Genomic DNA, 60,948 nt, shown 5'->3' with positions numbered 1-60,948 from the left:
CATCCCAGGACCCCGGGATCAAGAACTGAGCTGAAAGCAGACACTTAACTGACTGAGCCACCCAGGCGTCCCTCAGACAATTTATCTTTTAAGACCTTAACCAATCATCACATCTCCTCCAAAGCCTCCTCTAACTTCCTGTTTTAGTCATTCAAATATCATTTATTAATTTACTTACCTACAAGTACTTATTAAATCTCTATGTATTGGAACATTAGAGCATTATGTATTACGTATTGCTAGGCATTGTGGGATAATCTAATCAGATATTTACCATTGCCCATTAAAAATCCTTCAGTGGTTCCCTATAAAATTAAAATGCTTAGCATGGATAACAGCATCCTCAATTTCCTGGCCCCTGCCAAGTTTATAAGGCTTACTTCCCAGCACCTGTCTTTACACTTTATCTGTACCCAAGGACTTAAGAGTTCAGTGAATATGGCTCTCTCAACTCTCTGTTCCTTTGTCTGTGCAATATTCTCTTTTGGTCTACTTGGCGAATTCCCATCATCCTGGCAGCATTCTGTGTGAAGTCTTTCCTAAAGGATTCTCCTGTGCTCATTCAAATCCAATAGCATCAGGTACTTCCTCTTTTGTGGTCCCACAGTATTCCATATTTAATTTATTCATACATTATACGGCAAATTTTTTGTTTGCATATTTATCTTTATGGCCACTTTATAGCAGAGACCTTATCCTATCTGTCCCCAATCACCAACAGGAAGCCTGGCACAAAACTGTTTTTAGTAAATGTTAACTAAATGAGCAAATGGATAATAATGAACGTTTATTCAGTTGAACAAGTTGAATGTCTTAATAAGGATATTAAATGACAGAAGAGGGAAACTCAATGGATAATCTCTGTACTCCGTAAATTTTAGCTGGTGACTGGTGTAATTGTTAATTATGGGTGATAAAGCTCTAACTCAAGGTAGAAAAAGAAAGGGCCAAGAAGAAGCTCTTCTAAGCCTCTACCCAAATTCCCCTTACTTGTTTCTTCAGTTGTGTCCCTTTTCTTGTCCCGAAAGGAGTTTTGATATCCCAATAGATATAGGTTGAAGAAGGCCATCTCAGGTCCTCCCTGTCGTCCTCTGGAATGTTCAGGCTGGAGCACTGGAGTCTGTTTGGTAACCATGGCAATGCCCTATGAATTACTATGACTAACACTCCCTTTACCTAAGGAGACACAGGATTTATGGGTTCACAGTAGAGCTGGAGTGGGACTGGGCTAAGTAACTTCAGAACAATGAAGGAATCAAGAGTCAGTTACCCTTTTTTTCTTGCACCAGTCTTTTTTATACTGTAAGTTTCAGAAGGCAGTGAATAGAAAGAGCACTGACTTGGGCTCACATATTACTTTTGCCATACTCTCAGTATCTGAGTTTGAATAGGTTAAGCCTCTGTTTATTTTAGAAAATGGCAATGGTATCTATCTCAGAGTTATGAGAATTAAATGATAATGTATGCAAATTTCCTTAGCATAGTGTTCAGCATATAACGGAAACAAACAGTATTTAAATGTGAATATGGTACTTCTGATCAGTCTTTACATTATTTCAAGCAGTGGTGTGCTGAACCAGTTCATACTGATTTTTGAGCTGCCTCTTAAATTTTCGGGAGTTTTACAAGATGGTTGTTTAAAACTTACAATTAAATAAATTGTATGAAAAGTAAAGATAGTAAATACTAAAAACTCATCTCTTCCTAATTATTTTACTATTATTTATGCTCATGAAATTTTATCTATTGTATGTGTACATTCTGTTATTTTTATTCTTTTTTCTGTTTGCTTTTCAGTTTGGGAAGTTTCTGTTGACATATCTTCAAACTGACTGTTTCTTTCCTTGGTTGTGTCCAGTGTATTGATAAGCCCATCAAAGGCATTCATTTCCATTTTTTTTAAAGTAAGCTCTAGGCCCAACATGGGGCTTGAACTCATGAGATCAAGATCAAGAGTCACACATTCTAGTGACTGAGCCAGCCAGGCACCCCTGTTACAGGTGTTTTTTTTTTTTATTCCCAACATTTCCTTTTGACTCTTAGTTTTCATTTCCATGCTTCATTACTCACCTGTTCTTTTTTTTTTTTTAAAAGGATTTTATTTACTTATTTGACAGAGAGAGATCACAAGTAGGCAGAGAGGCAGGCAGAGAGAGAGAGGAGGAAGCAGGCTCCCTGCTGAGCAGAGAGCCCGATGTGGGGCTCGATCCCAGGACCCTGAGATCATGACCCGAGCCGAAGGCAGCGGCTTAACCCACTGAGCCACCCAGGCGCCCACTCACCTGTTCTTGCATGTTGTCCACTTTTTCCATTAGCGTCCTTAGCATATTAATCAGTTAAATTCCCATTTTGACAATTCAAAAATTTCTGCCATATATGACTCTGGTTCTGATACTTGCTTTGTTTTGAGACTGCATTTTTTGCCTTTTAGCATTCCAGAAATGGTAAATGCTGCAAACAAAAGCTTGATTTATTTTGACTGGACTTAAGTGATAGTATGTAAATAATGTAGATTAAGTTTAAAAATACATCATGTCTATGCCCATTACATCGTCAAGAGCACAAAGAATTGAAAGGTTCTACCAGTTTCAAAAACGATTATCCAATTCAGCAAAGATGTTGCTCAAGTCACTGACAAATAAGTGAAGTTCCAACATAAGTCTCATTGTCTCATTTTTTGGGGGGGAGAAGAGGGAGAGGGAGAGAGAATCTTGAGCAGGTTCCATGCTTGGCCCCTTATTTCACTTTTATCTTACTGATTAATGCAAATTAAAATGTCAACAAACAGTGAAAACTATTCTCATTTGCTGGGGTGCCTGGGTAGCTCAGTCAGTTAGGCATCCGACTCTTAATTTTGGCCCAGGTCATGGCATCATCTCAGGGTCTTGAGATTGAGCTCTGCATGGGGCTGTATGCTCAGTAGGGAATCTGCTTGGGATTCTCTCCCTCTCTCTCTCTCCCTCTTCTCCTCCCTCATTTGTATGTGTGCTTGCTCTCCCTCTCTCAAATAAATAAATAAACCTTTGGGGAAAAAAACCCTATTCTCATTTGTCCAATGTAATCACAGGTTGGTTCTTGAATCAAGAAGTTGGCAAAATTGAGTGAAAGCATTCTGTGAGAATCAACTGGCTATAGGAAATTTATAATAAAGATCATATATTGTATTTTTTATAAATGTGTGCTACACATTCATATTCATGTTTGAACTTACGTATGTATACATACACATACGATTATTTTCTGGATAGCTGGTTGTTCATAATTTACCTGTATACCCATACCATGGTCGATTTCAAGCTATCATAGGACACCAACTGAATGTGGATTTGGGAATTGTTACAAATGGCAAACCATCTTCTCATGTTTTAATCTGGAGACTATATAAATGTTGGAAAGAAATTATTTTGACAATAAACATGTACTGAACACCTGTTGTGCCTGATGGTGTCCCATCAAGATCCAGAGATGACATTTAAGATCACACAGCTAAGGGACCCTGGGTGGCTCAGTCAGTTAAGTGTCTGCCTTCAGCTTGGGCTGAGATCTTGGGGTCCTAAAATCAAGACCCATGTCTGGTTTCCTGCTCAGTGGAGAAAGTGTCTCTGCCACTCCACTCCCCCCTCCCTCTCTCATAATTAAATAAAATCTATTAAAAAAATCACAAGGTATAAGAATACCTGGGAATTTTAAAGATATTATATTAAGTGAAATAAGCCAGTCACAGAGACAAACACTATATGATTCTACTTATGTAAGAGATCTAAAGCAGTCAAACTCACAGAAACACAAAGGTTGTCAGGGCTGGGAGGAGGGGGAAATGAAGCATAGAGAAATAAAGTTTCAGGGCGCCTGGGTGGCTCAGTGGGTTAAGCCACTGCCTTCGGCTCAGGTCATGATCTCAGAGTCCTGGGATCAAGTCCCGCATCGGGCTCTCTGCTCAGCAGGGAGTCTGCTTCCCTCTCTCTCTTTCTGCCTGCCTCTCTGTCTACTTGTAATCTCTGTCAAATAAACAAATAAAATCTTAAAAAAAAAAAGAAATAAGGGACGCCTGGGTGGCTCAGTTGGTTGGACGACTGCCTTCTGCTCAGGTCATGATCCTGGAGTCCCGGGATCGAGTCCCACAACAGGCTCCCAGCTCCATGGGGAGTCTGCTTCGCTCTCTGACTTTCTCCTCGCTCATGCTCTATCTCAAATAAATAAATAAAATCTTAAAAAAAAAAAAGAAATAAAATTTCAGGTTTGCAAAATGAAAAAGTTGTGGAGATCTGTTACATAACGATTTGAATATGGCTGATACTATGAAACTGTACACATAGAAATAGTCAAGGGTTAAAAAAAAAATAGCTGGGATTTGAATTCAGGCCTGATTCAAAACTCTTGTTTAGCAATTGTTATACTGCCTCCTACTTTCAAATATTTATCCTCTCAAACAATATTTCCTTTCTCTGAGTACATAGGTCCTGGTCTTCTGTATGGCAGGATAGCCACTGATTACCACCCACATTGCCTAGAGTTTAACAGATACCAGAATTTGTTCTTGGAAAATTGGTATACTCATCCAGGGCAGCAAATTCAAAATGGAGCCATCAATCCAAGAGTTTAAATGAAGGGCCGGGGGCACCTGGGTGGCTCAGATGGTTAGGTGTCTGTCTTTGGCTCAGGTCATGAGCTCAGGTCATGACGCCAGGTTCCTAGGATTGAGCCCCTGGGTCAGGCTCTCCGCTCAGCAGGGAGTCTGCTTCTCCCTCTCCCAGAATGCTCACATGCTCTCTCCCAGAAAAATAAAATGTTTAAAATAAAAATGGAGAACCAAACAAAGGTCAGAGAAATAGGCAAGAGGGTTCTGGGAGAAATAATTTTGGTTGTTTTAAAAGACAATATAATTGGGACTTGGGTAGCTCAGTTAGATGTCTGCCTTTGGCTCAGGTCATCATCCCCGAGTCCCTGGTTTGAGCCTGCATCTGGCTCCCTGCTCTGCAGGGAGTCTGCTTCTCCCTCTCCCTCTGCCCCTCCCCCCAGCTCATTTTTTCTCTCAAATAAGTAAATCAATCTTTAAGAGACTATAATGACTACATAATTTTAAAAAATGCTTATTCTACTGAAAGGAACACACCTGTGACATTAGTGAGATGTTTGAAATCATTATTTTTTAACATGTTATAACCTGAAATAAGTCACTTAAATCTTCCTGAACCTGAATTTTTCTGGAGTAAAATGTAGCTAATGCTAATTATAGGTAGTATAGGGCAAAGGAGGGCCTGAAATGGAAGGAAATATGTCTGAGAATGAATCAGAATCAAACTGAGCGGAAGCAGCCACGTCTAAAATGGAAAAAACTCAAAATATTATTAAAGACAAAGGATTCTAATACTATCCCAATTTAATCAAGGTAATTGTTTCAGAAAAGCAAGAATACAGTTTGCTAGAATGGCAAGAACAATGGAATTAGACCTGATTTAAAAATCAACACTTACAAGCAGTGCAGCATAGGGCTAACTACTTAATTTCCCCAAGCCCTGGTTTCTTCCTTGTAGGGTGCTGTAACCATTTATTTGACAAATATTTATTGACTACTAGGGCCAGGACTGTATTAGGTAGGTGCCATGGATACGTCTCCATTTTAATATAATTAAGACTCTGATAATATTTACTGAATGTTTTCGATGTTCCTAGATGCCAGGTACTATTACAAAGGATTTTAATTAATTATTGCTTCATTTAGTCCTTCCCACAACCTAAAACGTAGGTACTATTGATATCATTTACAGTTATATATAAAAGGCACAAAGAAGTTAGGTATCTCGCTCAGGATCAAACAGGCATCAGGCGTTCCGCTGGGAAATTTCTTGAGGGATGACAGGAAATTTTAAGTTCTTAGGTGTGCAAGGTGGAGGTAGAAGCTTTCCACAAAGGAGCAGCTTTAGTTCGCGCTCTACAGAACGGGGGTTGAAACGTTACTACCTCTTGGGGTTGTGTCTTTTAAATGAAATAGTTTATCAATAGTGTGCCTGGAACATGGTAATCACTAAACATTGTGAATTAAATTCCATTTCCTCACGTTGAATCACTGTGGCGAAGCACAGGAATTTTTTCACGGCTTTAAGCAAACGTTGTAAAAAGCTTTGCAAATGGGCAGTTTACACTGCTACCAACAACGTTAAGAGCTTTCTACCTGCTTTATGTTACGATATACGATAGGGCCACTCTCTGATCACTTTTTTCTGTTTTTGACAGTTTCACCTGTTCTCTGTCAAGTTCGCTATCTCCCCCATTTTCTACCGTCACCTCCGCTACAAACGAAGTTCTCCGAGAAACCGCCGAGGGGCGCGTGGGCGGGCGCTTTATCCCGCCACAACTGTTGACTCGCCACTTCGTCCACCACGCGAAAGCCAAACCCAGGTCTCGCGGGAGGAAACGCGGTTTCGAACGAGAACTTCTACCCCCACCCAGCCCCCCAAGGGTCACATGACTGGCGCCTGCGTCCTAGACTCAAGGTCTTTCCTGGTCACCTACTGGCTGTTAACTCGGCTACCGGTCGTCGCAAGGTCCATTCCGGATACAAACTCTTTAACTAGCCCTCCTTTGCGGAAGCCTGTCACAACCTAGCCGTCCACATTTTAGCGGAAGTTCGTCACGTCGCGGTTGCCCCCGCACAGCGGATGTGTGTCGCCGCTTAGGTGACGCTGGGAAGTGCTTGCAGCCTCCGTCGCTGCGTTCTGGTTGAAGCACTATGGAGGGAGAGCGGAAGAACAACAACAAACGGTGGTATTTTACTCGAGAACAACTGGAAAATAGCCCATCCCGTCGTTTTGGCCTGGACCCAGATAAAGAACTTTCTAATCGCCAGCAGGCGGCCAATCTGCTCCAGGACATGGGACAACGTCTTAACGTGTATCCTTGCGGCCTAGGCCTCCGGCCTTGGAGTCAGACCCGCCTTGCTAGGGCTTCAAGGCCTCAGGCTTTGTCAGGGACGGAAGAGAGAGGAGGTGGGCAGGGGCTGAATGTCTAGGTGGGAGAGCCTCCGATGGGGCGGGCTGAAGTTCAGTGTTGCGCCAGGGAAGCGAGGCGGAGTTAATTTCCCGCTCGCTTGCCAGTGCCACCAGCGTTGCTGGGAATTCGTATCCTTCGCAGCTTTGTGTTTTAACCAGCCGTTCCTGGTCCCCTTTCGTTGTGTTCTGGTCTCCTGGTCTGGTGACTTAGAGATTGTACATTTCTGCTATTCCCCAGGGGTTTGGTGGAGGTTTCACCGTTGGTGGCTGCCTTTTGAACTTAGTGTGTAAAGACAGTTTTGAGAAATTCAGGACCTGTAGGTCTTAAGAAGAGAGAGTGGCCTAGAATTAATGCACCAGCTATGGTTCAAAATCCGTTCCTTCCACTTAATAGCTGTTTAAGAAACCTGTCAAATTCTTGGTTTTCTTGTCTGTAAAATGGAGTGATAACTCTTGCATATAAATTTCTGTACCTAAGAAAATGCCTGGCACTCATGTTCAGATGGTAGCTACTGTAAAACTTACAGAATGTCAGAGGAAGGAAGGATGTCAGTTTCTGTTTGTAAGGATATAGACCCAGGGATCTAATGTTTTAAAAAACCGTTTACAGAATGTTGAGTTTTTAACTTACTCAGAGTTCTGATGTGTACTTGTTTTCTTTATATTTCAAAGATCAGATAATTTAGTGATCCCCCCCCTCAAGTATTTTTGTCAGAAAATATGCTCACTTTGTAGCAGAGAAAGCTTATATAGTTATAAAGTTCTTTCCACCCTGGAAATGAAAAATTATTTTTGGGTGAAGCTCCTATTATAGTGTGTGGCTGGCTGTAATGTTGTACCTTAAAGTTGTGCTCACCTCAAAAGAGGTGTCCTATTTATTGAGGATATTTGATTTGTTTCCCAAGCATTCGGTCAGTACTAAGTTAAATTTCCTGTTTGAAATTCTGTTTTAGTGCATCTAGCCCTTTTTAATGTGTGTGTTGTTATTAAGGTTGTTGACATCTTGGGACCACAACCTCTTCACTGAATAACCCACATTGTCTCTGAGGGCTTTAGAAGTAAGACATTTAAAATTTGTCAGTGAATGAGTATCAAATCATTCCACAGTGTTTCTTCTCCCAGGGATCGCCATATGAGAAGGCTTAGTTGTCACACACAAGGGGGACTGAAAAGTTAATTTTTGGAGCTTAGAAGGTGAGTAGATAGTGGAGACATACCTAGGGGCCAGATCAGGGAGGGTGTTACAAGTCACGTGAAGAGATATCCTGAGCTAATGGATCATCACAGCAGGATTTTCAGGAGGCAAGTGACAGGTTTAGGTCTACATAAATTTTTTATATTCCTTGATCCACACATGCTAAGAAGCTTGGTTGTTATCAGTTCAGCAGATTTTACATACTGAATACCGGTTGTGGGTAAGGCATTATGTTAAGCGTCAGTTGGTGGTTAATAATTTGGTGAAAGGAAACAGATTTGCTCTTTAATTTGAAAAATTAAGTATGATTTTCATTTAGAACCGTGTACTATGCTTAACTGCATGGTCCTTTTGGGAGGATATATAGGTTGTATTTTTGGGAGTTGTTCTGCCTGCCTGTTTTGGGGCCTTAACTTTAACATTTTAGCTCACAATTGACTATCAACACTGCTATAGTATACATGCATCGATTCTACATGATTCAGTCCTTTACACAGTTCCATCGAAATGTAAGTATTATTACTATTATTACTATTCTGTATAGCGTAATCATTTTGTGATCCATTTCATGTGTGGTGGGGGTGAGGAGGTTGATCTATGTTGCTGAACTGGGATTTGAAATTTAGAAAATAGGATTGATCACTTTCATTGTGTGTCACACTGAATCCAGTCTTCCAGTTTTTCAGTAAACTGTCTGGTTAGTTATCTGGTAGGTTTAGTGCATCCTTAGGATAGATGAATTCTCTAATAAAGAAATAGATTATTGAACACTACCATTTTTGGGTTGGGAGAGGAGCATTAAAGGGGAGATGATGCTTAATTTAAGTGTAACTTTTGAAGTGGTAAATAGTAATGTTGCCACAGGAAAACAAGTGAATGTAAGTGATTTAGATTTTCTAAAAATCTTTGATAGAATTGCAGTCAGTGACTGGTTGGAGAGGGAAAATACATTATGTGATGATGGGGGGCAACTTTTAAGACAGGAAGAAGAAAATAATAGTAATAAAGGGATTTTTTTTTTTCTGGACAGAATTGTAAATAGTGCTATTTTTAGTTTTGATACCTGAAATGGTCCTATTTAATATTATTATAAATGACTTTGAAGTGAGTACACTATATATAATATGTATCCTGGTTGCAGGTAATGTTTAACTAAATCTCAAGGTAATAGGACTAAACTTGATGAATACTTCAGATGGGTTTGTGAGTCAAATATTTCTTCCCCCCCCTTTTTTTTTTAAAAGAAAGGTTGTGTTTTGAAGAAAAGTGTTTAAGACTTACCCTTAGGACAATAGGCTTTGAGCTATTTATTTATTTATTTATTAGACAGAGAAAGATCACAAGTAGGCAGAGAGGCAGGCAGAGAGAGGGGGGAAGCAGGCTCCCTGTTGAGCAGAGTCCGATGTGGGGCTTGATCCCAGGACCCTGAGATCATGACCTAAGCTGAAGGCAGCGGCTTAACTCACTGAGCCACCCAGGTGCCCCTGAGCTCTTTTTTTTTTTAAATGCCATGGAAAGAGAATCTGTGAAGTTAGATAGTGCTCTTGTAATATAAGTTGGCATACTCAATATTGGGAGTAACTGTACCGGAAACCCTTTGGATCTGTGGATTAAGTATTCCCAATTTTTATCCAGTCATCTTGGCTTTCTCCTACCAGTAGACCTCTCACCTCCAGCCATGCCCTACCTCTGATTGCAAGAAGCAAGTTTATTAAGATAGGGAAAAGCAGTTAATGAGGATATCTGTCTGATAGCTCTGTAAGAGAAGGTAGTGGATAAAAAATGAAAATTGAGGAGGAAGTCCATAGCTGTCTTGCCAATTCTGAATGTTCTTCATGTCTTCCTTTTTATAATGGTAAAGATTTGAAATCTAGGATGAAATACATCTCAAATCAGTTTGTCCACTTTGTGCACATGTATATTATATACTTCTCCTGCATATATCTTTTAAGTTACATTTTTCCTTCTTTCCTGTGTATTAAGCTTAGCAAGGACAGAGACTCACTTTTCTGTGTATCCTCCAAAGCACCTTCAGTAAACTTGAATGAATGAATGAACTGGTATTTATCCAATAAATATAGAGAGATTCCAGTGGATGACATGACCTTTTCCAAGATACAGTGACTTTTAAAATTTGGGATTGTTGATCCTCTTTAGAGAATTGATTTTAGGCACATTCTGGAATTAACAGATCAAAAATACCACCCTTTAATATCTTAGGTTTAAGACGTCATAAATCCAAGTTCAAATTTGAGAGGACTTAATACATTGTTGTAGCATTGATATTTGTCCTATCAAGCTCCTGTGCATTTTTCATGTTATTTTTTTCTCATTATAAAGGCAATAAATGCTTACCGTAAAAATTAATATGGAAATGTATAATAGAAAGTGAAAGATCCTCTGTAATCCCACCCTCCAGGGTTAACCATTGATAAATGTTTTGTCATATAGTGTCTTGGGCATTTTTGTGTGTAAATACCTAGTATTTATGTATTTCTATTAAAAAATAATTTCTGATAATACTACTATTATGTGAATTGCCTTTATTAGTTAACAGTATATATCGGATATCTTTTCATAGTGGTTTTTCATTACAGATGACCTTGGAATGAGGTAGGGGTTGGGGTACCTATCTCTACACAGTTGAAAATCCACATGTAATTCTTGACTCCACAGAAAGTTAACTAGCAGAAGCTTTACCAATAACATAGTTAACATGTATTTGTATGTTATATGTATCATATACCGTATCCTTACAAAAAAATAGGCTGGAGAAAAGAAAATATTAAGAAAATCATGAGGAAGACAAAATAAAATTATAGTACTGTATTGTATTTATAGAGAAAAAATTTGCATATAAGTGGACCGACACAGTTCAAACCAGTGTTGTTCAAGTATTAGCTGTATTTTATTTTATTTCTTTATGTGTGTTAGCTGTATTTTAAATGGCCACATAGTATTTCTTTGTATTGTTACCATATATTTCATCTCCATACTGGCAGATACTTGGGTTGTTTGTAGTTTAGTAATTATAGATAATGTTATATAACATTGGTACATATATTATGTGACTTACATGATTGTTTTAATATAAATTCCTATAGGTAAAATTACTGCGTCTATAGGGCTGCATTTAAAAAATTTTTGTCCTCTCAATTTGCCTTACTGAAAGATTGTATCTGTATACATTGTTTTGTTTTGTCAGTTTGCACTACTGAAAGATTTTATCAGTATATATTGTTTTGTTGTGTCAGTTTGCCTTATTGAAAGATTATATCAGTATATATTGTTCCCAGCGGTGTGAGAGAGGGTCCTTGTCTCTGCATCCTTACAAATAACGTATTTATTACATCAGGAAATAGTAAGTTTTAACGACTTGTTGTGTGCTAGGGATGCAGCGGTAAACAAGATAGAGGGCATCCTAAATTATTTTCTTAATTTACATTTTTTTCAGTTAGTGAAGTCAAGCTTCTTAAACCTATTTAGGTCATTGTTCTTATGAAATTGAAAAATCAACTTAAAAATTGACTTGGTTCTCTTTGCTCCTCTTTTATTCTGATTTTCTTATTATACAAGCTCCCATATGTTAGAGCTGTATGTCACGTGTTGTGAATACTTTCCTCATTTTGTTCTATTTCTTTGTTCATAGAGTTTTGAGGCCTAGAACTCTTGCCTTTAAAAACTTCTTAAAATTTTTTTGTTGAAGTATAACGGTAAAGCACAAAAATCTGAAATGTGCAGCTTGATTACTTTTTGTCTTATTATTATTATTACTGTATGTATATGTAGCCACCACTCAGATGAAGATAAAGTATATTTCCAGTACCCTGGAGGATAGAGAACTTGTCTTTCAGTGGAAATACATTTTATTTCTTTAGTGGACATGATTAAATGATTAATTTTCATTTAATTTGTGGCATTGTATTACTTTTTATGAGAAGAAATTTAACCTCATGAATTGAATTTCTAAATGTACTGTCTTAAATGTTTTCAAATGAGGGAGTATAAAATTAATGGTGAGCAACTTGGTGTGTTTATGTAATATTTCATATATTATGAAATTGGGTGCTGTATTTTAATACCTAACAGATTTAACTGGGTGTATTTTATTCTGGTTAGCTTATTCTTAAGGGGTCAAGCTTAGTGGTTAAGAGAATGGGCTCTGGAGTCAGACATGTCTGTCTAGGTTTGGATTTTGTGAACTGCTTATATGGCTTTGGGTAAGTTTTCTCATCTCTTTGGAGTCAGTAATAGCGCCTGTCTCCTAGAGTACTTAATAAGATTTATTTGTTTATTAGAGAGAGTGCTAGTGGGGGAGGGGCAGAAGGAGAGGGAGAGAGAATCTCAAGTAGACTCTTCATTGAGTGCAAAGCTTGGAGTCCCAACTTGGGGCTTGATCCCATGATCCTGAGATCATGACCTGAGCTGAAATCAACAGTTGGACACTTAACCAACAGAGCCACCCAGACACCCCCATGGTTCTTATATATATACACGTGTGTGTGTGTGTTGTGTGTGTATAAGATTTTATTTATTTACTTGACAGAGATTACAAGTAGGCATAGAGACAGGCAGAGAAAGAGAGGGGGAAGCAAGCTCCCTGCTAAGCAGGGAGCCCGATGTGGGGCTCGATCCCAGGACCCCGGGACCATGACCTGAGCTGAAGGCAGAGGCTTTAACCCACTGAGCCACTTAGGTGCCTCAATATTTAAATGAATTAATTTACAAAGTGCCTGTACATAATGAATAAATACTAGGTGGCATTTTTATTCTTTTAAAATGGAGAAAATCTTAGATTTTAACCTGGTATAAGAATTCCTCTTAGAAATTGCCTTTGATAGGAACATGCTTTAGTAAACTGGATTGGTAAGTGATTCCATGAGGAACAATGAGTATTTACATGGTTGTGCAAAAATTAGACTGAAATTTACCTCTTGCAGTCTTCCACTTAATGAGTTGTTACCTTGCCTTGGTAGCCATTGTTTGTACACCATATTTTAGTTTGTGCCTTTTGAATGTATTGTTAGTTCCTTGAAGACCAAGTTGTAGGCTAAAAATCTTAGTGTTGTCTTTAAGTATTTCTTTTCCTTTCTGCTTTTTCCTATCAGTTAAAAAGTCCTGTTAATTTTTAGAATGTTAGCTGTTTTTTCTGTCTATAGTCATCATAAAATTGAAAGAAGAGAGAGAGGGGCACTTGGGTGGCCTCAGGTGGTGAAGTGTGTGCCTTCCGCTCAGCTCATGATCCCAGGGTCCTGGGACAGAACTCTGAGTTAGGCTCCCTGCTAGTGGATGCCTGCTTCTCACTCTCCCTCTTCCTGCTGCTCCCCCTGCTTGTGCTCTCTCTCTCTCTGGCAAATAAATAAATAAAATCTTTTTTTTTTTTTTTTAAACAGAGAATAAAAGAGGAAATGATGATATTCCTGTAGCTAGCTGCTCAGAGAGAATCCTGTTGACATTTTAGAATTTTTTTTCTTGGCACACAAATACATACACAAAGATTTAGTGAAGCCCTGTTAATTTTCTAAAATCATACCTGCGGTTCCCCCCGTTTTTCTACTGCTAATGCCTACTCTAAACTTCATTTCTTAATGCCTGGATTACTAATTTTTTTTTCTTTTTTAAAATTAATTTTTAATGAGTTTTATTCTTTCCTCCTTTTAGTCCTCCCTAGGACTGGATATGTCTGTCTGTCTGACCTTCCTTCCTTTATTAAATATTTTATTTGAGAGTGTGTGTTTTTTAAGATTTTATTTATTTATTTAACAGAGAGAGACACAACGAGAGAGGGAACACAGGCAGGGGGAGTGGGAGAGGGAGAAGCAGGCTCCCTGCTGAGCAGGGAGCCCGATGTGGGGCTCGATCCCAGGACTCTGGGATCATGATCTGAGTCGAAAACAGATGACTGAGCTGCCCAGGCGCCCCTCAATTTATTATGCTCTGATTACTCACATCTTGTTTGTGCCTATCTTCCTCTGGTTCTGCTTTGTTTATCCTGAGGTCTAGCAGTATATATGGAGTTTGCCGCTTAAAACTGCAACAAACATGAAGGAAGAGAATTATTGCTGTGAATTGGATTTGTGGGTAAAAATCTCTTACAGCGAAATAGCAGATGGCAGCAAGGATATAAAGAAGTATTAGAATGCCTATCAGTTCTACTCCATAAAGTGAAATAGATATTTAAATTGTATAAAATTATTTATCATGTTTCTTTGACTCCTGGTTCTTGCCATTGCCATCTTTGATTCATTGAAATATTCTTAAGATTCAGTAGAATTTCTGAGATTTCTCAGATCCCTACCAGGCTACATTTATGTCATATTGCTCTAATCTGTTAACATTGTTTTGTGACGAATTTGTTGTTTACTTGTGTATTGGCTTGAGATTTTTTTTTCCCTGTGTGCCTTTGTATAACATCTTGAATATAACACTATTTTAAAATTCTCTTTTATAAGATTTGTGCTCCCTCCATATATAAGTATACTCTAGATAATTCACATACAATAAAATATATCCTTTTAAAGTCTGCAGTATGCTGAGTTTTTGTTGTTGTTTTAAAAGATTTTGTTTCTTTTAGAAAGACTGCACATGAACAGGGGGAGAGGCAGAGGGGGAGGGAGAGGCGGGGGGAAAGAAAATCAAGTCAACTCCTTGCTGAGAATGGAGGTGGACATAGGGCTCAATCCCATGACCCTGAGATCATGACCTGAGCCAAAACCAAGAGTTGGACACTTAACCAACTGAGCCATCCAGGTATCCCAAGTCACTTGTTGTTAATATATTCACCAAGTTATGCAGCCATCACCATGGTCTAATTCCACAAAATTTACATTGCCCCAGAAAGAAACTTTTTATGCATTCGTGGTCACTCCCATTTTCCTATTCTAGCCCCTGGCAATCACTAATCTACTTTCAATTTGCCCCTAGAAAAAAAAGTATATAGAGGGTTATGATATAAACTTAAAGAACTTCATTTTAAATAGAAAACCAACTATTTATATCTAGTCGTTTCTCACATAGATTGCTTTCAACGAGAGTTTGTTATAAGAAGGGTTGATTTTTGGGAGTGGATGGATATAGATGAACAGATAACGAGAGGGAATGGCATTTTAAGGAGAAAAGGCATTACTGAGAAGTGATGAAGTTGGGGCAAGCAGGGAATTTGGTTTGAGACTTAGGTCTTTTTTAGATCTACCTTGATCTAGGAATAAATAATGAATGTAATTTATTTTCTTTCCATCCAGTCTGTGGCTCCAGCGGCCTTATTTCTAGCAGCTAAAGTAGAGGAGCAACCAAAAAAATTGGAACACGTCATCAAGGTAGCACATGCTTGTCTCCATCCGCAGGAATCACTTCCTGATACTAGGAGTGAGGTAGGGGATTCATTACACATACCTGTTTTTTTTTTTTTAATTTATTTTGATAGTAGCTTAGTTTTGTAACTTTGGTTTACTTAAGTCTGAGTAAGAGTAAATTCAAGGGCTCTTGAATTTTTAGTTTTTATTTTTCCTTTACAAAAAACATCAGAAACTATGGCAAAAGTTAGTTGTATTCGTATAGTAAAATTGGGAAATGCAGAAAAACAAAGAAGAAAATGTATCACCTAGGTATAATTTGGACCATGGATATGTAAGTGATTATTATTTCTCAGTTCTTTTCTGTGAATAGCTACACACATATGTATTTTTATGTCTTTTCCACTTACTATAATGTAAATATTTTCCCATTTTAGTCTCCCTTTTCTGCCTCTCTCTCTCTTTTTTCTTTTTTTTTAAAGATTTTTAACCTTTGACAGAGGTCACAAGTAGGCAGAGAGGCAGGCAGAGAGAGAGAAGAGGAAGCAGGCTCCCCGCTGAGCAGAGAGCCCGATGTGGGGCTTGAGTCCAGGACCCTGGGATCATGACCTGAGTGGAAGGCAGAGGCTTTAACCCACTGAGCCACCCAGGCACCCCTCTTTTTTTTTTTTTTAAAGATTTTAATTATTTGAAAGAGCCCATGAGCTGGGTGGGGCAGAGGGACAAGCAGACCCCCTACTCAATGGGAAGCCAGATGTGGGGGCTCTATCCCAGGATCCTGAGATCATGACATGAGCCAAAGTCAGATCCTTAACCGACTGAGCCACCCAAGCGTCCCATGAATAATATTCTTACCAATAAATTTTTGTTATGGACTCTTCAGAAAAATGAGTCCTGTCTTTTTACTTTTAAAGAAATTACAGAAGTTACATATGCTTGTTAAAGACAACCCAAATATTCAAGAATCATTTGTAGTGAAAGTTAAAGCTCTTCTCCCCTCCTCCTGGCAGGATACTGCTGATTATAATTTCAGTATATGTTCTGTTAACCTCTATCCTGTGCATGTACACATAGCTTTTTTTCCTTCCATCCTTCCTTGACTTAAAGAAGGGAAACTGTCCTGGCTTTTAAGTCTGTTGTTGGGGAGTGATGAGTAGTGAGAAATTTTGAGGTCTGACATGTGTGTTTAAACTGTGGATTTCTGTTACTAGATTCTTTACGTCTCTTACAATGGATGCATGAGTCATCTTTTATCAAATAGTTAAATTTACATGTTCTCATTATATTGGAGAAAGTGGTTCTTTGGGGGGGTTATTTGGTTGCTTGTTTTTTATAGATTTATTTATTTGAGAAAAGAGTGCAGGGAGGGGCAGGAGAGAATCTCAAGCAGACTTTGTGCTGAGGTGGATTCCCACAACCCTGAGATCATAAACTGACCTGAAATCACAAGTCAGATACTTAACCAGCTGAGCCACCCGGTTGCCCCTTTATTTTGATAATAGCCCCTAATTATGTGAATTGTTTCCCATAGCAGGGTTTTGATTGCCCTTCGTTTTCTCTTGGGTACAGCAGTAGCTCTTGTTGAGAGTTACTGCCCTGGATTTTTATTTTGGTTTTAGACTAGTAAATGCCCTTTGTCCATAGGACTGACCAAATGAAACAAAATTTTGTTTTAACAGAGTAAAACAAAAAATAATGTACTTTTTTTCCTCTAAGGTATATTTATGTAATTTCTCACCTGAGTTTCTATTCCTTGTGAGATGGGGTATCTTAGAGGAGGATATTTTCTTCACTATATGGAAAGCAGTACTAGCATAATTTAAGTACTTATTGGACTTGATTCAAGATCATAAAGCTAGGTGGAAAGTTCACTACACTATAGATCTAACTCCTGCCCCAAGTCTCATTCTCTGACCTAGAGTTCTAGACCATTGCTGTCCAATAGAAATACAGAGGGAGTCATGTAGTCATGTATAATTAAAGATTTTTAACTTTTCATTGAACTTCATTTAAAATCTTCATTAGAAATAAAATCTTCATATAAAAGAAGGTGAAATTGGAGCACCTGGGTGGCTTAGTCCGTTAAGTGTCTGCCTTCAGCTCAGGTCGTGATTCCAGAGTCTTGGGATCAAGCTCCGCATCAGACTCCCTACTCAGTGGGGAGCCTGCTTCTCCCTCTCTCTTTGCCGCTCCATCCCTGTTCATGCTCACTCTCTCATGCTCTCTGTCTTTCTCAAATAAATAAAATCTTTAAAAAAACAAAAAAATGAAAGGTGAAATTAATTATGGTATTTTATATTAATATATTTTATTTAATCCCATTTCAGCATAAAATCAGTATTAAAACATTAATGAGGTCATTTATAATATTATTTAACTAAGTCTTCAAAACTTGGTGTGTGTGTGTGTATATATATATATATATATATATATATATTTTTTTTTTTTTTTTAACTTTACTTATTGGAGAGCTCATGAGTGGAGGAGGGACAGAGGGAGAGGAAGAAGCAGACCTCACGCTGAGTGGGGAGTCACATGTGGGGCTTGATCCCAGGATTCTGGAATCACGACCTGAGCCAAAGGCAGACGCTTAACTGACTGAACCACAAAGGCACCCCAGTTTGGCATATATTCTATTGGATATCTCAGTTTAGACTAGGTACATTTAGGTGCTCAGTAGCCATATGTTGACAATGGCTGCAGTATTGACTGGTACAAATATGAGAGAAGTTTTTTTTTTGTTGTTTATTCCCTTTTCCTTTGAACTCTTCTGATTCTTAAAAATCTAGCATTAGCTGGGAGGTTTTGTTAGGAGTCAGATGTTTGAAATTGCCTGCAGTACCTTAGGAAGGGTCTACAGTGTATTTTGATGATGTTGAAAAAAGATGTATGTATCTTTAATTATCTTGTGTCTGCATCATATGACTTTAAAACCTAAAATGTTAGTCTTGAAATGAACCAACTCTCTGGTGCCTTTTCTGTAGCTAATTATGAATGAAGTGTTATTTCTCAGTATACCTCTTTTTTTCCTTCTTCAAAGAGGAAAAGTTGTGCTAAATATAGAGATAAGTATTGTATTTCAGTTCCTAGGCTACCTCCTCACTTCATGCCTGCCTTTTGTTGCTTTGGTTTTCCTGGAAGAAGTTGTTAGAATTGTTTACACTTTATATATTGTGCCTTTTTGGGAAATAATTTATTTATCTTCTCACCTACAGGCTTACCTGCAACAAGTTCAAGATCTGGTGATACTAGAAAGCATAATTCTGCAGACTTTAGGTAAATTTATTTTTCTTTAAAATAGTAAATATAAGGGACACCTGGGTGGCTCAGTGGGTTAAAGCCTCTGCCTTCGGCTCAGGTCATGATCCCAGGGTCCTGGGATTGAGCCCTCCATCGGGCTCTCTGCTCTGCAGGGAGCCTGCTTCCTCCTCTCTCTCCGCCTGCCTCTCTGCCTACTTGTGATCTCTGTCTGTCAAATAAATAAATAAAATATTTAATAAAATAAAATAAAATAGTAAATATAGGGGCGCCTGGGTGGCTCAGTGGTTAAAGCCTCTGCCTTCGGCTCAGGTCATGATCCCAGGGTCCTGGGATTGAGCCTCACTTCGGGCTCTCTGCTCAGCAGGGAGCCTGCCTCCTCCTCCTCTCTCTCTCTGCCTTTCTCTCTGCCTACTTGTGATCTGTCTGTCAAATAAATTAAAAAAAAATAGTAAATATAAGTAATGTAAAATTTTAAAATTTGCAGAATAGGAAATAGGAAGAAAATCTCTACTGAAGGTTTTTGCAAATTATAGAGGTTGTGGAATGTGGTTTAACCCTGACCTATACCAAAGACAGAAGTCAGGCATAGCCGTACTTTGGAATAGCAGTTAGTAGAGTTTTTTAAAATTCTGTGTTCATAATTTGCTTTGGAAGGTTTGTCAGTTTTTAACTTTATGATAAATAATGGCAAAAACTAATGAACTTTTTTCCTTTTATGGATTTTTATGATCTGTTTGCCATTATATTTAAAGGACAGTGTTTATTTTAAAAATTGAGAAAAGTTTATTTTTTTTAAAGAGGTCATGTAGATAATTTTTTTTTTTTTTAAGATTTATTTTTTTATTTATTTAAAAGATTTTATTTGAGGAAGAGAGAGAGAGGGATAGCGTGACCGGGGTGAGAAGCAGAAGGAAAAGCAGACTCCCTGCTGAGCAGGGAGCTTGATGTGGGACTCCAAGATCCATGACCTGAGCTGAAGGCAGATGGATACCTAACCAATTGAGCCACCCAGGTGCCCCTAGATTTATTTATCTGAGAGAGAGAGAACAGTCATGCATGTGTGTGCAGCTGCATGGAGGGAGGGGCAGAGGGAGAGAATCTTCAAACATTCTCCCTACCTTGGGGCTCCATGTGGGGTAATATAGGGCTCGATCTCACAACCCATGAGGTCATGACCTAAGCTGAAACCAAGAGCTGGATGCTCAGTGGACTGAGCACCTAGGCACACCTCTAATCAGTGTTTAGAACAGCAGAGTAGGGGTGGAGGAATTGCAGCTCTGGTGGTTGATGGGCAGCCTTGATGATTATCTGTTACTGTTTTTATCAGAGATACTACCTTTAAAGGTTTTTAGCAAATTCGGAAAATAAGGATTTTTTTTCAAGGTTTTTTTTTTTGCGGGGGTGCTATTTTTCTCTTCTCTGGGTAAGGGAGGAGTTCATGAGTTGTGTTGAAAAGTTACTGGTACACCTGTATGTTATTGCATGTTTACACACAATTCTTTAAGGCTTCTCTCTCTCTCTCTTTTTTTTAAAGCATATGTGCTGCCAAAGTGAGCACTCAAAGCTTATCTCTGAAGTTAATTTCTACTAACTCACTTTTTACTTTAAATTATCTTCAAAGTAACTGTTTTAGGAGACAGTGATCTTCTGGTGGGGTAAATTTTTATTAATATTTTAATGTGGAAGCTAGTAGGAACTAATTTGCATGAATCATTTGTCCATTGAGAATAAATTTCTGTTTAGAGATTATTGGTTCCTCAGGGGTCTTGAGACTGTGTTAGCTTTATTATTTAGTTCAAAATTTGGTTGTCTTTGAAGATAATGTGTCTTAGAAAAGAGTGTGCTATATGTGTTGTGTGACCCTCTTAGACTCTGAACAGTAATTCTGGGAGAGGAAAATGAAGGAGGCTTTTAATGATGACTCAGATAAAAGAAGTATAAAATGTCTCCAGTATCTTTAGCTTTTTAACCAAAGTACTTTTTTTTTAGGCTTTGAACTAACAATTGATCACCCACATACACATGTGGTAAAGTGCACTCAGCTCGTTCGAGGTAAGGAATCCCAGCTTGAAATGGCTGTCTTAAATTGTTTTACCATTTAATGGCTATGATTTATTTATGGTGGACAAATATATAACTCAGCTGCTTTGGCCAGAAGTTAAATTGAAAGGGTTACCTGGCTTAAATCAAAATGAGTGTTTCTAATTTGGGGTTTTTCTCCTGGGTTCTTAGTTAAAGAGAATTAGCCTCTTGAGGGTGTTTGTCAGAACCTGAAACAGATTTCATCAAGTCAAATGACAAGTATCTAATAGCAGTTTAAGGATACGTTGGGAGTGGTGATCTTAATGTGATTCTAGGATTGATGGCCCTAGACAGACAGCCTTTTACAAGCCACCCAGAGGATCTAGAATTTATTTGACTTATTTCAATGATTGACAAAGCCTTGGAAAGACTTTTTTATTCTGATTTAAACCTTAGTAGTTGTAATTGCATGAAACCTTGTTCCTCTTAGTTTGAATAGTATTATCAACATGTAGACACTTCTGCATTGAAATGCCTTCTACTTTTGTAGATGAAACTGATAATTGGCCTTATTTTATATTTTGCTAATATGTGCTTCATCTGTAAGTTTCCAGTTTTCCTAAGTTCTTTATATTTAGAAAACATTAGAGGGTTTACATTAAGCAAGGATAAACAAAGATAGATAGATGCTGATATTGAAAAAACTAAGTTTTAAGGAAAATTAAAATTTACTTTATTACCCAGAGCAGTTTTTTGGGGAAGGGGGCATGTGTCCCCCCCCCTTTATTATGGTATATCAAGTAATTTCTGTTATTTGATGATTTGGGGTCTGAATCACAGGCTACTCAATTAAAAAAATTTTTTTTGAGCACAGATCACTTTTCCCAAATATACAGAGGTCTTCTGGATTCTGATCTGGCCTCCAAATTAGTTCATCTTCTAGTTCAGTAAACTCTTGCATCAGAATTTCTAGGTTACCTGTTAAAAATGCATGTTTTCTTCTCTAAACATACTGAGTCACACTCTAGGAAGGATGTCCAGGAATTGGAGTTGAAACAAGTACTCCAGATACTTGGTGTGCAGTGTAAAGCTTGAGTTTCTAGGTCTGGAAACAGTATAGTTATTATAATTAAAAGTTGCTGATTTGACGTTTTTTGTAGAATGTTAAACATCAGGTGGTCAGGGACCATGTCTGCCTTATTCGTTATTATGTTCTCTACTTGGAAATATTAAATGCTCACTAAATAATTGAGACTGAATGGAACTAATAACTTTTTCCCTGTCCCCCCCCCCCTTTTTTTTTTTTTAGCAAGCAAGGACTTAGCACAGACTTCTTACTTCATGGCAACCAACAGGTTTATATTTTAATATTTTCCCCTTCTATTTTTGGGATAGGGCTTGTCACTTTTTGAGGAATATATGGAAAGATATCAGGTCTAGCACTTAGTAAACTAGAACCCAAAGATCCAGGATAGATCTTTCCTACAGTGTATTACAGAAAATTCTCTGGTAAATATTTATTTTCCTGTACAGTTTCCATATTTTACTTTAAATTTCCATGGTGCTTTTTAATTTGCTAAGGTGATGCAGTTATGTAGTACTTACTATTTGAAATCCTACTTGATTCTGCATGTCTTCCTTTACTTTAAAATATCCAAGAGCAGGGGCCTGGCTGCTCAGTTGGGAGAGCATGTGACTCTTGATCTCAGGGTCTTGAGTTTGAGCCTCACGTTGGGTGTGGAGAGTACTTAAAAATAAAATCTAAAACAAAAAAAATAAAAAAATCCAAGAGCATAGTCCTTGTCAGTTAGTTCTTGTTAGTTAGTCAGTGTTGTTAGTCTTGTTAGTTCTCGTTAGGTAAACTTGGGGTTGATCGTGACTGAGAATCTAATTTGGAGGATTCTGCAATACTTACAGTATTTATTTATTTATTTTGAAGATTTTAATTATAGAGAATGTGCACGTGTGTTTGACTGAGCGCGCACAAGCAGGGGGAGGTGTGGAGGGTGAGGGAGGGAGACAGAAAATCTCCCTGCTGGGTGGGGAGCCGGACACCTGGTTCTATCCTAGGACTCTTAAGATCATGACCTGAGCCAAAGTCAGATGCTTAACCAACTGAGCCACCCAGGTTTCCCAATAATTATGGTGTTTATAAAACTTCCTTTTTCTTCCCCATTGCCAGATAAATGTGCATGAATATGTGTAAAGAGCTTTTTCTTTTTTTTTTAGGTTTTTTCTTTATTCTTTCCTTTTTAAGACAAAAATTAATATGTAAATTGTATTACCAAATTACTTGATAAGTCTCGTCTCCAATTGATCGTGGAAATCAAAGATATTTCTGTTGACTGTCATTATTTTTTATAGCCTGATAGGAGAAATTTTTGAAGTAAATCATCAGTTAAGCATATTCACAGTTGAGAGAGTGAGTCTATTCATTATTTTAGTTTATTATGTTTTTATTTTTTAATTTAGTTAACATATGCTATAATATTAATTTCAGCAGTAGAATTTAGTGCTTCATCAGTTGCATATAACACCCAGTGGTCATCATATCATGTGCCCTCTTAAATGTCCATCTCTAATTACTCCTCTATTATTTTCAATTGACCAGATCTGTGGTTGGCAAGAGATGAGATAATTTTAAGGGGGTTTTAAGTATTTGATTTAGGGATTAGACATAACTAAAAATCTTAAAGTTTTCCTTAAGTTCTAAGTTTCTTCTCAGGATAATAGATCCTTATTTTTAAAAAACTGAGTACCCTGTCTCTTTGGTTTTGGTCCTGGTCTTTTGTCAGGATGTGGGATTGATGATGTATAGCCAAAAAATTCAGAAATGTTACCTGAGCAGGTGGGTTAATGAAAAATCATGTTGGGTGCTGGATCAGAGCACTGGATATTTCTTACCCTTCTTACTCTCCAGTGTTTTTTAATTTTTTTTTTTTTTTCTTTTTAAATAATGGAGAGTTTTAACTTTGGGTTCAAAATTGAGAGCTCATAAAAAAAAAATTGAGAGCTCATGACACTCTCTTGTTTCCTTCCCTCTGATGTCAGCCTGCATTTGACCACATTTAGCCTGCAGTACACACCTCCTGTGGTGGCCTGTGTCTGCATTCATCTGGCTTGCAAGTGGTCCAACTGGGAGATCCCAGTCTCAACTGATGGGAAGCACTGGTGGGAGTATGTTGACGGCACTGTGACCTTGGAACTTTTAGATGGTAAGTTTTAGAGTAAGGGACCTTGGAAAGCACTTGCTCTTGATCTGTCACATATCTGGCCCAAAGTGACTTCATTCAGATGAAAATAGTTAGTTGAGGTTATTCTTGTTTTTTTACTTCTGCTTGTCTGAGTTTTTCTTAAATGTTCTATTTCATTTGTAGAACTGACACATGAATTTCTACAGATTCTGGAGAAAACCCCTAACAGGCTCAAACGAATTCGGAATTGGAGGGTAAGAATTATTTCTGTCAGCTTGTAGTACAAAATTAGTTTTTTTTCTTTTGACTGCACAGTGAATATACCAGAATTGGATATGTACTCCAGGTTTGGAATTTCCTTTCTCTTAGTTACATAATAATCATGACTTCAGGGGCACCTGGGTGGCTCAGTGGATTTAAGCTTCTGCCTTCGGCTCAGGTCATGATCCCAGGGTCCTGGGATCGAGCCCTACATCGGGCTCTATGCTCTGCAGGGAGCCTGCTTCCTCCTCTCTCTCTGCCTGCCTCTCTGCCTACTTGTGATCTCTGTCTGTCAAATAAATAAATAAAATCTTTAAAAAAAAAAATAATCATGACTTCAACTTCATAGCTTAGATACTGCTCAGAAGTCAGTGGTGGTGATAGGTGATAGCAGGATTTGTTTTGTGTTGTGCAACTATTGTGATATAGTCAGTTGGCAACATTGTTGAGTATTTTCTGTGTGGAGACTTAGGGAAAAAATGTGGCTTCTCTGAGTCATAAAGTGGTGGGTTCTGGTAGAGGAAAGATAGAGTTACAAGGTTAGAGCTGGTATCATTGTACTTTGACATTATTTGCTTTTTAAATGGATTTTAGAATTTTATTTTTATATCGATTGTAGGGTAAAGTTGTATTTCAAATATTTTTCAAAGTCTTATAAAATGGAATCATTCTTTTTTCCCTTGGCATTAGGTAGAATGTTCATTTAAAAATGTTTCCTGCAGGGGCACCTGGGTGGCTTAGTTGGTTAAGCTTCTGTCTTTGGCTGAGGTCATGATCCCAGGGTCCTGGGATCGAGCCCTGCATTGGGCTCCCTGCTCTGTGGGGAGCCTGCTTCTCTTTCTCCCTCTGCCTGCAGCTCCCCCTGCTTGTGTACTCCCCGCCCCCTGTCAAATAAATAAATAAAAATCTTAAAAAAATTTTTTTTTATTAAAAAAAAATGTTCCCAGGGTGCCTGGGTAGCTCAGTGGGTTAAAGCCTTTGCCTTTGGCTCAGGTCATGATCTCTTGGGGTCCTGGGATCAAGCCCCGCATTGCGTTCTCTGCTCAGCAGGGAGCCTGCTTCCTCCCTCTCTCTCTGCCTGCCTCTCTGCCTTCTTGTGATCTCCCTCTCTCTCTCTGTCAAATAAATTAAAAAAAAAAAAAAAAAAAAGTTCCCTGCAGGGGAGCCTGGGTGGCTCAATTAAGTGTCTGCCTTTGGCTTTAGGTCATGATTCTGTGGTCCTGGGATCAGGCTTCTTGTTCAGCAGGGAGCTTGCTTCTTCCTCTTCCTTATGCTCTCTCTTGCTCACTCTCTCTTTCTCCCAAATAAGTAAATAAAATCTTAAAAAAAAAATATTCCCTACATTCTCAGAAATCCAGATTGATAAACTTAATTTCATTCTCCTGAGTTTAGAGAATTGTAGAAAATGAGTTAGTCTACAATTCAAAGGAGGCTTGAGAGCACATAGTTCATCACTGTGATCATAGGACACCTCACCAAAATTTCCGGAATTTGTTTTTGGACCAACTGCTGTCATAAGCCGTCATAAGGCATAGATGTTCATGAATTAATTTTAGATATGCACAAATTAATTTTTTAAGTGGCTTGTAGTATTGGTATAGATTGCTGTAACTTTTGGGGGGTATGGTAGAAAACGTAAGATTGCCCTTTTAGCAAATTTTTGAGTATACAGTTAATATGTTATGCAGTAGGTTTCTAGGACTTACCTTGTATAACTGAGTTTGTACCATTTGACTACAAGGTTCTTATTTTCCCTCTCCCCCCAGGCTACTATTTTACTCTCTCTGTATGAGTTTAAATCTTAGATTGCTCACTTAAGTGAGATCATATTTTGTCTTTCTGTGTCTGGCTTATTTCACAGCAAAAGACCTTCCAGGTTCATTCATGTTGTGACAAATGATAGGATTTCCATCTTTTCTTTTTTTTTTTTTAAGATTTTATTTATTTATTTGACAGATAGAGAGATCACAAGCAGGCAGAGAGGCAGGCAGAGGGAGGGGGGAGCAGGCTCCCCGCTGAGCAGAGAGCCCGATGTGGGGCTCGATCCCAGAACCCTGGAATCATGGCCCGAGCTGAAGGCAGAGGCTTTAACCCACTGAGACATCCAGGCGCCCTTTTCTTTTTTTTTTTTTAATTGTGGTAAAATACATATAGCATGAAAGTTACCATCTTAACCATTTTTAAATGTACAGTTCAGTGGTGTTAAGTATATTCGTATTGTTGTGCAACCATCATTACCATTCATCTCCTTAATTCATTTCATTTTATAAAACTGAAACTTTACACCCATTAAATAACTCTGCATTCCCCCTCCCCACCCAGCCCCTGGCAACCACAATTACACTTTCTGTCTATGTGATTTGGCTTCTCTTAAATACTTGATACAAGTGGAATAATACAGTATATGTCTTTCTGTGGTTTATTTTACTTAGCATAATGTTCTCAGGGTTCATCCATGTTGTGGCATATTGTAGAATTTTGAGTCCTTTAAAGGCTTAGTAATATTCCATTGTATGTGTCCACCATATTTTGGTTATCCATTCATCTGTCGATGGACACTTGGGTTGCTTCCATATTTTAGCCACTGTGAATAACGCTGCTGTGAACATGGGTGTATAAGTATGTCTTCAAGACCTTGCTTTTATTCCTTTGCCTATATACCCAGAATTGGAATTGCTGGATTATATGGTAGTTACGTAGTTTTTGGTTTTTGGTTTTTTTTTTTTTTTTTTTGGTAGTTCTGTTTTTGATTTTAATTTTTTTTGAAGTTGTTTTTAAATTTTTTTAGAAAAGATTTCATTTATTTAACAGAGAGATCACAAGTAGGCGGGGTGGGGGGGGGAGTAGACTCCCTGCTGAGCAGAGAGCCCAGTGTGGGGCTTGATCCCAGGACCCTGAGATCATGACCTGAGCTGAAGGAAGAGGCTTAATGTTCCACTGAGCCACCCAGCTGCCCTTTAAATTTTTTAACTTGAAAAATTAAAAATATTTGAAGTCCAGATTGTTCCTTTTTTTTTTTAAAGTTACCTGTGCCATTGATGTCCTATCCAGGAAATTGCCAGATCCACTGTTGTGAAGCTTCTGTCCTGTTTTCTTCCAAGAGTTTTATTGCTTTAAGTCCCTTATTCAGTTTTGAGCTAATTTTGTATATGGTGTTAGGTAAGGGCCCAACTTCATTCTTTTTGTATGTGGATATCCAGTTTTCCCAGCACCATTTATTAAAAAAGACTATCCTTTCCTCGTTGAATGGTCTTAGCCTTGTGGCACAAATCATTTGACCATTTATGTAAGGGTTTATTTCTGTGCTTTCTCTTCTGTTTCATTCATCTCTACGTCTTTTTATGCCAGTATTACTGTATTATTGTATACTGTATTACTGTATGGTGCTTACTGTAGCTTTGTAGTTAGTTTTGAAATCAGGAAGTGTGAATTCTCCAGTTTTGTTCTTCATTTTCAGATTGTTTTAGCTATTTGGGGTCCCTTGAGATCCATAGGAGTTTTAGGGTGGCCTTTTCTCTTTCTGCAAAAAACATTGGGATTTTGATAGGGATTGCATTGAATTTGTAGGTTGCTTTGGGAAATAATGTTCACATTTTAACAACATGAAGTCTTTGAATCCAGAACATGGAATGAGTTTTCCATTTAGGTCTTAATTTCTTTTAGCAATGTTTTCCAGTTTTAATTGTAGAAGTTTTTCATCTCCCCGGTAAGTTAATTCGTAAGGATTTCTTTGATACTGTTATAAATAGGATTGTTTTCATAATTTTCTTTACAGATTGTTCATGTACAGAAATGCAACTGAAATTTGTGTGTTGACTTTGTATCCTGCTACTTTGTTGAATTCATTAATTCTGACTTTTTATGTGTGTGGAGTTTTCTATATAAGATTATATCATCTGCAGGGGCACCTGGGTGGCTTAATCAGTTAAGCGTCTGCCTTCTGCTCAGGTCATCATCCCAGGGTCCTGAGATCAAGTCCTGCATCAGTCTCCCCGCTCAAGGGGGAGTCTGCTTCTCCCTCTTTCTCTTCCCCTGCTCCTCTCCCTGCTTGTGTGCTCTCTCTCTGTCAAATCAATGAAGTCTTTTTTTTTTTTTAAGATTTTATTTACTTATTTGACACAGAGCGAGAGAGAGATCACAAGTAGGTAGAGGCAGGCAGAGAGAGAGGGGGAAGCAGCCTCCCCAATGAGCAGAGAGCCTGATGAGGGGCTCGATCCCAGGACTCTGAGCTTATGACCTGAGCCAAAGGCAGAGGCCCAACCCACTGAGCCACCCAGGTGCCCCTCATGAAGTCTTTAAAAAAAAAAAAATTATATCCTCTGCAAACAGATAATTTTACTTCTTTGCCAGTTTGAATGCTCTTTTTTTCTTTCTTTTTTTTTTTTCTGGAGAGAGAGAATGTGAGTGGGGAGGGGTAGAGGGAGAGAGAGAATCTTAAGCAGACTCCGTGCTCAGCATTGACATGGGGCTCTATCTCACAACCCTGAGATCATGACCTGAGCCAAAATCAAGAGTCAGATGCTTAACTGACTAAGCCACCCGGATGCCCCTGAGTGCTTTCTTTTGCCTACTTTTTCTGATGAGAACTTCTAGTACTTTGTTGAATAGAAGTGAAAAGGACATCCTTGCCTTGTTCTAGATCTTAGCAGAAGAGCTTTCAGTTTTTCCATTGTTGAATGTGATGTTTGCTTTGAGTGTTTCATATATGACTTATATTATATTGCGGTAATTTCTTTCTATTCCTAGTTTGTGGGGTGTTTTTATTATGAAAGTTTGTTGAATTTTATGAAATGTTTTTTCTGTATCTGGAAGATCATATGTTTTTTTTTTCCCTTTATTGTATTTATGTGGCATATTACATGGATGATTTTTGTTTGTTGAACCATCCCTGCATTCTAGGAATAAGTCCTACTTGGTCATAGTGTATAATCTTTTGGTATGCTGCTAAATTCAGTTTGTTAGTATTTCTTTTTTAGATTTTGTTTATTTGTCAGAAAGAGAGAGAGAGCACAAGCAGGGGGTGAGGCAGGCAGAGGGAGAAACAGAGTCCCTGCAGAGCAGGGAGCCTAATGTGGAACTCTATCCCAGGACCCTGGGATTATGACCTGAGCCTAGGGCAGACAGGTTCTTAACTGACTGAGCCACCCAGGCGTCCCAGTTTGTTAGTATTTTTTACATCAGTGGTCATTAGGGATATTGGTCTGTAGTTCCTTGTAGTGTCTTTGTTTGGCTTTGATATCAGGGTAATGATAGCCTCATAGAATGAATTGAGAGTTGTTGCTGCCTCTTCATATTTTTGGGAAAGAGGCTGTTCTTTCTTTCTTTCTTTCTTTTTTTTTTTTTTTAAGATTTTATTTATTTATTTGACAGGCAGAGAGAGAGGAGGAAGCAGGCTCCCCACTGAGCAAAGAGCCCGATGTGGGGCTCGATCCCAGCACCCTGGGATCATGACCCGAGCCGAAGGCAGAGGCTTTAACCCACTGAGAAGAGGCTGTTCTTTCTTGGGAAATTATTTTATTATTGATTTAGTCTCCTTACTAGTTACAGTTGTGTTCAGATTTTCTATTTCTTTATGGTTTATTCTTGTTAGGTTTGTGTTTCTAGGAATTAGTCCATTTCATCTAGATTATCTAATTTATTGGCATACAGTTGTTCAGAGTAGTCTGTTTTTTAAATTCTTTTTAAGTCAGGTTAATTGGGGTACAATTTACATAGAGTAAAATTCACTCTTTTCCCCCCTCCTTACTCCATCACCCAGTTCTCCCATGCCTCCAATCCTCTCCCCTCCAGCAACCCTGAGTTTATTTCCTATGATTAAGAGTCTGTTACTGCTTGTCTCCTTCTCTGATTTTGTCTTGTTTTTTTTCCCTCTTCCCCATGATTCTCCGTTTTATTTCTTAAATTCTGCATATGAGTGAGATCATATGATAGTTAATTGTCTAATTGACTTACTTCACTTAGCATAATACCCTCTAGTTCTTTCCATGTCATTGCAAATGGCAAGATTTCGGGATTTTTGGTGGCTGAGCAGTATTCCATTGTGCCTGTGTGTGTATATATGTATGTATATATATCACATATTCTTTATCCATTTATCTGTCAGTGGACATCCTGGGCTCTTTCCATAATAGGGCTACTGTGGTCATTGCTGCTATAAACATGAGCCCCTTCGGATCACTACATTTGTATCTTTGGGGTAAACACCAAGTAGTGTAATTGCTGGGTCATAGAGTAGCTCTATTTTCAACTTCTTGAGGAACCTCCAGCTCTTTCCAGAGGGTTCCCCTTTCTCCACATCCTCACCAACATCTGCTGTTTCCTGACTCATTGATTTTAGCCATTCTGACTGGTGTGAGATGGTATCTCATTGTGGTTTTGATTTGTAGTTCCCTGATGCTGAGTGATGTGGAGGTTTTTTTCATGTGTCTGTTGGCCATTTGCATGTCTTTGGAGAAGTGTCTGTTCATGTCTTCTGCCCATTACTTGATTGGATTATTTGTTCTTTGGGTGTTGAGTTTGGTAAGTTCTTTATAGATTTTGGATACTAGCCCTTTATATGATATGTCATCTGCGAATAACTTTTCCCATTCTGTTTGTTGTCTTTTGGTTTTGTCTACTATTTCCTTTGCTGTGCAAAAGCTTTTTATCTTGTTGAAGCCCCAGTAGTTAATTTCTTCCTTTGTTTCCTTTGCCCTTGAAGGCATGACTTGCTGTGGCTGAGGTGATGCAGGTTGCAGCGTATGTTCTCTAGGATTCTGATGGATTCCTGTCTCACATTTAGGTCTTTCATCTATTTTAAGTCCATGTTTGACTGTGGTGTAAGGAAATGGTCCATTTTCATTCTGCATGTGGCTGTTCAATTTTCCCAACACCACTGTTGAAGAGACTGTCTTTTCCATTAGATATTCTTCCCTGCTTTGTTGAAAAGTAGTTGACCATACAGTTGAGGGTCTATTTCTGGGTTCTCTAATCTGCTGTGTGTCTTTTTTTTTGCCAGTACTATACTATCTTGATGATTAGAGCTTTGTAATGCTTGAAGTCCGGTGATAGTACCGGCTTTTTGGTTTTCTTTCCTTTTTTTTTTTTTAAGATTTTATTTATTCATCTAACACAGAGAGAGAGAGACCAGGTAGGCAGAGCGGCAGACAGAGAGAGAGGGGGGAAGCAGGCTCCCCGCTGAGCAGAGAACCCAATGCGGGGCTCGATCCCAGGACACTGAGATCATGACCCCAGCTGAGGCAGAGGCCCAATCCATTGAGCTACCCAGGTGCCCCTGGTTTTCTTTTTCAACCTTCCTTTGGCTATGAGGGTCTTTTTGGTTCTATACAATTTTTAGGATTGTTTGTTCCAGCTCTGTGAAAAAAAAGTTGATGCTCTTTGACAGGGATTGCATTGAATCTGTAGATTGCTATAGGTAGCATAGACATTTTAACAATATTTATTCTAATCCATGAGTTTTGAACGTTTTTCCATTTCTTTGTGTCTTCCTCAGTTTTTTTCCTGAGTATTCTATAGTTTTCTGAGTACAGATCGTTTGGTTAGGTTTATTCCTAGGTGTCTTAAGGTTTTGGGGTGCAATTATAAAAGGGATTGACTCCTTAATTTCTCTTTCTTCTGTTTCATTGTTAGTGTATAGAAACATAACTGACTTCTGTGCATTGATTTTTATATCCTTCCACTTTGCTGAATTCCTGTTTGAGTTCTCACAAATTTGGGATGGAGTCTTTTGGGTTTTCCACATAGAGAGCAATGTTATCTGCAGAGGGTGAGAGTTTGACTTCTTTGGTGATTTGGATGCTTTTATTTCTTTTTTTGTCTGATTGTTGAGGCTAGGACTTGTAGCACTGTGCTGAACTACAGTGGTGATAGTAGACATTCCTGCCATGTTCCAGATCTTAGGGGGAAAGCTCTCAGTTTTTCCCCATTGAGGTGATATTTCCTGTGTGCTTTTCGTATGTGGCTTTTATGATACCGAAGTATGTTCCCTCTATTCCTATACTCTGAAGAGTTTTAATCAAGAAAGGATGCTGTACTTTGTCAAATTCTTTTTCTGCATGTATTGAAAGGGTCATATGATTCTTTTCCTTCTTTTTATTAATGTAGTGTATCACTTTGATTTTTGGATGTTGAACCACCCTTGCAGCCCAGGAATAAATCCCACTTGGCTGTGGTGAATAATTCTTTTAATATACTGTTGGATCCTATAGGCTAATATATTGGTGAGAATTTTGACATCCATATTCATCAGGGATATTGGTCTGTAATTCTCCTTTTTAGTGGGGCATTTGGTTTTAGGATCAAAGTAATACTGGCCTCATTGAAAGAGTTTGAGAATTTTCCTTCCATTTCTAGTTTTTGGAACAGCTTCAGAAGAATAGGTATTAATTCTTTAAATGTTTGATAGAATTCTCCTGGGAAGCCATCTGGCCCTGGACTCTTGTGTGTTGGGAGGTTTTTGCTTACTGCTTCAATTTCCTTGCTGGTTATGGGTCTGTTCAGGTTTTCTGTTTCTTCTTCTTCAGTTTTGGTAGTTTATTTGTGTCTAGGAATGCATTCATTTCTTCCAGATTGTCTAAGTTCCGAGTACCCTTACAATCCTCTTTATTTTTGTAGAATTGATAGCAATGTCTCCAGTTTCATTTCTGATTTTAGTGGTTTGAATCTTCTGGTTTTTTTCCTAAACTGTCTAGCTAAAGGTTTAATTTTGTTGATCTTCTCAAAGAGCCAAGTACTAGTTTTATTTTAATTAGAAATTTCTGTTTTCTATTTTTTTTAATCTCTGCTGTAATCTTTATTTCCTTCCTTCTCTTTGCTTTAGTTTGTTGTTCTCCTAGTTCCTCACATTATAAAGTTAGTTTGTTGAGTTCTTTATTTTTAATGTCAGTGTTCATAGTTTTAAATTTCTCCCTTAGTGCTGCTTTTGCTGCATCCCGTAAATTTTGATATGTTGTGTTTTTGTTTTCATTCATCCCTAAGTATTTTCCAGTTTCCCTTTTAATTTCTCCTTTGACCCATTGGTTGTTTTAAAGTATTCCTTAGTTTCCACAATTTTGTAAATTTTCCAGTTTTCCTTTTGTTACTCATTTCTAACTTTATCTTGTAGTCAGAAAAGCTAATTTATATGGTCTATCTTTTAAAAATCTGTTGAGACTATTTGTTGCTTCACATGTGGTTTATCCTGGTAAATGTCTCATGTGTACTTGCGAAGAGTGTTTATACTGTTGTTTTGTAGAGTGTTCTGTATATGTCTGTTAGATCCTGTTGGTTTATTTTTTGAAGTTCTCTGTTTCCTTATCTTTTGTCTGGTTGTTCTGTCAATTGTTGTGGGTGGAAATTGAAGTCTTTAAGTGAAATCTTCTGTCAGTTTTGATTGTGTTTTATTAGGTGTGCAAATGTTTATAATTGTAACAATTGCTAACTTGAGCCTTTTATTAATGTATAATGTCCTTTTGTGTCTCTTGAAACCTTTTTTGTTTTAAAATGTATGTTGTCTCATATTAGTATAGCCACCCTTGCTCTTGGTTACTGTTTGCATGGTATGTTTTTCCCTCTTCCTATTTTCAACCTGTTTGGGTCTTAGCATCTCAGTTGCTTGTAGACAGCATATAGCTGGATTATATATTTTTATGCATTTTTGACAATCTCTGTCTTTATTGGAGAGTTTAATCTATTTACGTTTAAAGTAGTTACAGAGGGGCACCTGGGTGGCTCAGTGGGTTAAGCCTCTGCCTTTGGATTAGGTCATGATCTCAGGGTCCTAGGATTAAGCCCCGAATTGGGCTCTCTGCTTAGTAGAGAGCCTGCTTCCCCCCCAACCCCCACCTGCTGCTCTGCTACTTGTGATCTCGCTCTCTCTCTGTCAAATAAATAAATGTTAAAAAAAAAAAAAAAAAAGGAGGGGCACTTGGGTGGCTCAGTGGGTTAATCCTCTGCCTTGGGCTTGGGTCACGGTCCCAGGGTCCTGGGATCAAGCGCCCCACATTGGGCTCTCTGCTCAGCAGGGAGCCTGCTTCCTCCTATCTCTCTGTCTGCCTCTCTGCCTACTTGTGATCTCTGTTAAATAAACAAATAAAATCTTTAAAAAAAAAAGATATTTTGTCATTATGCTTATTTATCTTTTAGTTGTTGATGTCACAAAGTTGTCTGTACATTGCATGCCCCAGAACATAAACTAATAGTCTTTTTTTTTTTTTTTGGGGGTCAGAGAGAGAGAGAGAGAGAGAATGTGTTATTAAAGGCAGGGAGGAGCAGCAGGCAGGGGGAGAAGCAGGCTCTCCACTGAGCAAGGAGCCAGATATGGGACTCAGTCCCAGAACCCTGGGATCTTGACCCGAGCCAAAGGCAGACACTCCGCTGACTGAGCTACCCGGGCTTCCCTAATAATTTTTTAAATGGATTAGGGTTCTAAATTAAGTAGGTAATAAAGCTTGATTTACAAACCAAAGTTATAGTAATATTAGCTTTTGCATTAATAATTGTGTTTTTTTCCTTAAAATGTGTTAGTTGGTTAAATCATGTAGAAAACAAGAAGCCCGGTTATAGACCATTGTTAGAACAGTAGTAGCTTTGGGGGCACCTATCTGGCTCAGTTGGTAGAGCATGGGACTCTTGTTCTCAGGGTTGTAGATTTTAGCCCCATGTTGGGGGTAGAGATTACTTTGAAAAAAAAAAAAAAAAAGGTAGGTTTTATAGTTGCCCATGTATTTACTGCAGATCTTTATTTTCTCCCTATCGCTTCAATTTACTATATAGTCTCCTTTCATTTCACGTTGCAGGATTTCTTTGAGTACTTCTTGGGTGACTGACTGGTCTAATAGTGAACTATTATGAACTTCCTCAGCTTTTACCTATTTAGAAATGTCTTAATTTCTTGCCAATTTCTGAAGGGCATTTTTGCTAGATATAGGATTCTTGGTTGACAAGTTTTTTTCTTTTAGCACTTGGAATCTATTGGTTCACTGTCTTGTCTCCAAAGCTTCTGATGAGATACCTGTTCGTGATCTTATTGAGGATCTCTTGTACCTGTTGATTCACTTCTCTTGTTACTTTCAAGATTCTCTGTCTTTGGCTATTGAAGTTTGATATTCTCATGTGAGTCTCATTGAGTTCATCTTGGAATTTATTGAGCTTTTGTTTCTATTCAGGTCTTTATCAAAGTTGGGAACTTTGCAGCCATTATTTTTTCATGTTCTCTCTGCCCCTTTCTTCTTTCCTTCTGGAATTTTCAGAGTGCATGTGTTGGTCCAGTTGATGGTGTCCAGCAGGCCTCAATCTTTTTTCATTATGTTCCTTAGACTAAGTGATTTTCATTTTCCTGTCTTAAAAGTTTAATGATTCTTTCTTCTACCTGTTCAAATCTATGTTTGAATCCCTTTGGTGGATTTTTCATTGCAGTTACCATACTTCTCAGCTCCAGTTTCTTTTTTTTTTGATATTCCCATTTTGTTCATATATTCCTTTACTCCATACTTACATACTTCTCCATCCTTCCGTTAAGTAATTTGAGTATCTTTAAGGGAATTTTTTTTGTTTTGTTTTGTTTTTTTTAAGATTTTATTATTTATTTGACAGAGATCACAAGTAGGCAGAGAGGCAGGCGGCCGGTGGGGAAGCAGGCTCCCTGCTGAGCAGAGAGCCTGATGTGGGGCTCGATCCCAGGACCTGGGACATGACCTGAGCTGAAAACAGAGGCTCTAACCCACTGAGCCCTACCCAGGAGCCCCTTTAAGGGAGTTATTTTAAAGTCTTTGTGTGGTAGTTCTGCTATCAGGTCCTTTTCAGGGGCAGTTTCTGTTGATTTATTTTTTTCCTTTGAATGGGTCATACTTTTGTATTTCTTAAAATGCTTTGTAATTTTTTTGTTGAACACTGGACATTCTAATATAATAACGTGGTAACTGTGGAAATCAGACTCCCAGGCTTTTCTGTTTTTTGTTATTATTTTTGGATGGGGGTTGGATTTGATTTGGGGTGGTGTCTCTGCTGAGGATCAGCCTGAGATGTAAACTTAAGGTATTCTCACTTGTTTTCTGAGTCTTTCCCTGGGAGCGTGTGATCAAAATTTTCTAATTTTCTTTGTAAATTTTTTTTTTTTTTTTTAATATCTTGCTCTTAATGTCTGGCTCCCAAAAGAGGAAAAAAGCAAAAAATGAAGGGGAGAAGAAAAGGTGCTGGTCCTTTAAGTCCCTTGAGAGTCACTTTAGCCAGAGGGCCAGGAGCTTGCAGCAGTAGAGGGAGGAGCCTTAACAGTGGCTGCCTGTCTCTTAGTCTGTACTCTTTTGTCAGAAGCTGCAATCAGGGATCAGAGCACAGAAACTGCTGTTTGCAGGAGAGTCATTTTTGCTGGTACTGGCTCTTCCAGAATGCAAGCTGCCTCCATTGTGGCTGGGGTAGGAGATGGGTAGTTGCTAATGTGCTGAAAGGTGAAATTGATGTAAATTATTCCAATTTACTATGCAAGACTTACCCCAAAAGTTGCAAGCCTTTAACAGACTCCAGAGTCCCAAAATAGTTACATCAGACAAATTCTATCAGTGCAGTTGTTGTCTGAGGGGAGAGATTCCTGGTGCTTCCTACTCTGATATTTTCCTAGAATCCTCCTCCTCCCCTGCTAAGGCTAAGTGTGATTTCGTTGTGCTTCTGTACCCCATTTTGCTTATCCATTATCCATTATCCATTAATGGACATTTGAGTTGCTTCCATATCTTGGCAATTGTGAATAATGATGCAGTGAACATGGGAGTTCAGAGATCTTGAGGTCTTGTTTGTATGACTCTTGATTGAAGGTTTTCAAAATCTTACTTCTAATGGTTATAATTAATGATTTTAGAGTAGCCTCCTGCCTATGGGCTACCCAGAACTTCCACTGTTGCAGCAAGCACAGTCTCTTCATTCCAGTTCCCCCCTTGCCCCCCCATTTTATGAATTACCTGAGGTGAAGAGATGTCATTTGCTTCATTCTAGGCATGCCAGGCTGCCAGGAAGACAAAAGCAGATGATCGAGGAACAGATGAAAACACTTCGGAGCAGACAATTCTCAATATGATTTCCCAGAGCTCTTCAGACACAACTATTGCAGGTTTAATGAGCATGTCAACTTCTTCTGCAAGTGCAGTGCCTTCCCTTCCAGCCACTGAAGAGTCATCCAGCAACTTAAGCAATGTGGAGATGTTGCAGGGCGAGCGTTGGCTGTCCTCCCAACCTCCTTTTAAACTGGAACATGCTCAGGGTCATCGGACTAGTGAGAATTTAGCACTTATGGGAGTTGATCATTCTTTGCAACAGGATGGTTCGAATGCATTTATTTCCCAGAAGCAGAATAGTAAGAGTGTGCCCTCAGCTAAAGTGTCACTGAAAGAATACCGTGCAAAACATGCAGAAGAGTTGGCTGCCCAGAAGAGGCAGCTGGAGAACATGGAGGCCAATGTGAAGTCACAGTATGCATATGCTGCCCAGAATCTCCTGTCACACCATGATAGCCATTCTTCAGTCATTCTAAAAATGCCCATGGAGGGCTCGGAAAACCCCGAGCGGCCTTTTCTGGAAAAGGCTGACAAAGCCGCTCTCAAAATGAGAATCCCAGTGGCAAGTGGAGATAAAGCTGCCTCTTCAAAACCAGAGGAGATAAAAATGCGCATTAAAGTCCATTCTGCAGCTGACAAGCACAATTCTGTAGAGGACAGTGTCACAAAGAGCCGAGAGCACAAAGAAAAGCACAAGACTCACCCATCTAATCATCATCATCATCATAATCACCACTCACACAAGCACTCTCACTCACAGCTTCCAGCTGGTACTGGGAACAAACGTCCGGGTGATCCAAAACACAGTAGCCAGACAAGCACCTTAGCACACAAAACCTATAGCTTGTCTAGTTCTTTCTCCTCTTCCAGTTCTACTCGCAAAAGGGGCCCCCCTGAAGAGACTGGAGGGGCAGTGTTTGATCATCCAGCTAAGATTGCCAAGAGTACTAAATCCTCTTCCATAAACTTCTCCTTCCCTCCTCTTCCTACAATGGCCCAGTTGCCTGGGCATAGCTCAGACACAAGTGGCCTTCCCTTTTCACAGCCCAGCTGTAAAACTCGAGTTCCTCATATGAAACTGGATAAAGGGCCCACTGGGGCCAATGGTCACAATGCAACCCAAACAATAGACTATCAAGATACTGTGAATATGCTTCACTCCCTTCTCAGTGCCCAGGGTGTCCAGCCCACTCAGCCCCCTGCATTTGATTTTGTTCATTCTTACGGTGAATATCTGAATCCACGGGCTGGTGGAATGTCCTCCAGATCTGGCAATACAGACAAACCCCGGCTACCACCTCTTCCATCAGAACCTCCTCCACCACTTCCTCCCCTTCCTAAGTAAAAAAGAAAAAGAAGAGGAGAAAAAAACTTCGTTAAAAACAACTTTTTTTTTTTTTTTTAAAACTACTGATTCTGGACTAAGGAAATTACTTCCCTTATGAAATATGTCACCCTTCTTGGACTAGGGAATAAGTAATATTGACATGCAGGTGGGAGGGTGGTAGAGGGGCTTGGTTATTATATCTACTGCCTCAGAAATTGAACTATTTTGTTATAGTTTTTACTGGTATTAGAGAGGTGAGAATGTGTTGAAGCTGTGAAGGATTAAGAATACTTTCTCTGTTCTTGGCCTCTCCACCTCCTAATTAGGTTGATTAGAGTTGATGTCTTCCCTCTTCTGGCCAGGACTGAAATATGGAGGGTTTGTTTTATCAAACAGTTGTGGATCCTTTTGGTGTTTAATATATCAGAAGAGTGGAAGTATTTAAACGTCAAAATCTTTTAAGAGACTTTAAAAAAATAATTTAAAGAAAGTAAGTTATCTGTTTAGTTTTTTTTATATCATCCGGGGCAGGAGGGAATAGGGATTTTGCTGTGTGTATGAGATACATAGCAATGACTCCTGGGGGGTGGGATTGGAGGGTGGGGGGGCTGTATAGGGGGGATGGGAGGGTAGGCTTTTGCCCTTGAGTTCTGTCTGATAGGCTCCGGCCACTTGAAGTGTTGAGACCTTTAAGTATGTATGTAAGTGTGGGTATGTGTGGTTTTAAGCGTGTGTGCTTAAAAATCATGTTTTATCTTTCCCTCCCTGTCCCTCACCGTTTTCACTTCCCAACAGTCTACTAGAGAGAACACGGTGTGGCCTTTGGAGCATAAAGGAAGGAAGAGGCATGTGTTAGCATGGTATTTTCCCATTTCTTTATGTTGTGATTGAGTGGTAACCTTCTAAATTCTAGTTTGGGCAAGTGTAGCCAGTGGCCTGATTCTGGACTCCATTACAAAAACTTCCCTTTTACCCCCTTTTTCTTTTTGATGCAGAAGAAAGGTGGGGTTGAGGAAGAAGGATTGGAGAGCAAGGCTGGCTTCTGCCCTACGGAATTGGGTGTGTCTTTTTTTCAAGTTAGGCTTTGGGAAAGTGTTCAAGTGAGAGCAATCTCAGGGTCTCTGAAGGGAAGGGGGATGTGCTCTATATTCTGCCTCTGAAAGCCCAGACCATATATGAGAATAGTTCTGGGAGAAGCCATGGACCTAGGGGATACTGAAAACAATGAAATTGTGATTGGGTATTTTTAGGATATTGTATTTTAAATGCATTATGAATGTAAGACTTGCTTTTTTTTGTATATCTGAAGGGAAACAGCTGCATCCTTAATTTTTGCAACCTTAATTTTGCAACCTGACTTCAGAGATTGGAACTTGTGAATTTAGCAGTACTGGTGTCATGAGGGTGAGCAAGCCTAGCCCACAGATGCAGGTTGTCCATCTTTGGTGGCTTTAGTTTCTAGGCAGGGGTTTTTCAGTAGATTTCTAAGAGTCGTTTAAAAAAAAAAAAAATCAGGAGTCATGGGTGCTTGATTATCCCAGATTTCTGGATAATTGGTGTTCAGGATCCCAATACTCAAAGCTCAGCACTTGTTGAGGAAAGAAATCTCAAGGGACTTAGAAAGAATTCTAAGCCAGGTTGTCTAACTGAAAATGCCACTAAGCCACAGATCATTTGATGTGGTGTTCTTTGGTCTTCACGGTATTTTTTGCTATGGAAAAGATGATGCAATTTGAATTTGTCTTGCTGTTTTTAGTGCAGCTTCCTTTACACCAAATATTCTGTATAGAAAAATTGAATATTTTTCATTGGAAGTTATAGGAAGATAGGAGTTGTACATGTGCTGCTGCTTGCCAGGAACAGGTTGGGGAGAAAACTGAGGCAGTTGGAGTTGTTGATGCACTGGCCTAATATAGGAAGGAATTTGTACAGTAAATCTTAAGGTGAATTAATGTCCTGCATCTCTGCATATTTGAACTGTCTAGGGTGCCTGCCATTGCTGTGTAAAATGAGCGCTCTGCTGACCTATAAACCAGTAATATTTAGAATGTTACTTCATTTTCACTGATGGCATTTTCCTCTATACCCCTGGTATTTTCTGTTGTGCTAGGTGGTTGGTAGAAGTGTGATGTGTTTACTAAATCTAGGCTTTCTATTTGTTTAGATTTTGTTTGGTGAAGTCTGCGTTCCTTCCTGACCTTCCCAAAAGTTTATTTAGTTTGGATCTATATCTTTGTGGAATTGATCATTGATTTGATTATGAAAATGTCTTTTCCAGTGTTCAGATTTTCTCATCAAATGTCACGTATATTCTAACTGTGTGCACTCCTTCACCACAGAGGCAGACATAGCCACTTGGCCTCAAAGCAGTTCTCCATGGCATCTGTGGTTAGTTCCTTAGACCTTTTGTCAGGAGTGAACTAGAAAAAGTACTTACTAGAGCCCAAGAACTGCTTTGTGCTGTGCAGTCTGGCCTTTGCACTAGTAGTTCATTGCTGATGTAGGTCAATTTAAAGACTTCTGTATTAATGCCTCCTGATACTGTTTTAAGATATCTACAGTGTCTGCTTTTAGATCTCTGTATATGTCCTGAATGTCCTGTGTGCTCTGCATGAAGTTGCTGCATTTGGGTTAGCAGATAGGCTTGTCAACTAGCATGCATATTTTTCTAATTACATAGACCTAGGCTTCAAAGGGTTGTGTGGTTTCTAAAACTCTATTTTCTCTATGCTCACACCTTTGAAGGATGAGAAATGGAATTTATACATCCAAAGTTAGTCTAGTTAAACATGGCTTTTTTCCTCCTTTTAACCTAGACTATCAAGGATAAGTGGTGGTAAGCAGGCCTGGAGCCTCAAGTTCTATAAATCTCATTACTAAAACCTTGCGTGACTCTTACGTTGTCAAAAACAAACACCTGTGGAATGTCCTTAGGGCTTTTAATCAGATACCTGTGTTGCTGTTGGCTGAACTCTAGTGAAGCATTAATTTAAAGCTAAATTGTTCTTCTGCAACATCAGTTATGCTTTTTCAGTTTAGAAGATATGTAGGAATTAGTCTAAGCTGCTCACTCATGAATCAGTGTGTTTCCATATCTGAGACTCAGCTTCCTTTTCTTTTTAAATGATTCTGTGTTTTGATTCAGTGTGTCATTTTTCATAGTTCTGTATTATTGGCTTCACCAGTGTTGAGAGAAAAAAATTTTTTTTAATCTCCAGTTGGAAACAGCAATGGATTAGGATATAGAAATAAAATCATGGTAACATCAGTGCTGGATTTCCTTAAGCTTCTGCTACCTAATTCCCCATGTTGAAAATGCATACCCCTCATACTTTGCTTCTGGACAAAGGCAATTAGAGGGGTCTTAGCCCAGTACGGTTGGATTTTAAAGATCTTTGCCTCCTAAGGAGGGAGGGAGGAAAAGAAAAAAAAAAAAGATCTTTGCCTCCCCTCCCCCAAATAAATGTGGGAACTTGGGAACAGATTAATTTTTTAAAAGGATTATTCTAGTATCAGTTATTTTGATACTAATGCTAGGAAAAGGGATATTCTAGAACATCTTGAAGTTGGAATACAAATATTATCTTGGGTTTTGGAGAATTTAAGCAGTCTATGCAACCCTTTACATGGTGAGAAATAAGCCCTTTGCAGTCCCAACTAAGCTTTCAGTGACTTTAATACCTCCCTAGATTTCCTGTGTTGCTGCTTGTTAACACCCAGCTTTTAACTGAGTGTTTGCTCCTGATGGTTTGAGAAATGTTCATGTTGTATCACATTATCAAGTTTTATTTTGTCTTTTATCCCTCTGTGGGTGTAAGTTTGAAACAAGCATGGTACTGTAATCCTACCTGATAGAGTGGTCTGGAATGAGAATTATTTTCTAACTGGGAGACCCTTCCATTTTAATGTTTGTAAAGTTTTTAATATGAGCTTGGCATTGGAAAAGGGAGGGAAAGAAAATGTTTACTAAAAAGCAGTGTCTGCTCTTCCCCTTTATGAGTGCATATTTGTGGTTGAATGAAAAGATGAGAAAGACTCTTGGGTTTTCTGTGTCCATGTTAAGCATGGAGAGGGATGCTTGACAGCATGCTAATTGAAGCCAGAGCAAGTATGTCTCCATCAGGTTATCAGGAACTCTTCAGTTGAATGCTGAGGACCTAACTAGTTAGTGGTAGATCACATTGGAATTGGTTGCAAGATGGAAGTGCTGTCTGGGTGAAGCACCCAAAGAAAAGAATGCAGCAGCCTAACATAGTGTTAACCTAGGTTTCTGGGTTTGAAACTGACCTTTCCCTTACCCTACTCTGCACACCTGAAACTGTCCGTTTTCTTATCAGACCAAAGAGCAAAGAAGAAAAAAAAGAGTAAAATACTTTACCAATCTATGTCACTCAGGTACAATTTTGTGGTATTTTTGTCTGTTTTCTTTGTATTGCTCTAAAGAGTCCTTTCTCAGCATACTACTCTGCTGTTGCCTCTGTCCTCCTTGGGGCACCTCAGTTCTGGATGCTACCCCTGGGATCTCTACTGCTGTTATGTGATTGATAGGATGTAAGTGACCATTACAGTAAGGGCTCTTTGTAAAAAATTCAAACACATTTTTAAAAAATTTAAAAAAGGATGTTGTATACATTTTATAGTCTGGCTATCAGTTTGATATCTTGCTGTCAAGTATGTTTCTCAATCTGTATTTATCCATCCCATCAATAAATGTTAATGATAAAACACTCACCTGATTGTTTATGTGTCCTAAGTCTTCGAATTAGTCTTTAACTGGCATTTTACTGTTAGGATTACAGTTTTCAGTTTGGGTAGTAGTGTGTGCTTTCTGACCACAAGATTCTGTGGGAATTAAGTCCGTTGGAAAGACCTAAGATTTGGTTGTCACAGTGAACCTGGTAGTATAAAGTATGATGTAGTCAGAGGGGGGAAAAAAAACCCTCACTCAGTACAGCATTCTTGGTGATGCCTGGGAAAATTGATAGTAAATACTCTTCCTGGAAGATAAAAAATCACACACACAAGGTAAATCTTGTGAATCACATACTTTTAAAGGAAAAGAATTCCTTTTTTTAAAAAATATTTTATTTATTTATTTATCAGAGAGAAAGCATAAGCAGGCAGCGGCAGAGAAAGAAGCAGGCTCCCCGCTGAGCAAGGAGCCCCACACAGGACTCAGTCCTAGGATCCTGGGATCATGACCTGAGCCAAAGGCAGCAGCTTAACCAACTGAGCCACCCAGGTGTCCCAGGAAAATAATTCTTATGTTAAAATACTCCACAAACTTAGAACACAAAGTAGCAGAAGCTATAGTTTAAAGGGGAAAAAAGATCAATTTGATAGAATGAATGATGTACACTTCTGGAAAAAAAAATTACTTGAGTTCTGGTCATTCTTCCATTTTCTAAAATAAGACAACTTAAGATTTTTTGATTTCTGTGCCTGTCCTAAAACTTTGTGGAAGCTGCTGACATTTTAGGAATTCTGTTCTGGTTTGAATGGGAGAAAGGAGAAGTAAATGAAGAATGTAGGAATGGGTGATATTACAAAATCCTGTTTAGTGATTTGCCTTTGTTTACTATCAACTGTCATCCTTGGCAGTAGATAAGATAGAAATCAGCATGAAGGTGGTGTGCAACTGGATATCTGTTAATGGGGCTTGTTAAACTATTTGATAAAGAGTTAGGCTTCATCTTATAGTCTGTGTTTACCACGATTCTCGTCTGCCGTGGCACTGGATAGTGGAATAAGATAGACTTGATCTCTATCATTCAGTGATCTGAGGAAAGTTTGAAGCCCTTTCTATGTCTTCCGTGGATTGTAGTTACAGTATAAGAGGCTTGTATTTACTGTGATCTATAGCTCTGGGGCCTATTTCTGAACTGATTTGGTTTATATCACGTGTCCTACTTATGCTGCCTTTTTTTGCACTGTGGTATATCAGCCCCTTCATTTCATATAACAAACAGGTAACCAAAAAACCACAGTGATAAAAACAAGTTAAAATGAATACTAGACTTTTTCTGAAGAGTGGTTTCAGGTACTTTCTTGCCTTAAATTTATTCATTCATTAGAAAATAGTACCTATCAACTGCTATGTACTGTTTACTGATGGGAATGCAGCAGTAAACTTATCAAACATCCTGCCCTCATAGAATTTACACATTGTAGTTGTAGGGGAGACAAATAAGTAAAACTTAGTGTGTTCAATACTAAGTGCTTTGGAGAATATAAAGCAGAGAAAGGGCGATAGAGATGTTTTGTGTGTGTGTAGCGAAGTAGAGCTCTTGAAATTGGAAATAAGATAGCTCAGAAGGAAGGACTCATGAAATTACAGTTTAGCAAAGATCGAAAGAGGTGAGAGAGGAAGCCATGAGAATAGCTGGGTTACCCCATGTTCTTATGAACATTATGGGCTCATTCCAGGAAACAAGTGCAAGGTTCTGAGGTGAGAACATGCTGGTATGTGTGAGAAATTGCAAGGAGGCCAGTATAGCTAATACAGATACAAGTGAGGAGAGAATAGTAGAATATGTGGTTAGAGAGGCAGTGGAAGAAGGCTGGTTACTGTATGGCCTCGTAAGCCACTATGGAGATAGTGAAATGCACCACTGAAAAGCTTTGAGCAGAAAAGTGACATCTGGCTTCGGTTTTAAAGTGTTCATTTGGCCTGCTGTGTTTATTTATTTATTTTTTTAAAAGATTTTATTTGAGAGAGAGCAAGTGAGAGAACACAAGCGGGTGTGGGGTGGGGCAGAGGGAGAGGGAGAAGCAGGCTCCCCATTAAGCAGGGAGCCCAGTATGGAGGTGGATCCCATGAGTCCAGGATCATGAGCGGAAGGGAAATGCTTAACCAACTGAGCTACCCAGGCACCCCTGGCCTGCTGTATTTAAGATGGTTTTCACAATAATTAAGGTAAGAGATGAAAGCGGCTTAGACCAGGTAATGAGAAGTTATCTATCTTTCGGTAGGAGCCAGTAGGATCTGCTGTAGGGTTGGAAGAGTAGTCACAGATGATTACCAGTGTTTGGCCTAACCAACTGCAAAGATGGAGTTGTCATACTGAGATGAGGATGACTTACAGAAAGGAGTTTGGCCTTCATTTATACTCTCTGTCATACGTGCACACACACAAACCTTTCTCTACGATTGGCTCCCCAAACCCCAAATTCTCAAAAAATCTATTTCCTTCAAGTATTCATCTTTGCCAAATTTTATTTACAAACAGCCTCAGGTCCACTTTAACCTATTCAATAGCTAACAAAGTGTTCAGTGGCTTAAAAACAGCCATCTACTTTGTTAAACAGCACAAAGAATTTGCCAACGTCTTTAATAATATCCTTCCTTTTCCCTGCTTACAAGGAAGTGGTTCTAAATAGCATTTTTTTACCTATCTTGAGCTTATCAGGAGGATTTTTTTTCTTTTTCAGCTAAGACCTATAGTAGACACTCTAATTAAACAAAGTCTGTTCATCCCTATATGGTTCCTGTTGCCTCTTCATTGTTCTCTGTAGTAGAGTTTTAATATTCCTTTTTAATATCACACTTGGTTGCAGATTCCTTTTTTTTTCTTTTTTTAAGATTTTATTTTTAAGGAGTCTCTACGCTCAACATGGTACTCAAACATAGGATGCCAAGATCAAGAGTTGCATGCTCTAGCGACTGAGCCAGCCAGGCAGCCCTGGTTGCAGATTCTGATTCTCCTTTTTTTTTTTTTTTTTTAAGATTTTATTTATTTATTTGACAGAGAGAAATCACAAGTAGATGGAGAGGCAGGCAGAGAGAGAGAGAGGGAAGCAAGCTCCCTGCTGAGCAGAGAGCCTGATGCGGGACTCGATCCCAGGACTCTGAGATCATGACCTGAGCCGAAGGCAGCGGCTTAACCCACTGAGCCACCCAGGCGCCCTGATTCTCCTATTTTCTGTAATGTGATTGCCTCCTGCTAGTTTTGAGTTGTAGAGAGTTTATAACAAATGTCTTCTTTGTACCCATTCTGAGGGTTGGAGTGTTTGCTTTTGTTGCTGTTAATATCATTTGTATCGCATCCACAACCCCAAACTGCTCTAGAATGATTACTCCGAAAGAGCAGGTTTATCTTTCTTCTACTCTCTGTATCCCCAAGGTGCCTGGCACTTAGGTGCTCAATAAATATTTATCGAATGAATGAATTTCAGGAAAGGGCCTTCTAGGGACTCCCTAATCTGGAAATGGCATCTCTTCCAACTGCCCTCCCCCATTTTTATTTTAATTACTTTTGTGTCCAAACTGCTGTTGTTGAGCATTGTAGATTCTTTGTGCTCACCTGCAGTGTGAATCATACCTGCTTATTGGTGCTGGAGAAACCTCTTAAACTGACAATAGATAAAGAAGCATTGGAAGGATGGGATGCAGAAGAGATCCAGAAAGGTGAGAGGGGGAAATTGTTGGTTCCTTCCAGTAAGAGGTGCGGTGGAGATGAAGAAAGATGATTTAACTAAAAATCGTTAAAATATGATAAAATTGGGATTGTGTCTGCCATTTTTCTTTTTTTCAAAAAGATTTTTATTTATTTGGCAGAGAGATCACAAGTAGGCAGAGAGGCAGGCAGAGAGGGGGAAGCAGGCTCCCCGCTGAGGGGCTTGATCCCAAGACCCTGAGATCATGACCTGAGCCTAAGGCAGAGGCTTAACCCACTGAGCCACCCAGGCACCCATGTTTCCCATTTCTATACACCCGCCTTATTTAGCGTGAAATTGTAGAGGATTTTAGAGAAGCTGGGCCTAAACCGGAACTCGTATTTCCTTATTCTCGGTCATGGTCTATACTATATGAGAGGCAATAAGGGATAAAAAATGAGGGCTGGGTTCATAACATTCACCTCCTTTTCCCATAACTAGATATAGGTCCATTCTGTTCCTCGGTTATCTTATCGGTAAAACTGGAGATAACAGCCCCCTTATTGCAGGGTTGCTCTGAAAAATCAAGTGTTTATAAATTCCCCAGGCTCCGTAAATACTCAATGTTTCAATAAATGAACTGCTCACAAAGAAAACTACAGCCTTTTCCTGTATAAAAAGTAAGAGTCAACTGTACAGCGATTTTTGGCCTCTGCATGTCTGATTTTTTTACCCGCTGTGTCAGGGTGGTGAGGTAACAGCAGCCTAGGTCCACACAGCGGTCAAAAGCAGCCTGAAAACCAACCATGCCGCGAACTGGAAGCACAGCCCTGCCGCGTGAGCGACTCCCGCTGCCAGCGTACGGTCAACCTCATTCTCCCGGGGGCGGAGTTGCTGACTGACGGACAGGTTGTCTTAGCCACCCCAGCCGCGCTTTTTCTCAGCGCCCCGCCCTCCAGCCGTGATAGGTAGCCGGCCTCGACCAATGGTGACACACAGCCGTGGGCACAGTAGCCAATCAGGGGTTGGGAGCTTGGAAAGGAGCGGGGTCGAGGTAGACGCGGGTGGCGCGCCCAGAGAGCTAGCGGCGCGGTGCGGCGCGGTGGCAGAGGTAAGATGGCGGCGGTGCTTAATTTCGCTACCGCAGTTAGGCTGCTGCTTCTCCCCTCCTTCCGTCTTCGAGCTGCTACTTCGTCCCAGTCAGCGTCGAGGTTGCTTTCCTTCTGTAGGCTTCCAGAAGCCAGATTCTCTGGTGCCCGGAGCCGAAGGACAAAATGGCGCTTGCACGGGCGGCCGAGGACGGGCAGGGCCCAGCCGTGAGCTCTGAGGCGGGCCGGGACAAAGGCGGCGTGCAGGGAGGCGGAGGCCCGGCGCGGCGCTGCGGCGTTGCTGCAGCCGCGTGGGGCGGGCGCTCCCGGCTCGTGCGGCGGCCGTGCGAGCCGAGATACTTAGGACGTGCTGGTGGTTCGGGTGGTGGTGGGCATGGGGGAGAAATTGAAGTGAGACAAATGGACTGGTGGCCTGGGGAGACGTGGGAGGAAGGCAGTTACGGAGTGTGACTTCTGCCAGTCTTTTGGAAACTACTCGCGGTCGGCCCGGATGTCGTGGAGCAGGAATTTTCGGGAAGGGTAAGAGCTTTTTGATCTGTGTGACCCTGCAGGTTTTGGTATGAACAGGATTCGGATCCACGTCTTGCCGACCAATCGGGGAAGGATCACCCCAGTGCCCAGGTCCCAGGAACCCCTGTCTTGTTCATTCACTCATCGCCCATGCTCGCAGCCTCGTCTGGAGGGGCAGGAGTTTTGCATTAAGCATATCCTTGAGGACAAGAATGCTCCCTTCAAGCAGTGTAGTTATATATCAACGAAGAATGGAAAAAGATGTCCCAGTGCTGCTCCAAAGCCTGAGAAGAAAGATGGGTATATATGTATAGATAATCTATATCGTTTTTATTTTTAGTTTTAAAACGAGAGGGAGAGGTGGATATTATGGCCTTGTGAATAGCTGGAGTTTTTGTAAAATTGGGAATGTGGATATATCCTTGAGGAGAAAAAAAAAAACAACACCAACACCCAAACCGTTGAAGACTGCAAAGAGGCCACTTCCAGTTGGGGCACTCATTTAATTTCTTTAGACCTTTTCCCTTGTCTATAAAATAAGGGGATATTCTAGATTGTTCTTAACCCTGGGGTCCCTGGCCCTTTGTTAAGTTGTGTATATGTGCATTCTTCTAGGAATGGCTTCATAGCTTTCATCATTGAAGCAAAAGTATTCATGCAGAAACATAACTTGGCTAGTTAATTCTGCATGTATATTTTGGATTTAAAATTGTGCCTCGTATCTTATTACCTTCAGTGGATAGATACTGAAGTAAAATGTAGAGTTACCAGAAACAATTTTGAGAGATGCAAGTGGATCTCTTTGATTTGTTCTAAGGTGATGTCAGCATTTTTATAGCTGGGATGTTTAGTTTGATGAATGAAGCGCCAAGATAATTATGCTACCTGCATGTCCCCTTAGTAAGACCAAATGAGTTGACATTGGGCCAGTTAAATTACTCTGTCTTACTGGCCTTTTTAACTTATAAATGAAGGTAGTAGTTATTTTAATTTCCTAAAAACGATCTAAAGACTAGTGACTGTGAAAATGGTTGAACTCTTTCAAGAAGGGATGTGAGTATAAAATGTTAATATTTTGTCTCCTTAGCGTGTCTTTCTGTGCTGAACATGCCCGTAGGAATGCCCTGGCACTTCATGCTCAAATGAAGAAGACCAATCCAGGGCCAGTGGGTGAAACACTCTTGTGCCAGCTAAGCTCTTACGCTAAGACAGAGCTGGGGTCTCAAACTCCAGAAAGTAGCCGCAGTGAAGCTAGTCGAATTCTGGGTAAGAATCTTTTCTCCTAGAATGAAAAAGGAAAAAGTAAGTTAAAGAACTTATTTTGGTTTAGCACAGTGCCTTGAACTTACACATGGTAATAGAATAAAATTGTAATTCATTGATGATTTGGTGAGAATTCCAGGATTGTTGTGTTCACTAGTTCTTTTCGGTTTGATGTAGTATGTGCTTGGGTTTACTGTCTTGAGTTTATTACTGTTTCCTTCATTGCCGTTTTTATGCTTGTCTTTGTTAGGCAAGGTAATTTCAGGAAGCAAGAATAATTTTGAGTTGACCTCTCTGTCCTTTTAAGGGCACAGTTGCCTTATTTATGTTTTAAGTAACCTTACTTGGGTTATATTTTTTCAAGCCAGTTTTATTTGCCGGTGCCTTTGTATTAAGTTGTTGGGGGTTTTTGTTTGTTTGTTTCTCTTAAATGTTAATGTTTGGGTTGATGGGTTAAGTAATCTAGTTCTGTGTGGTGGAGTTACAGAGGTGGGAAGTCTTAATGGCTGCTCTCCCTTCCTTGCCTCAGATGAAGACAGCTGGAGTGATGGGGAGCAGGAACCCATTACTGTGGATCAGACATGGAGAGGTGACCCTGACAGTGAAGCTGATAGCATAGACAGTGATCAAGAAGATCCCCTAAAGTAAGTTGTAACTCCACATAAGACTTTAAAATTTTTTTTGTAGTTAGACTGTGGACTACAATAATGCATGCTTTTAATAGATAAAGAACCTAGGAGGGGTGAAGAGAGTTTAGCTATTTGTGACAGTAATAGCTTCTGTATTTTTTAAAGTGTCCTGGTTCATCACTGTCTTGCTGCAGAGCAAGATTTTATTCTTTTTTGGAAGTCGGGAATTTGGAAAAATTTTGGATATCAAATTCTACACATGAAAATGTATAGGGGAGAAAATAGGAAATTTCTTGGACACAAGAGGTCGGTTGAGAAATGTTTCGATCAGTTAGAGAAGAAGAAATTGATTTAAATGGATTCCTGCTTAAACCTCAGTAACAGTAATGTTACTGTATTTGAATAACTACTTTTTTTTGCAAATTTACAGTTTACGTTTTTTTTTCCCCTAGTAGAAAAATAAAAAGATGTTCAGGAGTTTCCTTTTGTTTCATGCCTAAGAAAGAGAAACTGATTTAGGATCCCAGAAGTGAGTAATCAGGCTAATTATATCTTAACTAAGGTTCTACTCTTTACTTAGCCCATGATCACCTAAGGAGTTGTAGGAAAAAAAAAATTACCACTCACAATCTCATATTTCTGTCTCATGGTTTGGGTTTAGTTTAATTTTTTTCTTTTTTTATTTTCTTTATTCTTTCTGTGTACTGTCTGAACACTTCCATTGACAGTTTGCATAGAAATAAATAGTACGAGGGATAATGAATTTCTAGTCTCGTCATAAAAAGTCATTTAGGTTTACATTTTCTAAGTCGAATTAATTTCATCTATTTTTCTTGAGTAATGTCTATTTAGTCAGCTCTTCGGGAAGTACTTGTTTGGAAAGTCTCATCTAAGTAGTTTGAAAAGAAAGGAATGTAGGAATGTTCATTACCTAGCAGGATTCTCTCACAGCAGTAACTTTATACCCCCCCCCCCCCGCCCGCCAGTTGTGCTTCTGGAAATTCCAGACTTGCTGCATTGAAGAGGTATATGCTCTCTATAGTCACAAAATGACTGTCCTTTGGTGTGGTAAATAACTCCGCTTCAAAGGTCCAAAAATTCGATTTTGTCAGTAGTAATTTAGAGTGGATCAGTCTCTAGGGGATATATTTATGCTAGTGTAACTTAAAAATGCCACTTAATTTTGAGATGTATAAGTGTTAAAAGGACTAGGTACTTGATGTCGATTTCTCCTAAAAGGAATATTCAAAGGGGAAAATGAAGTAGGCAACTAAATATGAGGTTTCTCTTAATTCCTCTATGAGATGATCCAAAGAAAAGTTCGGCCTCCTAAAATACTCGCATTTTTAGGGATGTCAGTAGAGTTGTTAAATGTCTTTTAATACTAAATTTGTTAATAAGGTTACGTACTGATGTCTTAAATTTAATATAAGTCTTTTTATTTAATGAAATTCTTCTAATTTCCTCTCTGGTGTCCGTGTTTTGTTACTAGGACCATTTTTTGAATCATTAACAACAGCATATATCTTTAAAAAAAAATATTTTATTGATTTGACAGAGAGATCACAAGTAGGCAGAGAGGCAGGCAGAGAGAGGGGGAAGCAGGCTCCCTGCCGAGCAGAGAGCCCGATGAGATGTGGGCCTTGATCCCAGGACCCTGGGATCATGACCTGAGCTGAAGGCAGAGGCTTTAACCCACTGAACCACCTAGGTGCCCCAAATCTTCCCTTTTTTAAAAAGTAATTTTCTTTAAAGTAGTTTTTGTCATATGACATTCTACAGGTATTCAGAACTAGTTTTTGTAAAGGTCATTTCAGGTTATTGAGTCTTCATCATTGTTACTAAAATTTTGGGGAATACTTTTTCATGAGAGACATTTAATAGAATATAAGATGGCTCTTTCTTTTTTGAAGATGAATTCAAGTAATAAAACCCTGACTTAAATTTGTGAATATCAGAGTACAGGAAGTTGGTACATGATTTTAGTAACTAGCTGTGAATGTCTGAAACACCCATCTTTAAATAAATGACCCACTCCCCCCAGGGATTTGTAGTAAATTCTAATTATAGTGACTTTCCATTTATAAATTCTAGTCCCTAGACTATTGGTAAATTCTCTTCTGGCAGGGTACAATGAAGTTAATTTCATTTTAACAAAATTAACATTAGGTTAAGTCCTCAATAGTAGGTTTGCAAACATACTAATGCAACAAACCTGTTTTCCTGAAGATGCAAATTAGTTATCTTATTTAGACTTCAGATGTTTTTAAAACCTTTTCACAACTTTTTGGTAGTCTTAGATTTTGTCATTTGTATAATTGGCTAGTTTTTATTCATGTTTTGGTTCTTAATTTGTTATTTTTACTTCAGACTACTTTGTAATTGTACTTAATGCACAGGTAGTATTGGCTTCCATTTATATTCGAGAAAGTTTTTGGGGAGAGATTACTTGCTTTCGGTCCTGAAGTTAATAATTCTATTTATTCTGTGTGTTTTAATGGCTTAACAGCTAATTTTTAAAGAAGGTGTAATATTTGTAATTCAAATTAGTTTGAGTACATAATTTGTAAGTATTGTTTGAAGTAAAGGATGTAATTTTTACTCAGTTAAAATATGAAAATAGGAAGTCAAGTATATATCTAATGTCCTCTTCCTGGTTATGTAATGATCGTACAAGGCTAATGGAACCAAAAATCTTTTAAGCGACTGAGCCACCCAGGCACCCCCTCAAAAATCTTTTAAATTAGCAGTTAATCTTTTCATTTAGACTTAAGTCAGAATCAGGAAAGTCTCCAGTTAAATTGCTTCTTTACTTAGTTGCTTAGGTGACCTCATCATAATCACTAGAATAACTTCTTATGTTTATAATTGGTGGCCAAGCTTAGTAAAGTTGATGTGGATCTAGATCTTTGGCAATTAAGTGCCACCCCAGGGTGCTATATTTTTGAGAAATTTGTTAAGGAAATGAGCTGGGGACGGTGAATAGCCACTGTGGACCAGTGTTTTGAGGGCTCATGTAAATTCCAATATAGGAATATATTTTAAATTAGAAATTGAAATTTCTAATTTCAATTAAAATAGTAATATTTTTAGTACTATTTTAATAGTATTAAAATAGTAGGATAGTATTATTCTATGTTATTAAGATAATAAGATAGTAATATCTTATTACTATTAAGTAATAAGTAATCTTATTAAGATAGTAATATTATTAAATTGAATACTTTTAAGCTATCCTGACTAAGTGACTAAATTACGAATTATAAAATTGAATAAGATTGTAGATTAATAAAAAATTTGAATGTTTGAAATCTTCATTTCTTAACTGCAGATAACTGGGAAAAATAATGAAACCACTCCCCTTCCTCATATTGTGAGATCATACGTTAGTATCCAATGTTCAGGGATTTTCTTTATTATTATTATTATTATTTTTAAAGATTTATTTATTTATTTATTTGACAGACAGAGATCACAAGTAGGTAGAAAGGCAGGCAGAGAGAGAGGAGGAAGCAGGCTTCTGGCTGAGCAGAGAGCCCAATGCGGGGCTCGATCCGAGGACCTGGGATCATGACCTGATCTGAAGGCAGAGGCTTTAACCCACTGAGGCACCCAGGCGCCCCTATTATTTATTTTTTAATAACTCGAATGCTGTGTATGAAAACATTCATATTTAATAAGGTGATTGTCTCAGTGGTGGCTTACTGTTAAATAACAAACTTAAGTCTCCTCTCTACCCTTTCCTCCTTTTAAGCTTGGGTTTAATATTATGTTTTCTTATTGTTTGCTGAATTCTGTTTTATTCCAGACATGCTGGTGTTTACACAGCAGAAGAAGTTGCTCTGATAATGCGTGAGAAGCTAATTCGTTTGCAGTCTTTGTACATCGATCAGTTTAAACGACTTCAACATCTGCTCAAAGAGAAGAAGCGACGTTATTTACATAATCGCAAAGTGGAACATGAAGCTCTAGGCAAGTTTTTTATGCTGGTCCCAACCAGCTGTTTGTGGGTTCACAATGTGAATTTGGTAGTAGTTAGATTTATCTGTTTTGGTACCTGGAGTGAAGAAGAATTTGCTTTTGAAAATAGCTATCTTATGGCCAGAATTTACCCTGTTTATTTCTTGTTAATTTGGAGCAGCCATCCTTTATTGGTTGCTCGGCACATAACATCTGGACTGTTGTGACTCATCAGGTAGTAGTCTCCTGACTGGCCCAGAGGGACTTTTGGCCAAAGAACGAGAGAACTTAAAGCGTCTGAAGTGTCTTCGGCGGTATCGCCAGCGTTACGGAGTGGAAGCCTTATTACATAGGCAGCTGAAGGAACGCAGAATGCTGGCCACAGATGGTGCTGCCCAACAGGTAATTTGTGTTTATACCTCTAAGGGGTATGTATTTGCTTTGTTTACTAAGTTAGAGTAATAGTCAAAACACTGTACAGTCTTGGCTCTGAAATCTGACTTAATTGGACGTGGGGTAAATTGAAAAGAGCACTTGAGTCCAGAGACTGCTGATCTTGAGGTTGTCATGTGTTGAGTTTTTTAGCTTTTAAGGATGTACCTTTCTTATATGTTACAAGTATCTATTCTCATATAATTCGTTGTATTTTCCCTCCCAGCCTCCCTCCTTCCTTCCTTCCTCTCTTTCTTTCTTTAAGATTTATAGAGACAGACAAGAGAGTGCATGTGAGTGGGGTGGGGGTAGAGGGAGAGAATCTTTAAGCAGACTCCCCTCTGAGCAGGAAGCCTGGCATGGGCTCAGTCTCTCAACTCATGAAATCATGACCAGAGCTGAAACGAAGAGCTGGATGCAAACTGAGCCACCCAGATGCTCCAGTTGGCTGTATTTTGTATTGATGATTTGTTTGATTTATCTGTTTTCTCCATTGTAGGCTCACACAACTCGTTCCAGTCAGAGGTGCTTGGCCTTTGTGGATGATGTTCGTTGTTCCAATCAGTCTCTTCCAATGACCAGACATTGCCTTACCCGTATCTTTTTTATTCAGTTCAATTTGCTAGCTAAAGGCTAGGTGGGAGTCTCTGATAGTTTGCTTAATTGAAGGTCTTTGTTTTCCTTTGGCCCTGAATCAAGGCCAGCAGTTTGCTGAAGCTGTTGGTTTCAAACAGGAGCCTAAAGAAATGTCTTTCTATGGTCTGTTGACCATTTCAAAACTTTGGAAATGTAATGGTCAATTCATTAGAAAGAAATATATAGCAGTGGGCTAATATTTATTTATAGTAGATTAGTATTGGGATTCCAAAATACAGAGATCTGTGCTAGAACTTTTTCACTGGAAATAGAATAGTTTCACTGGAAATAGAATAGTGTTAAATCCAGTTCTCTCTCCCTCTCTCTCTCACAGACACACACACATACACACACACACACAAAATTGATACAGGTTTTCCACTAGAAAACAGTCGATTCTGAACTGTGACCTTTCTTTAAGAAGTATCCTTTTGTATGGTCAGGGCCCTAATTTGTATATTTTAGAATTCATTCAAATTGAAAACTTACTATTTCCAAAAATAGAATGATTCTACTCCCCACCCTCCCAGTTAGTTTGCCTTTGAACCATCATAGCATCTCTTGATTCTGCTATGAGACCACATTTACTGTCAGTTTGTAAGACTTTGAGTTTATTGAATTGTGTAAGTGCATCCTTACTATGGATATCAAGAAACTTAATTTCACAGTAAAAGCACTTGTTAAGTATGATCTTTATTATCTAAAAGGCTTAAATCTTGCTGGATTTCATTTGCCTGGCAAGAGATATAAAATATTTGGAAATGAAGTTTATCTTTTTTAATAGGAAAAGAAAAAGGATCTTCTCTTGGTCATCTGAGAGGAAAAAATTGTTTTCTGTTCTGTTTATTTGAATATTTTACCAGTTTATTAATTATTGTAATATCTGATAAAGGATTATTGTCCTTAATACACAAATTACTTGGTGCAAGGTAATTAAAAACTAAAGATAAATGCTCAAAACAATTGGGCAAAGGATGGCTCAATGTTGAAAAATTTATCTTCACTGTACACAAGTGAAACAGGAAATAAAATTTTTAATCTGTGAATTTGATACTTGTAGATATATATTTAATGAATGAGTGAATTTCAAGTTGAAGTTGAGGTGAGGTTGTGGTGAATGAGTCCTTCTAAATACTGCCAGTGGGAAGATCAAGTGCTACAAGCTTTTTAGAAGGAGCTTGGCAGTATTCATATTTTTTTTTTTAATATTTTATTTATTTATTTGACAGAGAGAGATCACAAGTAGGCAGAGAGGCAGGCAGAGAGAGAGAAGCAGGCTCCCTGCTGAGCAGAGAGCCTGATGCAGGGCTTGATCCCAGGACCCTGAGACCATGACCTGAGCCGAAGGCAGAGGCTTTAACCCACTGAGCCACCCAGGTACTCCCGGTATTCATATTGTTTGATATAATGTTACCTTGGAGTTTATCTTAAGGATATAATACAATGTAGACTGATATTTTTACATAAAATTCCTTCAACTGGAGACAGCCTTTACATTTTTAGAAATGGGATATAGAGAAGAAAATTATGATGTAACATTATATGGAATATGTTTAGGCAATAAGCATTAGATTTAACAAAATTTATGAATTACCTAGGAAAATGATTGTGACAAAAATAGAATATGAAATTACATATAATCAAATACTGGGAGGGGAATTAACAGAAATTGACTGCTTTTTTTTGGTGGGGTTATGAATGCCTTTTATTCCTTTGCCTTGTACTTTCCAGGTTTTCTTCAGGGAGTGTGAATTACTTTATAACTCAGAAAAACTCAGTTTACAGATGTTGAGGAATATTTTAGACTTAAAATATTATACTAAATGGTTTATTAGGTTATTAATATTTTAAAAAGCAAAGTTGAAAATGAAATGTATTTGAAAGGAGAAGGGAAGTATGATTTCTTTTGTTTTATGCTTTTTTCCTTTCCACTCCATAGTTGCTTAAGTCACTTACCCTTCCTTAAGTCCTTATCCCAGAGAAAGAGCGACTGCCATTGGTGACCTGTTAACTCTTTACACTGGTCTAATGGAGACAGCACTGGACTGAAAGTGAAGGACCCAGACTCTAGTTGTAGGTTAACCATTCCCTTCTCTTTGTCTCTCTTGTCCCCATTGGAAAGGAAAGGGGGTGGAGGAGGATGGGGGAGGGTTTTTCCAGAATATTGTATTAAATAAGAGACTTGTGAAAGTCCTTTGAATTCCATGAAAAAAGTTCGGATTAAAACATTTAATTTAATGGATTGATTTTAAGTGTTAATAATGTAATAAGATTGGACTTTTTAAGCACATTTGAGACTAGGTTTTCTTAAGCACATAGAGAATGCAAATCTGGTTGTTTCTGTTAGATTCATGTATTTGTTCATTTGATTGTTCATTTTCATTTGATAAGTATTGTTTACTTTGTACTGTTTACTGTTCTTTTAGAGAAGTGGTTCTCAACTGGGGACCATTTTATCCCCATTTGGTTATGTGTGGAGACAATTTTGCTTTTTACAATTTAGGGATGAGAGTGCTACTGACATCTAGTGGCTAGAGGCCAGGAATGCTGCTAAGCATCCTACAATGCACAGGCCAGCCAGTGATGTCAGTAGAATTACAGTTGTGAAACCCTGTCTTAAGAGTTTAGCAGTTTCTAAGAATTGATTGAAACAAATGGCTTTATTCAAGAAGTTTTATTTGGCTTAAAAATAAAATACATGCTAGACTTATTAATTTTTAGATATTACCTTAAAATTTGGGAGGAAAATTTACCCATAATTCTTTAATTCTGGGTACAATTAGTTCATAGAAAATTGTGGCTTCTGGTTTAAAAATAAGCCCACATTTGAAATAACAGTTGTCTGTTAATCTAGGGGGAAACCATGTAGTTAAGATTTCAAGAAATAGTTACCACTTGAATCAAACATTTCACAGAGAGAGTAACTTGAACTAAATTTTGTTTATCTAATCAGTTTAATTTTGATTCATCCTACAGAGCTGCTTTGCCAACTTGGAAACTTGCCCTTTTCTGTAGAAGTTGTTAGTCCTCTTGGAGTGTTTCTGGGGTACTTGCTTTCCATGGGTCCTCATAAGCAAAATTATCTTCTTTCCTTTCTCTTTGGAACCATGGCAGAACTCTCCCCTGCACTACCATCCCTATCCCCCCAAAAAGCAAGGGGGCATGGAAAGTTATTTTTATTTTTTGTCTATTACTAGGGCTTCTATTTTCCCCAGTTCCCTGCTGCTTTAAACATATGTAAACATTTTGGAAACAAGATTCAAGAAGTTTTTGCAGTTTTTTTTTTTTTTGCCAGTGTGCTTAACAGAGCAGAAACACCGTATCTCTCGATTCTTGGGAGGCCTTGGTAGTGTTTCTGCAAGCTATTTGCCTTTGCCATAGAATGTTTCGTAGGAGATTCCTAGGATTGTTACTGAGGTTTGCTTAGCAATGTTGTCAAATGTTTTGTGTTTGACTCTCCCAAGTGAGAACAAGATTAGTGTCTCTAGTTTAAATGACTGGGATCCAGAAGTGTAATTTGGGGACTAGATTTAAATTACCAGTAGAGCTGGAATTGGATACTAGTGAATGACACTTTGAGAAGAACTTTGAAAAAATTGCTAACTGTGTTTGATTCTGTTTCACATGTAACCAGTTGTCTTCTGTAGTGCAGACCTTGAATTTTACATGGCAGATAACACTTGTATTTTGTGCCTCTAGTAGATCCATTTTATTTCCCTTGACCATTTTTCTACAGATATTTGTCAGGACACGAATCAGGTTCTCTTCAAATGCTGCCAGGGGTCTGAAGAGGTACCCTGCAACAAACCAGTTCCTGTAAGCCTCTCTGAGGATCCCTGCTGCCCACTGCATTTCCAGTTGCCTCCTCAGATGTATAAGCCCGAGCAGGTACTGTCTGTGCCAGACGATCTGGAAGCCGGCCCCATGGATCTGTACTTGAGTGCTGCCGAGCTTCAGCCCACTGAGAGTTTACCTCTGGAGTTCAGTGATGTAAGTTAGAGAAGCTCTGCTCTGGTTGGCCCTTGAGGCAAGGCCTTATTTATTAATGGTGAGACTAGGTTCATCTTTTGTGGCCAGGAGACTTGATAAAGTTTTTGAAATGCTACATGTATGGTTGTGTTTGTATGTTAGCATACTAATTTAGAGACCATTAAGTTGGCAGGAGTTTTTCTTTATCTGAGGGAATGATAAGGAATTAAATTGTAAACTATGGGAAGCTGGAAAGTCAAGATTGTTTTGGATTTAGTATAGCCAGGAAACTTGGTACTCATCCACAAGGTGAGTGATTCACTAGAATCTTAATGGTACATATGAATTCTCATATCTACTCTTGACGGTTTTAAGCTGTGTGTTTGCTCTGTAGTAGTAAAGTTCATTTTCAGGTTAATATGCCCCCGAAGAAATGACTCTAAACCTAGTTCTGGCTGCTGGCTTTTATTTTTGATGTGTTATTGTAGATTCTGTTGTGAATGGACTAGAACAACAGTGATCTCTTTTTAAGTATTTACAGCCTTCTAAGCGTGTACACTACTTTTTTAAGCTTGTTCCTCAATTGTTCCCAACCCATTAACCCATCTCTGATTTTATTTGTTCCCATAGTTAGCACTATCCTACTGCCAGACTCAGGGATCAGTTGATATAGCATCTTTGTCTTAGCACTTTAGTTAATATTTAGTGTTCTGGATAAAGGTCTTCATTATTTGTTCTGAAGATAAGTCTGAATTTCATAATAAAGTTTTTGTATATAACCATGACGTGTTTAATGTTACAAATATAAATGGAAAATTTAATCTAGTTTGCCACATTATTTACTAATGGTAGAAGCAAAGTTTGGGTGGCTTGAAGGGTATTGCTTTTGTTAAAAAGGATATAAAAGGACAGGGTACTATCTGAAAAAGAAAGGTGATACTAAGAAGAAACTGGGTCTAATTTTTTTTTCATGATCCCCTTTCTCCCTTTTGGTTATATATGATCTATAGGCTTATTAAACTTTTTTCATTATTTCATTTATAATAAAGTTTTCATTTTTATTATAATCCTGATTATAATTGTTTTTTAAAAAAATTTCTTTAACACAGATTTCATAGAATATGAAAACTAGTAAGGGACCTTTATATACTTCAGTACTTCCCAAGTTTTTCCAGTGAGATTATGTTGAAGAGTGTAAATGAACAGATAGCCCGTTGTTGATAAGGACAGTTTTGTCCTCTTTCCTTCATTTTAAATGTGAAGAAAGTGCAGAGGCACTATCTTTTTTTTTTTTTTTAAACTTAATAACATGAGCAAATTTAAAGGTCTGAAAATTAACCTAATAAGCACTGTATCACTACTTTCCTTTCAGATAATAATGTAAATATATAGAAACTAGCACATGTATTTTATGTAGATATATTAGGATAGTAAATTCTATTTCATCTGATATTTTTTTTTTTTTAAAGATTTTATTTATTTGACAGAGATCACAAGCAGG

At 38.6% G+C, this 60,948-nt stretch overlaps 2 protein-coding genes and 1 non-coding gene across 7 annotated transcripts in view; all 3 read left to right on the top strand.

Moving 5' to 3' along the window:
- Positions 1–6,620: 6,620 nt before the first annotated feature.
- CCNT1 (cyclin T1) lies at positions 6,621–43,290 on the top strand. Of its 2 annotated transcripts, XM_044229162.1 has the most exons (9): positions 6,621–6,891; positions 8,612–8,693; positions 15,426–15,554; positions 18,692–18,752; positions 20,727–20,789; positions 22,069–22,114; positions 23,811–23,974; positions 24,137–24,207; positions 37,178–43,290. In XM_044229162.1, the coding sequence occupies exons 1-9, from the start codon at positions 6,731–6,733 to the stop codon at positions 38,579–38,581; spliced, it is 2,181 nt and encodes a 726-aa protein (XP_044085097.1). In that variant the 5' UTR covers positions 6,621–6,730; the 3' UTR covers positions 38,582–43,290. The 2 variants fall into 2 exon arrangements, 1 of the variants encoding a protein (XP_044085097.1); XR_006381413.1 differs by lacking the exon at positions 23,811–23,974 and having other exon boundaries at positions 37,178–37,205.
- Positions 43,291–47,985: 4,695 nt separating this feature from the next.
- Positions 47,986–60,948, top strand: part of KANSL2 (KAT8 regulatory NSL complex subunit 2) — a 19,265-nt gene continuing 6,302 nt past the window's right edge. For 2 of the 4 annotated variants that reach the window (XM_044228914.1, XM_044228916.1), the window contains exons 1-8: positions 48,064–48,255; positions 48,600–48,858; positions 49,646–49,824; positions 50,351–50,465; positions 54,259–54,422; positions 54,646–54,812; positions 55,342–55,438; positions 59,215–59,468. In XM_044228914.1, coding sequence (XP_044084849.1) covers positions 48,608–48,858; positions 49,646–49,824; positions 50,351–50,465; positions 54,259–54,422; positions 54,646–54,812; positions 55,342–55,438; positions 59,215–59,468 — 1,227 coding nt within the window. In that variant the 5' untranslated portion in view covers positions 48,064–48,255; positions 48,600–48,607. The other 2 variants (XM_044228915.1, XM_044228917.1) reach the window with 2 other exon arrangements.
- Positions 55,526–55,662, top strand: LOC122892841. The gene has a single exon (XR_006381514.1). It is a non-coding gene; the product is annotated as a small nucleolar RNA SNORA2/SNORA34 family (small nucleolar RNA).

Source organism: Neovison vison, chromosome 12, assembly GCF_020171115.1.
Source record: "Neovison vison isolate M4711 chromosome 12, ASM_NN_V1, whole genome shotgun sequence".
In the NCBI taxonomy this organism is placed as follows: Eukaryota; Metazoa; Chordata; class Mammalia; order Carnivora; family Mustelidae; genus Neogale; species Neogale vison.
The sequence above is the reverse complement of the archived record's forward strand: the minus strand, read 5'-3'. Positions and strand labels throughout refer to the sequence as shown.

Coding starts and splice junctions, on each gene's coding strand:
- CCNT1 (XM_044229162.1), top strand. CDS start 6,731: ATGGAGGGAGAGCGGAAGAACAACAACAAACGGTGGTATTTTACTCGA. Junction 22,115..23,810: donor TACTTCATGGCAACCAACAG/GTTTATATTTTA, acceptor CTCTGATGTCAG/CCTGCATTTGACCACATTTA. Junction 24,208..37,177: donor AACGAATTCGGAATTGGAGG/GTAAGAATTATT, acceptor GCTTCATTCTAG/GCATGCCAGGCTGCCAGGAA.